This window comes from Camellia sinensis, chromosome 1 (assembly GCF_055761805.1).
Source record: "Camellia sinensis isolate YWXY chromosome 1, ASM5576180v1, whole genome shotgun sequence".
Taxonomy (NCBI): Eukaryota; Viridiplantae; Streptophyta; class Magnoliopsida; order Ericales; family Theaceae; genus Camellia; species Camellia sinensis.
In genome coordinates, this window is record NC_138961.1 from 251,699,265 (window position 1) to 251,771,353 (window position 72,089).

The window sequence follows — 72,089 nt, forward strand, 5'->3', positions numbered from 1 at the left end:
AAATAAATTTTGTAAGGAAGTAGTGGTTCTTGAATGATAGGTTCGCGTCTATTTCAGAGTCAAGGTTTTGGGAATTGATTCGTTAAGATCACAACTTTCAATTAAGGTTGGGACTCACCTTTTGCATCAAAATTCAAATTTAGCAAAAGGTAGAACGTTGGAGGTTTTAGAGTACTTGATTATCTTACTAATTTTATCAAGCATAATTAAGAGATGTATTTATGGGAATAGACTCATGCACTTGTGGTAAGTGTTTTAAAAATGGTAGACTTAGCAGGAAAACATGGCAATTTTTTTGGAGTTTTCCATCCCTTTTGAGTCTTCTTATAGGTTTTGCTATTTCCTTTGTATTATGTCAGATAATGGCTAGATTGGTTTATGAGGGTGCTTCATGGATTAAAGGGAAAACAATTAAATATTGTGCCATTGCACACTTACACGCCAAAAAAAAAAAAAGAAGAAGATGTTTTTGGTTAGGCACTCTAGTTCTCTGGATTATCTCAGAATTTTGAACAGTTAGTCAAACTCCAAATTAGTTTTTGGTCAAGCACTATAGGGTTTTTGCCAAAATATGTAAAAACTCTATACTATTTTCGTCGATAGGGTTAACATTAATTAATTAATGTAGTATCTAGGAACCATAATTTTTCTTTTAGGGTTTTTGCTAAACTGGTAACAATTTTATATGTAGTTTCATTCATATACAATTTGTAATGTCCTTAGTTGTTAGTTGCCATTTGTAGGAAGCTGCATTGGTTGCATTGTCATTGATTATTGTGATACAGGGAGGACATGATAATGTTCATATAGGTGTCAATCATAGTACAATTGAAAAATGCTACTCTCCAAAAAACTGTTTGGTCCTTGTGGTTTGCATTGTCATTGCTTCAACTAACACCAGTGTGGTTTGAACTCTATATTTTGCAAGCCTACCATCCTCTTAGTTTGTTTTTGTTTGTATTTTTATTTTTTTATTTTTTTGTTTATATGTTTCAACTGAAACGTTCGGTCTTACTTCAGAAAATGTTGTAAAAGGGGTTCCATGTTCTAGAACATTGTGAGGCATCTTGCTTTATCATTTTTCGTTATCAAGAATATAGCATAGCATTATAGAAGATTTGATTAAGAATAATAGGTTGTTGGACTGGGTCGAGTAACTTCTCAGTTAGCTTGTTCAGAAGGGCTTTAATGAAATGTAATAATTCTTTGGTTGAATTAATTGTTTAACTGTTGAAACTAGTCTATGTTTTTTTTCCTTTAATTGGATTGATCAATGGAATGTTAAAATTGTTCTTTCACTACTAAAAAACAGACCTTTTGCGATGATCTCAAACGTCGCAAAAGGTCCACATATCGTCGCAAAAGACTTTTCGCAAAAGGTCCACATATCGTTCCACATCTTTTTCCTGTTGCAGTAAATGCTCCTCTGCGTTCCGTTACAAGTAATATAATTTCTTTCTTGTGTCAACATTCTGTGTATGTGGAGTGAGTGAAAATGTACAAACAAGTTAAAACTGTTGATCTCATGAAACACCCCCTTGTAGGTGTTGTTATAGACGATTGTCCAGAATGACATGTATTATCTGTGTTTATTGCAAGTTTCTTTTTTCTAGTTACGTTTGTGTTTATTGCAAGTTCCTCTTTTCTAGTTACATCATTCACCGTTTCATATCCAGGTGAGGGATGTTCGTCTAATCATGGACCGGAATTGAAGACATTCGAAAGGAGTTGGGTAAGTGTGTTTTTGCTAAAAAGTATCTCATTTATGTGCAGTGTCGTCGGAAAGTAACTGTTGATTCTTTTTAAAAATTAAACATAACTTTATTCTTAAATTCACTAGCATTGCGATAATGAATCCATGATGAAGGATGGTGGGATTACCTTGCACTCATGTTTAAACAATTCATGCTGCGTTCTCAAGCTTGATGAAATGAACCTAAGTTTCTTCTTTCTTTTCTATTCTTTTCCCACTATATACCATTACTGTTTTCATCCAATGACAAAACCAAACAGTATTTGTGTTCTCCTTGTTCGATTCCTGCAATTTATAGTTGTTCTAACTCTGCACTGGAATTTCACATTAGATCCAGTTGAGTTTATTTGGTGGCATGGCAGTCATTCTTTAAGAATCAATATGGCACAATTCTTGTGAGTGTCTTGGTCATTGATCTGTCTTTGTTCTGGCATCAATATTGCTTGTGGGAGTTGGAAGATATATAGAGCTGTCAATTGGTGGTTTGCCTTGAGGTGTTTTCTCCATAATTCACTATTAAGTTTGTTGTTTCTTTATGTTAGAAGCCCATATCATGTTTACCTAGGCAGATTATGTTGATTGATATAATCCTTTCCTGGTTGGAGAAAAAACTCCCTAGGAATTTTTCTAGTTTAGTTGATTTAAGGTGATTTTACCTTTTTGGTTGATTGATAAAGAAGTTGGTTGAACTCTTTAATTTGCCTATGTGGTTAGAAGGTAGTACTTGGTCTTTTGCATGCTTCTATATCCCAACTCTGGAGGTCATGTCGTTAAATTCTTCCAGACCATTATGAAGGAAATTTGTACAAAAATGTTTACTGCTATCATGCTTTGCGGACTTATTAATCTGGCCTGACAAAGTTACCTTATTTTATTGACCTAATGTGATTTTTTTGGGTAGCTGTAACCCTTGGTTTTTGTCCTTCTATTCTGTCTGAGTCTCTTAATTTTTAATTTTTTTTTTTGTGAATCACTGACATGTTTGATTATCTCAGTTTGTATTTTATCATGATTAGCTGACATGTTGTGTTTTGCAAGCTTTAGATACGAGAGAAGAAATTAGCTCAGCATATATGCACTTTAAAGAGTTTTTGATTTCCTTCCTTCTATAGATACATGCTTTGTAAGTTATAATTGTATTTTTGTCTCATATGTTCTGGCAAACTTATTGTGAGTCCTTGGGTGATACTGCAGGTATATTGAATTTTATGATGCAATGTCCATGCCAATGGCTATAGCTCTCTCTGGCCACCTACTTTTCGGACAACCTGTAATGGTTAAACCATCAGAAGCTGAAAAGAACCTTGTTCAAACTAATGCTTCTGGTGGTGGTTCAGTCGTGGGATCCTATGGTGCAGTTGATAGAAAACTGTATGTGGGAAATTCACACTTCAGCATTACAGTATTTCAGCTTAAACAGGTAATATGACTTCCACTACTGAATGTTTTCCATTTTAGCTTGTTTAAATATTACCATTGCTGTTAAAGGAGGAAGAAGGTGTAAGATTTGCTGGAAAATGCCATGTGTGGTGGATGGGAAATTAAATAAATAAACCTCAAAAATGAAAGAAAAAAATGAGCTCTTAGAAGCATCTCTAATGGTGAGTGCTTATTAACAGATGATATAAAAATATAGTAATGTATTGTATTTCCGCGGTAAAACAGAGTATCTTCAAAGACCAGGGGAATACCATCTATGTTCTCGAAGACAACAATAGTCAAGCAAGCTGCTTTATAAAGATAACACAGGTTGAGTTGTGATGGTTGTACTAGATGATGTGTGATGTCTCACAGGGAGCTGTAGATGGGTCAGTGTTCCGGACATTCTGGTGGCCTGTAATGGACAGCAGATGCATCATTTGCCGAAGCCTTGTCAGTAATGTTAGGGAAATATTTGGAAGTGGCCATTTATTGAGAAAGAGAGGTAGAGTTTGCTTAAGAATCCAGAGATGTAGGTGGAGGTGGTTGGCTTGTGGTGGGGGAAATGATCAAGGAGTTCAGTGGGAAGGTTAGAAGCTGAAGGATGGGCTGCCAAAAATCTTTTTGGGAGGGTGAAGAAAGGGCAGCAGAGGACAGAATATGAGTGAAGGTGGATGAGGGATCTTGTAGGTGTACAATGTCTTTCATATGGAATGGTCAAGTGGGTAGGTTTGGAAGAATGGGTTTGTCGTTGTTGAAGAAGGTAGAGCTTTAAAAATGGGTAAACAATGTATGGAGGGTACCATAAGGAGCTAAGGCAATGATGCTCAGAGCTGTATGCTTTTTTTTTGAGTTACCATCACTGTTAGCTAAGAAGCATGAGCATGAACATGGACATGGGCCATATTATAATATTTAATGAGTTTTTTGGTTTGGGTTGACACTGCCCCTACCAGCCCCTTTGTCGGTCCATCTCTACCCACCATCAAGGTGAGAGGTCTTTTGTCCTCTATGATGCTTGCTTGGTACTATTTGGTCTCCAATTTCCCTAGCCATAGAAGGCAAGTTTCCATGCCTCATAGTTTCATGCAGACTTGACACATAGAATGATTGAACAAAACTATTCTCAAAGGTAAATTGAGCTTGTCATGCTGAGGGTGATAGGAGTACTTGCCAAGTGCTGGTAATAAATCAATGGCGTTGGTGGCTGGGAAGAGAAGTGCCATCTGTTTATGATGTGCATGAGATACTGCAGGATTGGTAGAAAACCGTTGTCGGAGTTAATGAAACGTGCTATGAAGTGGGAGACCTAAGAGTAACTGGGATAGGTTTGGGAAAAGAGGAAGGCAAGCACAGGGTTTTGATTCAAAACAATAAGAGGGGCAGTAATAGTGTTACAGGGTGTGGGCCTTCCGTGGGCTTTATGAAGAGCATAAGCAATTCGGATCTGCACAGGCCCAACATTAATTTAAATGTGATGTTGGACCAAGCCAACTTCAAGGGATTAATTAGAGGTCTGAACCACATAAGAAGTGAATGGAAACAAGATGAAGCCCAAATCACAAAATATCAATCACCAGTCCAGCTATCCATTGAGGAGATTGTAGGCCCAATGGGATCAAATAAGCAACTGAGTCCATGGTTCAGGAAACTTGCAGTTTCTTGAACCATTACTAGTAATATTACTATTATTACTATCAGCAACCACCAATGTGAAAAACAACAACCCAAGTGCCCAAATTGACAACCTAGACTCCATGGTTAAGGTTGCCTTAGCAGCTTAAAGACTTTACTATTATTTTTTGGGGGCACTTTCTTGTACTGAAAAAGTGGCATAATATGATGAAATTATCTAAGGAGAGGCTTGATAGAATTCTGACTTGGATTAAGTTGTTTAACATTCCTTGATGATGGGCTTAGTAGGATTGCTAGTGCTGGAATTTCATTTGCTAAAATATGAGTGGAAATAGGATTGGATTCTTCTCTTCCTACTGATTTTCTAATCAAATATGAAGATCAGAGTGTTGAGATTGGGGTTCAATACCTGTGGACTCCATCCAAGTCCTCAAAATGTAAAGTCTTTGGGCATATGGAAGATAAATGCATCAAAAGAAGCATACTAGAGATGTTGAAACATACTAGTCTTTGGTCTAGTATGCTTTTTATGTTGGAGTCCAGCTCAAGATCAATCATATTTATATATGTAGAAACACACATGCAAGGAATGAGAATTTTAAGGTGGTAGATCCACAAATTAAGGTTTGTTTGTGGGTACTTGGTTACCAAAAAGTAGGAATTTATAGAAGTTTTTCATGACATAAGAAGCATACTAGAGATGTTGAAATTAAGATTTCATTATATTTTTAGTTATCAAAGTATGAATTTTGTCATTTTGGTATTGGAGGTTTCAAAGTTATCAAAGTTATTTCATTATATTTTTAGTTATCAAAGTTATCAAATTAAGATTTCATTATATTGTTATTCATTCAGCAGATTCAACAGGTTCATATTCCAACCTTCACATATTAGGGTTTTGCATTAAAAAATTAGGCAATGATGTTTTAGAAAATGATGGTAAACTCTTAACTCTAAATGATGTATTATATTTAGAAAATGGTGTTTTATTGTTTGCCTTATACATGGCCAGTGTGCATCTCTGACTCGGCCTTATATCCATTAAACTTGTTCCCGTATTTCATATGTAGTTTCTACTGATGTGAAAATATTTATGCTAGGCATCCTTTTCTCTTTTGAGTGGCCAAAGCAAATATGCTTTAGAGACATTAGAGCAATTATTTGCACAAAATAAAAGTAGCTTGGATGTCCAATCCTTATGGTAAACTCTTAACTTTTCAACAAAATAGCTTTATCAAGAAGGACATAATTATTTTGGGGATCCTTCTGCTTCGGCTGGCTACTTGGCAGTGGAGTTGCTTGGTATTTTTGGGATCCTATCCTCTGTTTTTCTATTTCAGTGCAGGTGTTGGTTTTGTTCTTTTGTTGTAGGCTGGGTTGAGGTGGGGGAGTTTGCTTGCTTTGTTTGTTTTCTTTGGTGTTGGTTCCTCACCAACCATTGCTTTATTGATGTACGTTTTGTATGATTGTTGCTATCAATAAAGTTGTTCTTTTTTCGCTGATCCATTTTTTTTTAAAGATAAATGGTATTCATTTCATTGTTGCTGCATTTTAGTCAGTAATCTCTCTCTCTCTCTCTCTTTCAATCTGTCTATGTATGTATTGGATTTTTTGAAATCTACACTTGTCAAGCTCTTTATTGAAAAGAAACAGTGAATTCAGGTTTTGGATTTTTAAAGATATGTTATATTATGGCCTATACATTTTAGGTTTTGGATTTTGATTTGGTCTACATTCTAATTTCGATATTTTGGACTTCTATTTGTGTTTCTTAATCAAACATTGAATCTAATCGCATTAACTTCTCCAGTTTTTTTTGAAAATTTTATATACGTACTTGTGAATATATGTGAATGTGTGCCCTATTCTGGTTCAAGATTGACAACTTGTGGACTTATAAAGCATCTCCATCACCCACAGAGTGCACGGGTGTGTGTGTGTGCTGGGAGCTCAAGAGGTGATGTAAATCACTTTGACTCAAGAGATTATCAATTAGGAACTCTAGGTAAGGATTACATGCTTGATTGTTGTAGATTAATTATCTAATAATTAAAATCAAGAAATGATTAGGCTCAATTTCATCTAATTGGAAAGAAATTAGGTTTAATTTGCATGTCATATTGGTAAATTAGAAAGAAGATGAAGAAATTGAGTTAGGTTTAAAAACAAAAATTAAAGGAATTAAGAATTTGTTTGATTTTGGCTCTAAATTCGTACCGTGTAAGATATATTTTGCAGCTGCTGTGGACAAATTCTTTACTATTCCATGTTGGTGTTGAATTTGTGTAGCTCACAGCACATGACAAAGCCCAAAAATACAAATAAGTTGATATTTTTGTTTCACTAAACTAGAATGGAGTTGTATCTGTTCTATTTGTTAGGTGGAAATTGACTCCCTAATTATAGTGATCCCGGGTTTACCCTTATTGTACAGTGATCCGGACATGTGTCCGTAGATGTTGGTAGTTGTTTATTATCTTGTTTGCATCCTCTTTACTTTGTATATTGAGTTATAGGATGCGTTGGGAAGGTTTGTTACAGGTTGGTTGTGTTTGGGAGCCTAGTGCTGCTGCCCAGATTTTTGGACCTTCGCTCGAGCGAGGAGTTGGTCGCTCGAGCGAGAGTTGAGTTTGTGTCTGGTGGATCGAGCCAGAGTGGCTTCGCTCGAGCGAGCGATTGCGTCTGGTTCTGGACCTGAGAGTTGCATTTCTTGGCTCGAGCGAGTTTTTCTTGGCTCGAGCGGTCTGGTTTGTTCTTCGCTCGAGCGAGAGGTCTGTCGCTCGAGCGAGCTTCTGGTTGCAGACCTGAGGGTTTGAGTTGTTGGCTCGAGCGAGCATTCTTTCGCTCGAGCGCACTTCTGAGTTTTTGGCTCGAGCGAGAACTTCTTGGCTCGAGCGAGAGTTTTCTGTGTCTGGTCGCTCGAGCGACGAATTCTTCGCTCGAGCGACGAATTCTTCGCTCGAGCGAGCGTGTTTTATATCAGCGGACAGTAGCGATTTTGAACTTCAGTTTTTCGCTTTCTTTTTTGATCAAACCCTAGATCCGAGACCCTCTCTCTCTAAACTTACACTCTCTCTAAGATTTGATCTCCCTAGAGTGTGAATCTAGCCTAGAGCCTTTGTTAAAAAGATAGAGGGCGTTGAGAGCTTCGACTTAATCTGAAAAAGTTTGGATTTGGAACACGTTGATCTTCGAGTCTTCATCTCCTTTTTGGCTCAAACTTCGAGGTAGGGATATCCTACTCCTCTCTATAGATTTTGTCTTTAAATTTTAGTATTTTGAGATGTTGGGGTTGGTTTGGTAATTTTGTGAAAGTTTGGGGCTTTTGTGTTATTTTACAAAAGTTGGGGTTTTATTTATAATAAACCTAGATGCTTGTTTGGCATAGAGAAATGGAATAAATGTTGAATCATTGATGAAAATGGGACCTAAGGGTTGAAATGGTAATTATGGATAACGACCTAATTACATTGTTTGATTAACTGGGATAATTAATTGTGAGAAATGAGGAAATGAAATGTTGATTGAATATCTATTGTGCATTTATTTTCTGTTTAGAAATAACTGCTTTGGGCTATCGGTGGAGGATAGTCGTGATTGTTGTAGACAATGCATGATGATTAGGCAAACGGAAACTAATCAATGGAATGTGTCATGGAACTTGACGGTTGATAGAATACATTAACTGTATATATTGAGTGATTGTATATAGAACCATTGTGTTTGTATACGTTATGTGTAGAGGAGGAGATGGGGGATGTACTCCGCGGTTTAGGGGAAGATGGGGGATGTACCTCTAAACCGGATAGTATTGGGAGAAGATAGGGGATGAACTCCGTAGATACAGCTCACACTACAGGAAAAATAGGTTTTAATGGCGTTCTTTTAACGACCTTTTTTTTAAACGTCACTTTTCTTAATTTTTAACGGCGTTTTTATAAACGTCGCATATTGTTTAACCAAAACGACACCGTATTATAATTGAAGGCGTTGAAAACCGCCTCCAAATGCGGTAGGATCACGTGCTGATCCTTCTTTGTGAAACCCTTATTTTGAATCTGAGCCCTTTCTCTCTCTCAACCATTATATACGCACACATCTCTTTCTCTGTCTCTCAGCGATTATTGATAACTCTAGGAAGAGGCTTCATCTCTCGAAAGATCAATCGGCTAGTTTGGTTATTTTACTAAGATCTCTGTGATTTCTCTCTCTCTCTCTCAACCCTTACACGCACACATTTCTCCATCGAAGCTCCATCTGCACCGACGATTTCGAAGATTCAGAGTGATTTCGAAGATTCAGATCGATTTCGAGATTCAGAGCGATTTCAAAGCTCCATCGCCACCACCATCTGCACCAGCGAGGTAGTGAGCTCCACCGTCTCTCTCTCTCTCTCTCTTTCTCTGTCTCTCTCTCTAGATCTCTATCTCTCTTTAGATTTATGAAATCAATGTTTTAAGGCATTCTTACTTGATCCTCATTTGCAGAGATTCAGAGATGCAGTGATTCAGAGATTCAGTGATTTTAGAGCGATTTTGATTTCGAAGCTCCATCCCCACCACCATCTGCACCGGTGATTTTGATTTCACTAAGGTGAGCTCCACCGTCTCTCTCTCTCTCTCAGTTTCCTCTCAAATTACTTCAAATTTTTTGTGGCTTCTCTTCTAATGATCTGAATCTTGTTTTTATTTTTTCATAGTCAAGTTCAAGCTTCTTCCCCTATCCTAGAATCCTAGTACCATCATGTTTAGTCCTCGTATTTTTTTAATTTATTTTTTAAATTTTTAATTTTTTAATACTAGAAATTAGAGATAGCATGGATAAAGAAAACTAAATTATTTTTTTAAGGTTGTTGGTTGGATTCATACCCCACTTATTGCATTGGACATTTGTAGTGAAGAAAAACAAATCAACTTGGACATTTGTTATGGCTTAACATAAAATTTTTAAGTTTTAACAAGTATATATATGAATTACCGGGATTGGTGAGTGAGTTTGAAACTTCCAAATCTGAAGATCCAACATTAGGTGGCTCGGCAATGGCCTAACTCAACTGTTTGACAACACTTCCTTCTCCTTTCGTTATCTTTTCACTCCATCATTACCTGTATCATCTTTAGAGTTGAAAGGATCTAAGCTGAGGATCTGAATTGCTATTGGATTTTCACTATTAATCAATGTGCAGTCTCCTTAGTATCTTATTTTGAAAAGGGAGTTGAGCAGAGTAATAGTAGTCCTTTTTCGACTATGGGTTTTGTCTTAAGCAAAATCGTTTCTATTCATTTGAGGTATAACTTCACCAATAAAGCTTGATAGTCTGGTGTGTATGGCTCTATTTTTTCCAAAAAATTGTTGTCTGAGCCCACTTATTTTCCAGAAATTATAAATCGTTTACCCCTGGTTGAATACTTCCCTTTACATTGTCCCTGTAAAGCAATTTTGCCTAACGTCTTTATTTCTTTTCCTCTTTTTTTTTAATAAGATAATTAGTCCCTTCTTACTAGTTATCTGATGAATTCTTAATTATTTCATGCCAATGCAGCTTGAGGCTATTCCCATGTCTATCCATTCTCTTCTGTCCTCATTTCTTGTTGTATCCTTAAATGATGCACTTTAAGTTCACTATCTGCATAATCTAGGTGCAGTATGCTGAAAATAGTTTTTTTGGCCTACTGATTGTTATTTTGTTTTAAAAGTGCTTTCATTACTTCTAAAGAAAGAGAAAAAGAAGTATGATTGACTGATTTGTGCAACAGTTTGAGATATAGTAATAAATTGCGAAAGGTTATAAACTTGATCATATGTGTTGCCTTTTATTCTCTGAGAAATCTCTGATGTTTGAAAATACTAGTGACTTAAATTCGAGCAAAGAATTTCCAGCTAGATGTCCTTACAGCTAATTCTTTTCTACCATGTTCAACTAGGTCTTGTGTATTGTATGGATTACTTAGAGAAAAACATTGACTGGTTGGAGTCCAAATTAAAGCCTCTTCTCAAAGGTTAGTATTCAAGGCCTACATTGGCATGGACTTGTAACTTTTTGTTTTTTGGAAGTGATTATCAACCATCCTGGATTCCTCGCTCTCAGATTTGATTCGCCCAATTTCAAAGGTAATTCTATGGTTTTTTTTTGGTTTGATCTTGCAAAAGCTGGACCTCTGGACCTTTATCAGCGGAATATCGATCTTCATCAGTTTTTATGGGTTTTCAATTATTACGTGGAAATTAATTTATTTCCTTATCATTTTGTTTGTAGGGTTTGCGATTGTTTTTTAATTTATACTATTCCTGTGATTTGTGTGTAAAAATTTAAGTTTTTTTGATAAATTTCTGCTTTATTATTATTTTTAATCTGTGTGTTGACATTGATTTTGTTTGAGAATGGGAACAATTTTCAGCTTTTTTGGACATACTAAAGTTATAAAAATTGGCTTTAAGAATTGTAAAAGACTTAAGTATGAAACCCAATGCCTTTGTGCTATCGAACTTCTTTGGACTAGAGTTAACAACGTAACCCGAGTGTGTGCATAACAATGCGATGTTGGGTTGAAGTTCTATCGTGTATGTTTTACTAATTCTTGAGTTACTTGTTTTTGAGTCATTTTAGGTTGACGTTCACTTGTGAAGACCATGTCTCATCACCAAGTGGATGATGCTGAATACATGGCAGATAAATATGAAATGGAAGATATGGATGATGATATGGACGAAGAGTTTCGTGGAAGAGAGATGGGTGGCTTAGACTCTGATGTGGATGAATATGACTACTTGGTTTGTGATATAAACTTTATAAAGTTTGAACCATAGTTTGTTGTCATGATATGCTATCTAACTGCAAGTCTTACCACTTTTCCTTGTTTATTTCTCTCCTATTGGCATGTTTTTTCTCTCTTTTTTTCAAGTAAGTTTTAGATGTTTTTTCCCATCAAGCTCAGGATATATGAAATACTAACTGTTTGGTACCTATTTAGAATAATAAAACGACAGATACTTCTGCTGCTCAAGCTAGGAGAGGTAAAGATATCCAAAGAATTCCTTGGGAGACAGTACCATTTTAATTACATTTTACTATAAGGCATGCTGTGTGTTTTCACTCATTTTAATTGCATTTGTATTGGCAATCTTCTACTATTTTAATTAGCTAGAAAAATGCTGATACACAAAACATGGAGTTAGGTTTTTTGTACTGTGGTTGGTTGATCTGAGATGTATTCAGCTTGTGCTATGCTGTTTTCAAACTTTGAGAGCATCTTTATCATATGCATTACTCAGTTGAACTGAGGTGCATCTTAAGGCAGGGCATATTTGAGAGCATTTTTATTTAATGGAAAAAGAACAATGATGTCAAGCCTTATACTGCAAATTTAATGCAAATTTAACTATTTTGAAATTTCAGTTTGATGTAAAAGCTCCTTGCTCTCATTCTTTATTTTGAGTATAATTGTATGCATTGTTGTTTGTCCTTATATAACATGAACATGTATAATTTTATGCATTATAGTTTGTTGCTTTTAATCTTATTCCAATCACAATTGGAAATTGACTTGGCATGTTGGAAATTGCAGTTCCCTTGTTCGGCTCGAATTGCTCCCACAATGTCAATATCATAGGTTTAATGCTGCAAGTAAGATTTGTTAGAGTTTGAATAGAATACTGTAATGATTTGTGAATGAGTTGGTTTGGGGCTTACTCTTTATCTATGATAACAGCCTCTTGCAAGAAAGACTCAGTGCAAGCATTATCGTGGACACTTTTAACTTTGATTTTGCAAGTTGGTGCAACTTGTAGGACCACAAATAACACATCTGCAAGTAATAACAGTACAGTCACTACAGGAAAATGGGGATTTGATGGCGTTTTGTTAACGACGTTTCTGTAAACGTCACTGTTATTAGTATTTAACGGCGTTTTATAAACGCCGCATATTCTATTAAGAAAAACGACACCGTTTTATAATGGAAACGCCTCCGAATGTGGTAAACTACACGCGCCCTTTTAGTGAAAACCTTATGTTGAATCAGAGCCTTAATACATACGCACAGATCTCTCAACCCTTGATACATAGGCACAGATTGACATGCTGACATGGCGATAAAACTTGTAATGCCAAAAAACTGTATACCTTCCAATGTATCTTAGGGACTTTGGTGATGAACCATCCTTAGGGAACTTGCTATTTTCAACATACCTGAAATTAAATGAATATAAGAAAATTTATTAGCCTTTTAAAGGTAATAGAAAGATGACAATTGCCAAATTTAGCTACATTTACTTTGTGGTTGGTTCATCCCAATACTGGGCATTTCCTTCATTTGTTGAATAGATCTTTCCTTTCTTTGGAACCTGTTCGTAGATGCAGTAATGAAGCATGATTAATGGATCACACAGGCGAAGCACAGAGGACAGACCTAATGACGATTACTAGACATGTTCTTAATGAGCAGTCGAAGCACCCTGAAGCTCACGGCGACTTCACAATCTTGCAGGATGAAGCCTTCACATCTGTTTCATTTGCCCTATGAGGCAAAGTGAGAATGTCTCCCAGCATCTTATCAATTCATGGTGTGGCTCTTCCCTATGAGGCTGGTGAAATCGATTTCGGTGAACCAGGAACAAATGGTCAGCATAGCTTTTACCAATTAATTCACCAGGTAATTTTCATGCTCTGTTTTATATATAGTACTCCAGTTGCCAATAAGTAAATGTTCTTACAGATAATGACCATATAAATAGTAAATTCATGCATGAACTAGTTACGTCTGATGCTTCTTGAAGTGTAAAAATATTTCTTATTTGAGGCTGCTAATGAGTGGTTCAATAATGTTATTTTTCTTTTTCTGTAGAGTAGTGTGTATAGCATGACACTTGACCTTTTAATAAGAGGTTTTCAAGAATTTCAAATTAGTCTTATATTATTGTCTTTAGCACATTTAGCTGTTTGAAGTTCCAAGAGGTCTATTGAGATTATATCGTAAGTGCATATCTAGAATCTCTATGACTGGGTATCCAACACATGCAGATGTTGGTTCTGGTCTTGGTGCATATCTGGTGTCTTCTTGCTAACTCTAAGTGGTCAACGTATCTGCCTATGTGATCTAATCCCACAAATCTTGATCTGTCTTCCTCAGTTGCTGGCATTCTATGAACACAGAATTGCTGTTGAAGGCTTCATTTGGGGTATCAACTCCTTTGACCAGTGGGGAGTTGAGTTAGGAAAGGTATGTGTTACTTAAAGACTACGATAGATCACATCTGTTTCATTTTTCAGGGTGAAGAACAGAAGAAATTGGATGTACTGTCAAATGATGTTTTTGTCAAGGCTTTGATAAGCAGTGGATGCACTGTGAGTTTTTAATTTCATTTGCTTTCTTCTTTCTATATCATCTTTAAGATTGGATTATTGCCTTGTTGGTGCTCAAAGAAAAGCCCCAATTGGTTGGGGCTGATGAGAATCTATATTATTTACAAACACCAATAGAATCCCATACAAACCAAAGAAGGCAATTCGAAAGCTCCCTAGAGTCCAACATCTCTATGCCCCGATTGACGGGGAGGTTGAGAAGTGAAGATGATGAGGTAAAGTTCAACATGTCAAGTAAGTAAGTTTAGCTTTTATTTAATAAATAAGATTTCCAGTTCAGAATTTATCTGTACCGTCTTCTGTATCGGAAACCTGTTACGTAACCATCTAAAATTGTCTTCCTGAACCAATATATTGTGAACATTCATGTTGTTTTATATGTGGGTGTGTATATATATAATTATTTGACTTTAGATTTTGAATGTTTCATATAAGATAATAAACAAATATATGATACTATACTAATAAAATAATGGTCAATTTTGCAAATTTTAACAATTCTGCATAAAAGAAAAGAGTAACAATAAATAGTAGATGCGGTGCAATTATATTGTGAAGAAAACATGATCTTCCTATTCCTTTTTCTTTCTCAGATCTGTATTTGACCGTGCTTTCGCTTGTCATATGCTGTCCGGTGGGCCAAAAACAGGGGTTCATTCATTTCTTCCCATAATCAGTTCAATGCTTTGAAATGTATTACTTACATTGGTTGGTCCCACACTCAAGAAAATATCACTAGGCAATACTGATTTAAAAAAACCTAATCCATCCATCTTAACATAGTCTAGTGTCATTTTTCAAAATTTTTATTTCATTATTTGTGTTTTTATAAACAAAAGCAATGAAAAGTTTATAAACACCATAGTTTTCTACTAGAATTTTTATAGGTACATGGCATGCTATATATGCACCATTGCTGCTTACAATATTAGGTTGATAAAGTTGGTTATGGGTGTTTCACATTTCACAATGTTAAGTATATAGTTTATATCAAAGTCAACCTGTTTTTGGATAAAGTTGGTTATGGGTGTTTCACAATTTTTATTTCACATTTCGTTTTTTTGTCATTTATTTTTGCAACCAATCTAAATGTGACTGAATGATCACATATGTTCTTTGGCAGGATGTCAGTGCTTCCCTTTCCAAAAAGTACCCCCAGTTGTACAAGGAGGGAATAAGAAATACCTTCTTCAAATGGAGAGTTGTGGTGACCTTGGCTTTGTTTTCATTTACCAATCATTAGTCATATACAATTTTGTGATCACTTCCAGTTCTAACAGTGTTGATTCGAATGGCAAGATGTTTGGCCTTTGGGATGTCAGCACAATGATCTTCAATTGTCTTGTAATAACTGTTAATGAGCTATATTTTTTGGAAAAATGGAATGATCTATATTTTTTTAGTGAGCTGGGTGTTATCTATTATGTGGATAAAATGGAATTAAACAATTTGGGTTAATGAGCTGGGTGTTATTTATATTTGGAATGATCTATATTTTTTTAGTTCAATCAAATAAAATTAGCCTAATTTCAAAAAAAAAAAAAGAAAAAAAAAGAGGATATGACGGCGTTTTTACAAACGCCTCTTAAACCTTACATACTAACGGTCAAATTTATGCAAGCAGATATAACGGCGTTTTTCCAAAACGTCGCTAAATGTTGCCAATGACGTCAGCATGAGTTTAGTGGGACATTTCACGGCGTTTTTAAAAACGCCGCCTATATTAATATCACGACGTTTTTAAAACGTCATAAAGTTATAGCGACGGCCGCGTCCTCGGCGTTCGGAGCTAAGCGTCGCAAAAAGAATTGGCGGCGTTTTAGACACTTACAGCGGCGTTTTTTAAACGCCACTAAAAGTTAAAATTCCTGCAGTGTCATATGCTTGTCTAGAGAAGTGAAGATAGAGCTTATATGCTTATCTTTGTGAAGTGTGGATATAGCTCATATGCTTATCTGTGAATATGGGATATTGTTATTATACATATCTGTTGAGAATGTGGATATAGCTTATATGCTTATCTGTGAATATGGGATATAGTTTTTATACATATCTGTTGAGAATGTGGATAGAGCTTATAAGCCTATCTGTTGAAAAAGGGGAAAATGAAAGTAACTTGGACTCATAAGTCGTATGACATAAATATGTGATTTATGTGAATGTATCAGTGTTGGCCATCTATCAATTGCTAATATTTTAGTCATTGTTCATGGTTGGTTTAGTGTATTTCTACTGGGCTGTGGCTCACCCTATATGGGAATATCATTTTCAGGTACAGGTAGCATGCCACCTCCAAGGACATAGCTTGGGAGGCTAGAGGCGGACATACTTTTGTCGTTTACTTTTTGATGTATTACATGTAATTCAAGCCAAGGGCTTAATGTGTAATGAGTTAGTACTCTTTTGTTGTAACCAAGTGTTAACTTGGAAAGCTGTAAGCCCATAGGGCATTTGCTTTTGTTGTTAACATGTAATACTTATGTAATGAAATTCTGATATATGGAAGAATGTGGAACTTTTACATATCAATGCATGTCTTACTTGATGGGTTTAATGTTATTATTTTGAGGGCGTTACACTAATAATTTTTGGGTTATTCATGATAGCAAACAGAAACTCTTTGTAACATAACACGATCTTTTTCCAGGTGGAAGGGTTTTGCTTGGGGCATGGGAAATATGATCTATTTTGCTTGGGGCATGGGAAATGGATGATGGATGAGTTTGTAGCTGCAGGAATCTCAAAGAAGCTTGGTATCATCGGATTCTTCTTTGGAGGTGGTCGACTAATAGATGCGCTCACCCAGGATGGGGGTGCCTGTTTTGGCATTGGGGTTTCATTCTATGGCACAAGAATTGACCCATCTGTCGTTGCTAATATAAAGGTGCCTGTATTGTTCATTGTGGGTGACAATGATCCGAGTTGTCTGGTCAGTGCCTTGGTATATGATTTTTTGAATGTGAATTTTGATGTAGATGTGGATGTATTGTATTTTAGAAAATATTAATAATTTGTACAGGGAATGAATTAATAGATGTGGATGTATTGTATTTTGATGTAGATGTGAATTTTATTTTTACAGATGGTTTTTGGCATGGAAAAGTGGATATTCTTTATTTTTGTGCGGAGGACATTGTTTTTTTATAATCTGTTATTATGTTGTCCTTTGTTTTTTTTTTTGGATTACTATTGTTCATACAGATAACTATTGGCATGCTACAAATTGCTTATGGCATAGAACATATTACTTTTGGCATGGTATAGATTACCATTTGACATGATATTGTGGATATTTCTTTTTTTGTGTACGGCAAACATGATTTTTGTATAATCCTCTGTTTTGTATAGAATTATTATTTTATGTTGGATTATGCTTGATTCGTATGAAATTTCTATTATATTTCGAATTTGATGTTAAAAGTTAAATTTTCTTGGATTGTTATTATTATTTTTATATACAAGGTACAGGTTGCATAGAATAAATACAGGCTGTGACAAAATAAATATATATATGTATAAAAATAAAAACTAAAGAAATTTTTTTACGATTAACTATTTAGTAGCTAAAAAGAAGTGAAGTTGGCGACTAACCAATTCGTAGCCAAAAGGAAATAAAGGCTTTTTCGTGATTAAATATTTGGTAGCCAAAAGAAAGAAAATATTTTTGGTGTCTAAATAATTTGTAGTGAAAAAAAAAAGATGAAAAATAAAATTTATTTGGTGAGTAAATATTTAGTAGCCCACAAAATTTGAAGTTTTTGCCTACTCAAAATTTAGTCATCAAAAAAACTGTTGATATTTTTGACGACTAAATATTTAGTCACCAAAAAAACTATAATCTTTTTCCTACAAAAAGGTTTGGTTACTAGCTAAAAGAGTCAATTAGATGTATGGCTACAAAATTAATTTGTCGTCGATAATGGAAAAAAGAATTGGCGATTATATATTTTAATCACTAAATAAAACATAGTAATGATAAAATTTATCTACGACTAAAAATTAAGTCGATAAAAGTTCAAAATAAATTTATAAGAAAAATTATGGCGACTAAATTATTAGTTGACAAATGGTATTCTTTGGCTACTAAAATAATTTTAGTCGACTAAAAATGATTTTTAACGATTAAAAATTTAGTTTTCAAATGTGCAATTTCTTATAGTGTGTAACTAGTTTTAAGATAATTCATAGTGTCAAGATAATTGTAAATGATAATTTTTATACCCATGCTTCATAGTCTGAAGATAATTCTAAATAAAATTTTTTATATTTTTTTGCAAAGTATATATTATTTAAAATTTATTATCATAATTTTGCGGTGTTGGTGTAAGAGGCGGGTACCCTTTGTCCAATCCATTTGAATCCAATTACAATTGAGTTTGAGTTTGTAGGATAAAATTCATTTAAATTACGACGAATTTCTCACATAAAATTACATAATTATTTAATGCTAATTGAATTTGTAAATATTTATACACAAGCATCAACATACATCATTATAACCTCACAATTGCTACAATCATCACTAATATTGCTGCAACCACCATCACTGTCACTGTCACTGTCAGCACCATCACCACCACCACTATTGTTATTACTACTGCCTTTATTATCCTTGTCATCATTATCATAAAACATACCATCATTTTAGGTAGTAAAATTTAATTATCTTCAAATAGTGAAATTTAACCTTAATATTTAGGTGAAATTATTAAAAAAGTGAAATTTCTACTAAAGAAATAAAAATTACAAAATTAAAGGCAAAGATGAACTAGCGAGTAAATGGAAAACTTACGAGTTAAAGAGAGATGTCATCAATGGATTCATTGGCAAAAAAGTGATTGTCACTATCATTTAAATTAGCTAACGATAATTTAATTTTCTTAATTAATTTGTTGTATAATTAATCGTATAATGTGTGTAATTACCAAAATTTTACATTAATTTGAAATTCCCTCTCAAAATTTGGGACCCTCCAAGTTTTGCCCCTAATCCCTCCTACGTTTCTCATGTCGCTTTCTCTTCCTCTCTCTCACACGACTATGTCTTCTCATTCTTCTTCCCTCATGGACGATTTTGTTGCTCCATTCCACCGTTGTACTGCCCGAAATCCAAAGTCGACACCGCCGATTCACGAACTTAGAGTATTTCATTCTGACCAGGTAAGTTGATTTCTGTTTCTTTCTCTAGATCTTATTCTTTGCCCTAATTTCTCACAAACTGACTCCCTCTCTTAGCAATCTCTACCTCACACACCTTCACCACCTTGTAATCACTACGACACCATGCCACCGTAGGCACCATCTCTCTGAATACAACGGAACCCCATTCCGTCGCCATAATCCCCACATTCGCACGAACCATTGCTACCACCAGCCAATCCTACCGGTAAGCCCGCTTTCCATTGCTTTTGTTGTCCCTCTTCATCCTCTCTTGCTTCCTGCCATCGTGCCCTAATATCTTCATTTTTCTCTCTTAGCCACCATATTTCGTTATGGGCATATGTTAATTTCCAGATTTGGTAATTCGAAGAGTATTTTGCGTTGGTACTTCACATTTATGTTTCTTTGATCAATTGCAAATATATGTTTATGTGTTTGTATTGCTCATTTTCTTCCTCCCCTATTTTTTACTTACCAAGCTCCCTCTGGACTTATTGATCTATTATAAGAAAATGTACTTTTAGCGACCATTTTGTCTCTCTCTCGCATAACACTCTGTCTCTGTCTCTCTTCTTTTCTGTCTCTTTTCTCTATCTGTCTCTTACTCATCTTTCTCTCTTACCACACATCTCCTTTACTACCTTCACCACTACTGCAAATGTTATTCCACTACCACCACTACTGCTACTGTTGCCACTCCACCTCTACGACTACCACCACTCCACTACCATCACCACCATCACTACTGCCACTACTATTACCATTACCTCTCCTCCACCACCACCACCGACACTCCATCTCCTCTACCACTACCACAACTTCGCCACTAATCTCCTTCGTCATTACCTCTTATCCACCACCTTCACCACTACTATCGCACCCTCTCCTCTACTACAAAAAATTAGTTCCTGATTTATAGTAACAAAAAAAAAATAGACTACAAAAAAATATTTTCCATTGACCACAAAAAATTAACTTTATTTTAACAGAAAATATTTTTAATTAAAATATTACTGCCACTTCTATCAAATAAAAAATAATAATAAATTTTTTCAGTAAAATAAAAATGAAACAAATAAAATTTCCACCTTAGTAACCTAAAAAAAATTGAAAAAAATAAATAAAAAAATCAGTAACTACAAAAAAAAAAAAAAATTTAACAAAAAAAAATTTCTTTCGTTTTCCCGCTCTCCCCCCCATTTCTTCTCACGATCTCAAATCCCCAATCCCTAACCTAACACTCCCTCTCACTCTCCTCTCTCTTTTATATCTTTCGCCTCCTACGTCGTCGGCTCTGGTGCCGCCACCCGCGACCACCACTGCCGCTGCCACACCTCCTCCCTCACCGCCCTCTCTCTTTTCTCCTATTCTTTTCACTGGTCGTCTACTTCGTCTTCTCCACTCTTGTCGTCGGATCCAAAACCCTAACCCTACCTTCGATCTTCTCCAATCCCTCCACAAGCCATATGTTCAAATCCAGACCCTACACTCTCCTCAACTGTTTCAGAACCTTTGTCTACAAAGGACTATCGTCGGACTCGTCAGAACAGCGATCTCGAACGGGCTGATTGCGATGAGAAAGACCAAGCGGCGACGCACATTAACGCGTTAGAAATGAAATCAGAAGATGGACAGTTCATCTTTGCCCTAATTTTTCTCTCAATTTCTGCTCAAATGTAAGTATGATATAGTCGTCCTCAATGTGGGTTTCTTGGGTTACTGGTACTACTCTTAACTGTGCACTTTATGTGTTTGTTTAATTGACGGAAAAGTGTGTTTGTTGGAATTACAAAATAAATTTGTCATGTAGTGGTTTAAATGTATTATAATATATATTTAGCAAGAAATCCCCGCTTAAAATTAATTATCCCTGCAAATTGTTTTGTTGATAAAATCTTTTGGTGTGTTCCATAGATTTGTGATCAAATTAGGGGAAAAAGAACATCTTTACACATTTGTTTTGCATTTCTTAGTTGACCACCATGTGCAGCAGCACAATAATATTTGAGCATAGTCGAAGATACTATAACCTCTCCATATGCGGCAGCATAATAATTTTCAGCATAGCACAATGAATTTGAGAAGCATATACTACAGGCCACATTATCTGCCGACCTACCTTCCTAAAAAAAACATTGTTTATTTTAATTGTTGTTAAAATTATTATAATTTTATTTGGTAAGGTGATTGTTTTGTTGGAAAGAACATGCCTATGAGTTCTGCTCACAGGGAACCCAACTTGCCTTTTTCTCCATTTTTTGAGGCCTACGGGATTTCATACTAATTATGTGATACAAAGAATGCTCCAAGCTTTTGCAATATGAATACGAAAAGAAAAAAAAAAGTCATTTGCATGGAACTTAAAAACTATAGAAAAGTAATAAATAATAATAATCATAGAAAACACAAACAGAGAAAAAAAAACTCGGGTTTTGGTTAAAGGCAAGAGAGGCTTTTGGAACATATTATCGAATTTAACTTGAATTGAATTGGATGCACAATGTGCACGTGACTGATATTAGATAATGCTATCCCTAACATTTCCACCCCAGTAATTACAAGGCCCCCTTTTCGCTCCTCCTCTCTATTCCTTTTGTAATTTTCATTATCTATATAATTTTGAGTTCAAAATGGAACAGTTTGTTAACATCATTTGGTCATAATCGTTCCCATCTGCTAGCCATTCAGATATTAATTTCAATTTCTTCATTCGTGTATGAACAATTTCTTCAAGTACTTGTAGGTGTGAATATGCATGACACATAAACCTCAAACAATTGAAAGTTATATGATTTACATTCACCCACAAATTCATAGTTTTCTGACTACTATTACTTTTAATAAAATTCCCCACAATTACTTCTGCATCTATGGACCATTAGTAACAACTTTTCCCTATGGATCGTTTGATGCTACCATCTTATCTATATCCATAGAACTAAATCATCTTAGCTACCCTGGTGTCCTTTGATTTAAGTTTTTTTCCCATCTAATTTAACTAGCAAAATTTTTGGGAAGATTGCAAATAAGGAGTATTGACATTTTTGCTAGTTTATATTATACAAAAGTGAGGTTTTAACAATAAAGGTTGAGCTCTAAAGCGTTAACTAAATTTCTTAATTTTTTGGGCTAAATTTCTTGAAATCATGTGTTTTTTTGTTCAGCAACATTGAAGAGGTTATTACAAAATTCGCTCAACTGGCACAATAAGAAAGGACAAAAAGGTCAGTACAGATATGCTTTAAATCTATGAGGATGAAGAGTTGTTTTTCTTTTCTTTTCTTTTTGGTTAAATTTGAATTGCATTTGTCACAATGTCACTAAATAATTTTTATTTGAATGACCAGGAACTTGGAGAGCCTTGAAGTAAGATTAATATTGCCCGTTCTCTAGTACACCAATTCATTCTTTCTTTCTCTGTTTTCATTAAATATGAAATGATAAACATATCATATTCATTCAAGCCTTTTGGTGTTCTATTTGAGAATATAGGCATTGAAGAAAACCTTTAAGAAGTTGGACCATGATGTAAATATACAAGACTTTTTGGGTTCAAGGTTTGTGTTTATTTTGATGAATCTTTTAAATCTTAAGGGATTAACCCTCGTGAAAGAACTAATGTTTTTTTTTTCCCCTCCTTTCACAGCACTCAATCAATTGAGGTTAGCCCTTTGTCACCGTAATGTTTTGAATTTGAGTTCTTATTCATTGCTAGAATCCCAGTGAACTTCTTTTTTGACATCTTTTATTTAAATTGTTATGGACAGGAATTATCCAACCAATTGAGGATGATGCGAGCTCAACTTACAGAAGCACACAGGAGACTGAGGTGCAACTTTGAAACTCATATTTGTTAAAGTATTACCTTCCCTCCCCTTTCCCCCTTTTCTTTTTGGTCTTGTGAATCATAAAATTGGCATGATATAGTTATGCCCTGAAATTGGCATGATACAAAATTGGCATGATATTGTGTGGGATGAGTACATTGAGTAAGCATTTTAGTACAATCCTGGGGCACTTAATTTAGTTATAGAATTTGATACTATTCACATTATGAACATTTGGTGATTTCATGAATTTCAAACCAAATTGACTATAATTTTAAACATTAGCATTGTTTAGAATGCCTAAATTCACCTTAATTTATATTTTATTTAATAAGTTCTTGTGGGAGTAGAAATGTAGTTGTGGGCTACTTAATACAAAGTTTATAATGTCCTGTATCCATCTGAGCTTTAACTCAACACAAGGAGTTCAAAGTGGAAAATTATGAAGCATGTTAAAATAACAATATCTTAAACCTTGAATCAAATATAACAAGCATCCTAGTAGTATTATCCTGTCAAGATGCTCTCCTACATATTATTTATATACATGCTATCTATATATGTACATATGTAATAGATGGTAGTCTGCAAATGTTATTTGATATTAAGGGTCCTCTAATTGTTTGAAAAAATGTCTGACTAAAAAAAAACTGTGTTTGCTTATCCATGATGACTGAACAATCACAAGTGGAATGATAATTGAGTTGATTTTGGAACCAATGTCCTTTATACAAGCTGCTATGCATATTCTTTTATTTTTTCTACAGCATTTGCTTGGATGTGTGTTGGAGGAGCCATTTATCAAAATACTTGACATTTATGCTTTCCTCATAAACTTCAAGTTTATGCTGAGAAAACTACAAGGGCATTTTTCAAATATTTTAACTACCTAAATTTCAACTTTATGTTGAGAACTTAGATGTTGACAAAACTTCAAGGGCATTTACAAATATTTTAACTACCAAAATTTCAACTTTATGTTGAGAATTTAGATATTGCACTTCGTGTGTTTTGAATGGATGTATAAATTTTGGGCACCATTGAGCTAGATGAGTTTTTTTTATTTATTTTTACCTTCTAATTTTCTGTGGTTATATACTTCTCTAAATCCAATTTTAACTTTCTTGTTCTGTAATGGAAAAAAAATGGAAGTTCTTTTTGCCCCTCTTTGGTTGTCTTCAATTGGAAGATGGGTCTCTTTATTTTGACCTATATATTGTTTATGCATGTGAATTTTGGTTTTTGGGTCAACTATGATTGGAAGTGTGATAAGAGAATTGTATAAATTTGTAGATAAAAATTATGCTAGGGTTTGAGTTTTATTGCGTTTTGGTCTAGGTAGAGACGACAATTTCTAGGGTTATTAAGAATTGATGAGATAGGAGAGTGTAATGAGAGGAGTGTAAAAAGAATGCTACTGATCTCTATCAACGAACTCGTGATGAGTAGTTTTAGTTACTGAATGCTAAAGAATTGCAAGTACATAAGTTTATCAATTAATATTTCATTATCTTTCCACCTACACTCTATGGGAAAACAAACAGACCCTGAATTTTAAATTTGTTTCAGTTTTTTTTTATTGAAGGACTTGGGCATTTATGCAGTGCTATGCAAACAAAATTCAAATTACCTTTAACAATGAATTCAAATTACCTTTACCAAAATTCAAATTCATTTTGATATGTAACAATGAATTACCTTTGCCTAAAGGCGGTTCTGAAAAAAAATTATTATGTTGGGATGTTGGAATATACTTCAAAGTCAAAGGGAAATTAGCATTACTTGAAAAAAAAAATTGTGGTATGCATTTCTGGATAGGGAACTTTATGATTATGATTTGTAATGAGTTATTTTTTTCTACTGAATCATTTTTCTATTTTGGAATGATTGTTGTATTCATAGGTGTACTAAGTAGGATACTCTAAATGACATAGACAAGTACTTCAATTATTTGTCTTTTTTATTACTTTAGTTTTTCATGAGAGAGAAAATTAATGTGGGAATCTCTTTATTTTGTTGTTTTGCGGTAATCTAAAGTGACAGTGCTGATAGGATATGAGTCCAAATGGCAGTTTAGGTGATTTTGAAGATAGGTAATGGTTATTTCACAATTAATAGTTTTTGTTTTTGCACGAAAATGGGATGCAATTTCAGCAACAAGAGTTTTTTTTTTTTTCGTTGACGGGCTGTAGAGAAGCAAGAGCTAGGAAGAACAAGTACATGATCTTTGATGGTGATAGTTACTGTGTGGGATGAGTACATTGTGTAAGCATTTTAGTACAATCTTGGGCCACTTAATTTAGTTATAGAATTTGATGCTATTCACATTATGAACATTTGGTGATTTCATGAATTTCAAACCAAATTTACTAATCCACAACCATTGGGGTATACTTGCCAACACCAGACCTGTAAAACTATTCCTTGTGATCCTAATAGATATTCTTCATTTTCTTTCCACAACAAACATGTGGTTGACCAAACGCCAATTATTATTTGCATATTTATCAATGGATTCTCTCTAGGTCTTTTTGCAGGTGAGGTCTGCTACCCTGGACACATGGCTTCCTGAACAGGTTGCATTTATTCAATGTAAGCTTGCCTTCAAGTATCCCGGTTCAAATTTTTTTTTTTTTTTTTGCTTGATTTTGTTCCAATGCTATAAAAAGAGAATTTGAATTTGGTTTTTCTTCCCTCTATACAGCTATGGGAAATGAGAAGTCAAATAGTTATTGGGAAGCTGAGTTACCCCCTAATTACGACAGAGTTGGGATTGAGAATTTCATACGCACAAAGCATGCATTTCTTTACTTTTATTAACTATTCTCCTTTGTAAAGCACAGTGCACCATTGTTGTCTGGTTCGTCAATTTCTCGTAGTCTTAAGTATACATATTTTTTATATTTTAAAGGTATGAAGAGAAGAGATGGGTTCCTAAGGATGGCAAGCCAATGTCACCTTCTAGAGTAATAGAAGAAAAGGCTTTTATGCAATGGCAGAGACCTAGTGATAGGAGTGGTCATGGATATGCTAACAATTCTCATTTTAATATTGAGAGGGGTTGGGATCATAATTTCAAGTATGAAAAGAAAAAAAAAACAAAATAAATACATAATAAATGGTTGTCTTACTAATGTAATTGGATAACTAATCATACACTAACTCATGGGATTATTAATCATTTCACTAGTAATCTTATTAATCAAACAAGGCCTAAGATTAATATCTATTTATACTCACTATATAGAAATAAAATTATATCGGAAGAAATAATTTTAATATAAATAGAATTCCAGTCAATGAAGTTTGAAACGAAACATGCCTACAGTAAACAAACGAAATTAGCCAGTTTGATAAAAATGAATTCTTGTGGCTCATAAGCAACCAACACACTCAGGGTGTGTTTGATTGGATGGACTAGAAAATGGGGGATTAGAATCCATCGGACTTGAATCCCGGGACTGTGAATCCCCCGGACTATTTGATCGGATTGGATATGTATCCTGTGTTTGTTTTTTCATGGGATTAGATGTCTGGATAGGACTATTTTCAGTGAATCCAACGTTTGGTTGGACGGACTGGATAGGATAAATGAACAAAAGACTATTTTACCCTTTTTCAATTGTTTACTATGTAATAGCAATATTAAACATATCTTTAATATTTTAATTATTTTTAGTAAACATTAAACATACTAATGGTTAAATTTTGTTTAAAGATATTTAAACATACTAATATTGATAAAAAAATTTGACTGGTATAGATTATTTTTATTTAAACAAATAAAAATTTATTGTTGAAATTAAACATACTAATGGTTAAATGTTTAAATTTTTATTTAAACAATTAACATTGAAATTATTTTGATGTACAGATTATGTTTAAACAAATAACAATTAACAATTAAATAAATGTTGATGTATAGATTATGTTTAAACAATTAACAAATGTTGATGTAATTAACAATTAACAAATGTAGATGTAATCAAATGTTGACGTATTAAAACATAATTTAATAGATGTTAAATAAATATACATGTTGATGTACAGATGTTGAAATAATTTAATAAACATGTTGATGCACAAATGTTTAAATGTTTAAATAAAACATAATTTAAATAAATGAAATTATTTATTGTTGAAATTAAACATTTAATTGTTTAAATAAAACATCTATTAAAACATCTATTAAATTTAAACAATGAAATTAAATAAAACATAAACAAAATTTTAAAATAAAACATCAATAAAATATCTATAAAAAATTATTTTAAAAAATTAAATAAATAAAACATTAATAAAAAGTTAAATAAAATTATTTTATTTTTAAATTGAGACATTTAAATTTTATTGAATTTTATTAAATATAATACATAATTAAATAGTAGAGGGTCAAAATGGTCATTTTCGCATATAATCCAAACAGTGATTAGTCCCCCACTTTCTGTCCCCCCCCCCCAAGGACAGGATAGTCCCCTATATGGGGGACATGGAGTCCGCCGGACTAAAAAAAAATCAAACGACGGATAAGGTGCACTATTTGGATTACAATCCAAATAGTGGATAGTCCCCCCTCCTAATCCCCCCAATCAAACACACCCTCAGTCCCTTCCTTAGCAGTATCAAACTCAATTACTTTTAGTGAAGAGAATGCATGAATGCATTTTCAATGGCTCATTTTTTTGTGGCACTGACTGTATAAACACCCACAGAGAGTTTCTATGAAGACACCAATGGAAAATTACTACCAGAAATTAAAAATTAAAAAAAAAAACGCTTATTTTCTACTCGACAATGCATAGCAAGGAGAGAACACTGGATGACGTTTATTATGTAGACACCCGTGGATTTGCATAAAGTTCTTTAAGCTCCAATAAGCTTACAATATAACTATCGCTTTTTTCTTGTTCTTTTTCTTTTTCTTTTTCTTGTTTTGTATAAAAGTAGGATGATGAGTCGAGTTTCTGTAATTTCCCTGCAATGTTTATATATGACTGTAGATCTGCAATTTAGGAACCATATTTAGGAAGAAAGATTACCATATCCTTCAAATCTTCACATTTATTATCCTTTTCATTTCTCTAATGCAGCATTTATACTATGGGGCAAAATGCTTCCATTAGCAGCGCGGCACCTGCTGGAACAAGCAGAACAATGCCATCAGCATCCCCTATCCCATCTGCAGCTCCTCCTACACAGTCGGCGAAAGAGTATGATTTCTCTTCATTAACACAAGGGTTCTTCTCAAAATCCTGAGATGCCACTGGGAAAGCGACTCTGGCTTTTCAGCTAAAGCATGCCAAATGAATATATTTCAGGAAAGCTAGCATTTTGGAGGTTACTTTTTGCATTGGAGGTTGTAAACTATTTGTAGAGGAGGTGGTGGTTTTTTTTTTTTTTCGCTCCTATTTTCATTTTCCTCATCTTTTGATTTTCCCCTCTTTCTATTCTGGGTGGTGGCTTTGTTTGTACGATTAGGTGTATGCAGAGAAACAAATCGGGTTTAGATTGATTGATATTTGATAATGATTTTTTCCACATCTTTTTTTAGATGAATTATGATTATAGAGAAAATATGAAATTATATATTTGGAAATGAGATAATCTGCTGTTTTAGAATGGAAAATTTGAATTACTAGGTGCATTTGTGTTTGGTTACTAGTTGTCTCCTAGCAAAATCTAGTTTTCATGCTTATTCACACCATTCTCATTGGAATATGAAGTGCCTGTTGTTATATACCCTTAGCCTGGTTTTGCAAAAGAGTTTGTTGATCATATGAACATTAGTGCTTAAGCTGCAAATTTAATCTTCTTGTCTTTTCATTCATGTGTGTTTATTATCCTCTTAGTGCCTCTATGTAGTTTCTTTGGGTTAGTAACACAAAGTAGTTTAACATCTCCATTAGACCTCTCTTTTGTTTCTACGTCAATACAACGGTTTGCATTGCCATATTTTAAGCTGGCCTAGGCCTAATTCAAGGGTCAGCCCTACCCATCATTTGGGATACAGTTGAATTGTAGTGCAACTGAGTAGCTTAGGAATTTTTAATTTTTAATTTTTTAATAACGGAGTATATACAGAGCTTTGTCCTCTTAACTAGTTTTTTTTGGTTTATACAATCTCTTTGTTACACAAGTGATTATTGGATACAAGTCCTCAGTTTTTTTTGGTTCATACATTCTCTTTGTTACACAAGTAATTATGGGATACAAGTCAGGGAGGTGACCTTGAAGCGGGGTTGGTGTTGTGCTTTACAGGTGTTCTGTGTGGGTGTCTCCCAAATCTATTTCGATAATCTAAACCATTCGTATTGCAGGATTCGTCGAGTAAATTATTCATGAAAAAAATCAAATTAATTGGATATTTGTAACCCATAATAAAATCACATTTATTTTTTAAAAAAAATAAATAGTCAATAATTTTTTTAAAAATAGCAAGGGCCTAATCATGGACGACCACACATGTCTAATTAACCTCATTTTTTTAATGAATGACATGCTTGACGAATATTATAACATGAATGATTCGGATCATCAAAATAACAAATCCTGCCAATAGGGTTAAAGCACGTTTGAGATTCGAACTCGGAATTTATGCTTTCTAAATGACTTATCAAATATAACTTGCCCAAATATGCAAATTCATATTTTCAAGGGAAAAAAATTAAACTATTTTTTCAACCTATACATTGTATTGTACACAAATAACAAATATTTCATCTCTGTACATGTCATTTCTATGCAGCATTATATATCCCAAACAATTACACAAAGATTTGAGCATATCTATCACCCCTACCCTTGTCGTTTGTCTTAGCGTGCTTTCCCATGAATATCAAGTTACCGAAGCAATGAGAAGCAGATACAAAGTAATAATTACGGACACTTGCATGTTTTCCATTCTTGTGTCGTCAAGCCATTGTCACTGGGAAAAGCCGGTCCAACAGAGTATAAATACCACCGCCTAAGAGGAGAGCACCACTACAAAACATGAAATACATACGTCCATGAGTGACAACTATACTCCAACAGAATTGTCAACATCCGACCACTAATGAAGATGAACATTGAAGAGTAGATGCAAAAAAGGAACCTCAAGCACAACTTATCCTAATGCTAAAAAATAGGGAGAAAACACCTCATTGGGTTGATCCATGCTGAGAATTTGCTGAATGAAAGCAGGCTCTGCAGACAATTTGTGTTAGAAATTGCCCAGGATACAAACGAATAATAAAAATTAGACAAACAAAAAGTGTAGGAGTAAGAATGAAACAAAGTGGCAAACAGATTATCAGCGATGACACGGATTTGGCCTCCACCTACAGATGGTAGGAAGATCTGGGCATAGTCCCAGTGTCCCCCTAATAGGCCCTGCCAAATCATTGCCTAAGTACACTAAGCCATTGGAACAATCATAATTTGGCCTGGGCCCACGATGCACTATCTATATATACCTCGGAAAGGAGGGGAAAAGCAGCAGTAAGTTATGCACATCAAGAGTTCACATACAAGATTTTACCGAGTGAAAAAAAAGTATACCTGCAATGCTCCTGCAAAAGAAGCAGCTAGAAGTAGAGGAGCAACATAGCCAGTTGTGTATGTCAACAGTAAGCTGCCCCCTATTACTGGATCCTGTTAGGAGTTTCACATTAGTTATTTGTTTATGACTGCATTTTTTGTCTTAATATTGGAACTAAGGATTGAATTAAATAATCAACTAGTAAGCATTATGCAAACTATTAACTTAAAAGATGGATCTAGGGGTGGGCCTATGTTTGGATGAAGGGGGGCCATGGCCCCCTCTTGGGTCTGAAAATTTCTCTTGGGTAGACTTCTTACAAACTGGGTTTCCTATAAAATAACAAATATTGGCCCCACCAATATTGTGCCAATTTTGCTCCCTCAACTGTGAATGTTAAGATAAATGCAGTCTACTAAGTTGACTTGCTTGTTATGTAATTAAATAATAGGTTTAGAAGCTCAAATGCAATGCATAGCATATATGATGCATCCAAACATGAGAGATAGAGATAAGAGTGCTAAGCCATCATTATAGGCCCAGAACAATCAGTATAAAGTCTGAAAAGGTAATAATTCAAATGGAAATTGATATCAATAAACATTTAAAAGTACCTTGGATGCAGCTACGTATCCAAGCAGGGTTGCCAGCACAGGAGTGCTGCAAGGTGAAGCGGCTAATGCAAATGTACGCCCAGCCAAATATGCTTGCACACCTGACATGTCAAATCTTTTAAAATGTTAGTTGCACTTTCAAGCTGTAAGCACATCTGAGAGCCAGCTAAACCCCATTAATGAATACTTGAGAAGCTGATGGTAAAATTAGAAAGTCTATTACCTGAAGGGAAATTAGCAGCAGCAGCAGCAGCACGAGGATCAAAGTTGTTGAAAAATGAAGGAAGCTGTAACTCAATTATCGGCAATATCGGCCAGCAAGACCATGGAAAAAGAGGGATATTAGCCAGGAATAAATAGATAAAAACAATATCTATCTACAACTTAAGTGATTATGTTTAGATATACTTAAGTATGCCATGCTAACGGAAACCAATTGGGTCAAATAGATAACATGGCTCGAGTTTTATGTAAGCTGAAAACTTAAACATGAATACACAGCCAAACCAAAGTCTATGCTTTTGGAAGAGCCACCTTCTGAAAATCAATCAAATAAGGTGGCAATGTGTAGGTTTAGGTTTAGCTACCTTCGAAAGAACATGGTATAAAACATCGTAAGAGGAGAGGAAGAAGAATGTGAAGAAAAATGATTGTTTACTCATGTAGTTCCTATATTTTCTAGATTGGTTACTCCAGTTAGACTAAGAACTGATTTACCGTTGGCAACTTTGTGGTTATCATTATTGCAAATTATTACGTTTTCCCTTTTTTGTTCAAAAAACTTGCAGTTGTTTGGTACAGAACTATCACGATGAAAGTAACATATAGAAAAATCTCTTTCATAGAGTGGGCCTTAAATCAAAGCAAAGAACAACAAATTCTTTGCAGAAGAGAGATTAAAAAAAAGTATTGAAAATGAGTACAGAAGATGTAGAATGAGATTATTGAGCAATCATAGCATTGATACATAACAGCTTAGTGGTCATAATGGAAGTAAACATAACAGCTTAGTGACAAATATGGAAACATTTCCAAGAGAATGGAAGTATTGTTGCTTGCTCAAAATATAAGGTAAACTTCTTTCTTCTTAGTTAGGGACAAAATATGAGGCAAACATATCACTCAAATTACTCAATTATAACAATGCCAAAAATTCGTATGGAAATATTGTTATTACTGTTTAGGATTTGAAAGAATTTTGCGTGGTCTTGTACACCAATACAATTGTGGCCCCTTTACACAGCCTTGGGATTGCTAAATGACAGATCCAAAATCCATTTAGCAACAAATCTAACACCAAAATGGAAACGACAATACTTGCATCCACTTACTACAACTCATACAACATTAAATCTCATTAGACATGTTGTCGTTCCACGTAACACCTATTCAAACGAGGGAGACAGTGTAGTTCTTATCCATTCTTCAAGCCAAATAAGTAGGCATTTACAAACAGTTTCCTAGCCCATGTCATCTAAGAGATTCAGTTTTAACTGAATCGTTAAGCTCTCTCTCTTCTGGTAACCTAATTCAAAAGAAATTCTAATCACAGAATTGAATAAAGTTACATACACAAAATTTCCTAAAAATCCAGAATGTATTTCCTTAAGATAAATAGTAAGTAAGTAGCGTGCCAGACTAATTTTCCAGTTGCAAATTATTCCTTTTTGTGCTCAAGACATATTTCATTATAGAAGCCTTCCATATCTCCTATACACAATCTTGTGGAAGTAAAAATCAAGGACCATGAAGAACTCCAACACAATTGTAACCATTTAAAAGATTACTTGTTCAGATAGACATGAACTGAAATTTAAAATAATGAGTCTGTTAATGCATATCAATATTAACCTTCTAGATTTATTATCTTTGCAGAAAAAAGGATACAATAGGGATGGCTTTATTCTATAATGATTTTGTCATTTCAATTTGCTTGTTTAGAAAGTACATATATCACAAAAAGAGTTGTAATTGAGAGGATTAGAGTGTAGGATTAATAATTGGAATCACATCACAGGCTATCTTCAGAAAAGATTGATATCGATAAGTCAAAAAATAAAAATAAAATAAAAACCAGAATATTTACCTGTATGGCAAGTTCCCTAGTTGGGCAGATGACAATTACCTCTGTTCGGATTTGAAGTAACTTCTCCACAGCAGGTATCAGAAAAGCAAGGGTCTTTCCAAAACCTATCCTTGTAGCTCCAAGAATATATTTGCCTTCCAAAAGTGGCGGAATAAATCTGGCTTGGATCTGCAATTGGAATCAGACAACATAGGTTATACCTACTTAATAGCATTAATAGAGTTGAAAACTGAAACACATTGTTTGAGGCAAGATTACGCCGCAGCCATTTCAGCAACCTTTTTGACACTTGAGTTGTGTAGATTCTTCATCTCATCAGCACTCCCGTCAGCTTCAGTCTCTATTTTCTTTCCATTTTCTGATGCTGTGGCACTTCCATCAATTTTAGAACTTGAACTGAAAATTAGTTGCACCTGTTTTAGCTTTCCGTCATAAAAGGACTTCTATTCAGATAATTGCTTTGCTTTTCTTTGGTTAAATAACAAAGCATAGTGGTTAGACAAAGACTCCAATTCCTGCAAATGATAGCAATTTAGAATCTTCAGCCAGAACTATCATTCCAGATGGCATTGAATTGAAAGACATTCAACCAAGAAGATAAAGAAGGGGATCTCCAACTGTTCTGGACCTCCCTATATGTAGAAGCATCTATCTTGTGCTTGCGCTCCCTTCTTATGAACTTCAATACCAGTTTCTGTAATCAGAAGATCCATGGTCTCCTTGCCTACAAGCTCAAGCACTTGCATTCGCTTTGCAGTAAAAGCTTTTCCACTCTATAAAACAATGGCACAGACATAAATGATGCACTAATTAAATTTTTAGAAATAAGAAATCCTCTCTACCGGAGCATCAAGATACATGAAGCTTTCCTCTATAACTGAGGCACTATTTAAAATAACAAGCACATAATCAAAACAACAATATCATGTGTGTGTGCATGTACATGTATATCCATCTATGTACAAGTAAATTATATATCACAATCAAATTCTGCATGAGGAAAGCACGTGGGAAGAGATACACACCAGATTTCAGCACCAACACCATGTTGAGGGCACCCTTCTTCAACTGTCACCAGTCTACTTGTGTTCTGAACTGAAGCATTGATTGTGGCCGTATCTAGTGGCCTAATTGAGCAAAGATTTATAACCTGTTTAAACAGTAAACCAACACTACCATATTTAAAACTGATACTTGAATGATTTTAGGTCTTACACCAACAATACCATATTCATTTAATGTATTTTATACCTCAGCACTGATCCCTTCCTTAACAAGAATCTCAGCTGCCTGAACATCACAGAACATAGTTACATTTAAAAGGGGGGCACAAAATTTACTAACTGTAACCAAAGGCAATATAAACGAGAATTTGAAAGATATGCAATGTCAACAAACAACAATGATCAGTAATGTTCTCATCGAAGACCAACAGAAAAAGATTTGACAAGACCAACACAGATAAAACTATTAGAAGACCAACAGACAAAGATAAATCAATTATGTCAATATATTTTCATGCGCAAACACAGATAAAACTTAGACAACCAAAGCGGCAAATAATGACAGAATACCACTACCAGCACCAACATCCACAACCATAACACGACCAACAAAATCAGTGCAATTCTCAATGACTACAGCATAAAACAAGCATGTTTATCATGTCACTCACACATGCACCTTGTGATCTATAACTACTCAATATAGGCATGCATTTCTTTACAATTAAGGAAAAACAAAAAATTTGACAAGATACAAAGCATTTTACCAGTAGCACAATGGCACATATGCCTTTAACAAAGAATTTTTAATTACAAAAACAGAAGACGAACACCTACAACAAGATCAGGAAGCAACAAATCAAAGCTCAGTGATATAACCTGTCCTCACATAATCCTGTAGCATATTTTGCTGATGCAGCAATTGCCCATAGTAATGAAAATACCTTTTGGCAAAACTAATTATCAAATACAACATGAATTTCTAAAAGGACTAAACCAATATTGCGTTATACTATCTTCCCTTTCCTTTTCTTTCATTATTTTTATTTTTTAAAGTTTTTTCCATCGCCAAAGTTGTCATAGTCTCATAGAGCAAAGGTGGTTTGCAGACTTGGCACAAAATGGACAAATAATATGGAGTCAATTGTATTGATAAGAATATGTAGTCAATGATGCAACCAACAAATTGATTATAGAAATAAATATCATGAGGATGAGACCATTCATTGGAATCTTGTATGCAGTGAAAATAGACATCAATCATTTTAATAGTTTGAGAAAACCACTCGGTCATCTCAAATAGTACAAAGACACACAACACCCTAATTCAATTTCTTGGCAATGCCTAAGACTCCAGTAAAAAATTGCTCCATGAGGGTCCATCCATTCAAGATAAAAGAAATTTTACATAACCACAGTTGAAGTAGCCAAAGGGGCAAAACTTGCAGAAGGTGTGGAAAAATCGAGAAATGGTGGAGGTCATGGATCAAATAATCTATTGCTTCTTGTGGTGAAGTAAGGAAAATAAGTTAAAAACCCAAGCACAGCTGTAGACGTCCCCAAACGCCCCGGGAGGACGAGTCCCGTTCTGTTCGTTTTGGGTTCACTACAGTTCGGACTCTCCAATTGTCACGGTTCTTAATTTGAACCAAAGAGTCCAAATCCGGCAAATCGTTTTGAGAAAATAGATTTTTGAAAAGAAGTGCCAAACATGGACTGCTTTGCCGGATACAGAGTCGCCACCTAAATATTTTATTTTGGGAAATTTAGGAAACCCTGACTCGGTGCCAAAGGCCACGTGTCCGTCATCACCAAAGTTGCCTCGGCTCGGGAGCTTGGGTACGATTGGGGAAGGTCAGCTATGAGCACCCCCTCTCGCCCGATCTGAAGATCGGCCTCTACTAACCGTGATATCCGTTTTTGAAAACGTTATGTGTTCTTATTCCGGTCATTAGCCTAGATTTACTATGTTATGCGCACAGCAAACAAGTATAGACCAAATCGCCTAAATTGGAACAAAACATTGCATATCCGTTTGTTTGGAAAATGCTTTGGAATTTGCTACTCACAAGTAGGTTAAAATACGGATTTCAACGAGTTATCCCAACTCAAACAATCCAACCTCCACCCACAGGCATTCAAGCAGTTCATCAAATAAACATCTAGCCTCATGGTAATCATGCTATCATGTTAACGTTCACACTCATGTGAGATGCTAAAGCATAAAGAGCTCACCTAGTACTCCGTGCCAAAAAAAGAACATGTTAGCAATCATGCATGATCCAAGTCCATGTTTAAATGCCTAATGCAACGCATACGGAATGTCACTAGAGTAGGCTCGGCTAGTCTATAAATGACATGTGAAAATGCACAAGTAGCATGTATTCAAGTTAGATTTGAAATACTTATGCAGTTAGTATGATGCGCCGAGCCTGGTGCATGCAAGACTAATGAATGATGCACGCATGCATAGCATAAGGTATGCTAAAGTAAACATGTCCTAATGCTAACCATCAAAAGTAGGTAAGTAAAAGGGAGAAAGAAGCGGGGGTTGGAAGACATGCACACACGCACCCACACTTATTACAGATTTGCCCTCGCTCGGAGGGGCCGAAAGAATAATACAAGTTAATTAACCTACAAGCTAATTAAATATTACAAATCAATTAATTAATTAACAAATTGACTAATCTAATGAAAGCAGTAAACAACCTCGAGAAGAGGGCCCAATGCAATGCGGGCTCAGCTCCGCTCGGAAAGTCACTGCCATGCACAAGTTGCCTCTGCTTTGACTGTTTCGCTTCTCTGAAAATTGCACAATTCCCAAGGTTACTTCACTGAGTGTTGTGGAACACCACCGGCTGAGTGGGATCATCACCGGCCATTTTGAAGTGGTCATCGACCATCCATTGAGCTCACGGCCAAATATATTTGGTCGGTCGGCAGTATATATGGCCGGCCGGCCAAAACTTCCTGCAGAAACCTATTTGACAGCAGCAAAGGGCAGGTAAGGCATGGCAATGCGTTTCAAGCAATGTATGCACCAACCACACTCCTTATCATATTTATGACTCAAAGGAGGATGGGCCTCGATTCTCGGGCCACTAATCACGTATTTCCATGCATGATGGCCCAAGAGACCAAGTATGCATTTTGATTTCAAATGCAATGCACACACACAAACAAAGGCCCAATCCCTATCACTAGATCAAGGGACAAAGCATGCATGCTAGATGGAAAGCAACCTAGGCATGCAAACTAGTATGCTATATGGTATGGAGGGGAGCATGCAAACATGCAATGTTCACCAGGTACGCAACCTAAGCAAACAAGGCAAACAAGCATGTCACAACTATGCAAGCTAATGAAGCATGGGAGATGTGATCTAATCATACAAGTGTGCAAGACATGCAAACATGCTAGCAACTTGACCAAGGGAATGCATGCCAAATGCAAGTGATTTCAAGCATGCAACACATGCAACCAAAACATGCAAACGTAGATTAATGCGACAACATTTGAATAGCATGCAAAAGATGAACTTAAACTGAATTAGGCAGCTCTCAACTAGGCCCAAAACAATGGCTAACATGCTCAAGAATGGAAGCCAAAACACATACAAATAGGCATGCATGTAAGGTCCAACACTTAGGCACATAGAGACAAATTTAAAGAACACTTAAAAGAGGAACAACATGGGCATATGGCATGCAATGTAAGCTCTGAAAATCATGTTAATGATGGTGCCAAAACAAGCAAACAAGGTAAGCATGGCATGCAACAATGGTCCAAGATTCAAGGCAAGCCCAAGGGGGATTGAATTATACTTAATGCAACCACACATGGCATGAATTAAATGACCAAAACCAGAGTTTTAGCATGCTAAAACAAAGCCAAAAGACCACTTAGATGGCATCTAAATGACTTACACATGGAAGCATACACAATGACCAAACATGGAGCATAGGACACAACCTCTTGGAGCATCAAAGGGGCCGTGAAATGCAAGCATAAAAGCATGCTAAGTGGACTGAAGTGACATGGAAAATGGTTCCAACTCACTAAATCAAAGCAAGTAAAGCATGCTCCACACTCACACACCCAAGGCTAACAAGCCAAAATGCAAGGTGGCTATACCAAGCATGTCATGGTTGACCAAAGCAATCAAAAACAGAACTTAAGCATGCTAAAACAAGTACAAAAGTTTCACAAAGCTAGGCCAAAAGCATGCTTGAACAAGGGTTAAAACCTAGATGCATGTTAAGGCTACAATATGGTATTACAAGACATGTATGTTAAACAAGTAAGGTGTGTCCAAACCAACTAAAAACAGAGGCATATTATGACATAATAAGCATGAAAATCAGCTAAGGCATGGCCAACACACACTTAGACTAGATACTTCCTCAAGAGGCAAAAATGGGCCCTTTTCAAGGACAACAAGGGGAGGGGGTGGCCCTCTCCTTCCTAGGACCTCAAGGCACCATCCTCATCACTGAAATCCCTCAAGGTTTCAGTGGTGAGGAGGCCCGAACACAATGGTTCCGGAGCTCAACCAAAATGGCACAAAATGGAGCCTTTCAAGGCTTAAGAGGGGTCAAACCACCCCAAAGCTTAAAACAACCTTAACCAACTATTTAGAGCACTAAAAAACAGAACTTTTATATGTTATACACAAAGCTCAAAAACAGGTGCAAGGTAGGCAAAAATGCAATGCAAAAATGGGGAATAAAGGGACTAGTTTCTTACCCTTGTAGACCCTCTTCACCAATGGTGAACCAGGTGGTTCTTCAAGCTCAAACCAGCTCCACAACTCCAAAAACAACCCTCAAGGGCCTCAGCTCTAAGAAAAGGTGTAATGGTGGGTGTTTGTGTGCAAAACTAAGGCAAAAACACTCACAAAACAAAGAGAGAGAGAGAGAGATATAGAGATGGAGGACGTATGAACCCTAACCCTAAAACTCAAAACCTTCTGAAAATTCTGTCTAAGTTGTCTAACCCTTAAAAGAGGGAGAGGAGGCCTCCTCTTATAGAGCTTCAATCTTGTAAGCTTACAAGACAAGCTAGCTAAGGGGGAAATACCTCCATACACGTGTATGGAGGGGAGCCAAGTGCATGCCAGCTGCATGAAAATATCTGCAAAAGTAAATACACAGTAGTCGGCCGGCCAAAAATGCAATTGACCAAAAAAAGGTAGCCGGTCGGCCATCTATAGTGCCGGCCGGCCAAGAATTTGGCCGGTGGCAACAAAACACAGCCGGTGGCCTCAAGCCATGGCCGGTGGAGTGTGGGGATGGCTCACAAGCCATTCCCTGCCCCTTCAAGGAAAAACACAAGTGTTTGGTGCAAAACCAGACACAAAACAGTCAAGTCGAGAGATCCTGAGGCAAGGCGCGTAGCCGAGACCTCCGGGAACTCAAGACGAACACAAACATGGATGATCACCGAGTGTTCAAGCGGTGATGTCCAAGTCTTGAGGACGGTCAAAAATGGGGTGTCTACAGTTGCCCCTCTTTGACAGAACTCAAAATTCATAACAATGACGGGAGCGAATATCAAAGCCCAGAGACGACCCATTTTTGATAAGGCCGAAGACTTAGACAAACATGTAAGACAAACAAGATATGCGCCCGAAGGCAGGGGCAAAATGCAAGACAATGCACAAAGTCGAACATAACTTATGATCATGCAAAGAAAGCTGTAACGAAGCATAATAATGCAACAGTTTTAAGCTAGCATACACCAAACTACACTATAATGTAGAAAGGATGTAAGAGAATTATGCAATTCTCGATACGTCTCACTCGGAGGATACAATATCTGTCCGGTTCGTCTGGTTGCACCAGCCTCAAATGAACCGTACATACAATATCGTGCCTGAAAAGAAAGCAAACTTAACAGGTACAATATTGTTAGCAACATGCATAACATGCAAAATGGATGTAAAATGATATGCAATATATACAAAACTATGTATAATAATGCAAAAGAAAATGCAATGCAATTAAATCGTGATCAAATCATGAGCGGTTCAAAACCACACAAATGTCAAATAGATTGATGGAGGTGACAGGTCCGTCTAACATAGAAAAGGTCATACAGAACTATGAGTGTATAGACGGACCACGAGAACAAGTAATTGGGTGGAATGACATAAGTGGGGAAATGATCCGCTAACGAAAGAACATGATCCTAATGCAGGATGCAAAAATTACACTACAATGTAATATGTATGATGGATATGGCACGTGGGCCAAACCAAATCTTGCCTAAGAAAGGCATAGACACAAACAAACCACGTCTAACATAGAACGGTCATACAGAACTATGAGTGTATAGACGTGAAAAGTATGGGCACATACCAGACCAAGCTCAACAAGGAAATGCGCAAACCCTAGATGGAGGTGATGCAATGAATGCATGCAAGCTACAATGCAACATCTACAATATACAATGGAACGGATATAGTGGATTAAGGCCTACGGCCAAACCGTATCTTGCCTAGGAAAGGCATGGACACAAACAAACCACGTCTAACATAGAACGGTCATACAGAACTATGAGTGTATAAACGTGAAAAGTAGGGGCACATACCAGACCAAGCTCAACAAGGAAATGCGCAAACCCTAGATGGAGGTGATGCAATGAATGCATGCAAGCTACAATGCAACATCTACAATATACAATGGAACGGATATAGTGGATTAAGGCCTACGGCTAAACTGTATCTTGCCTAGGAAAGGCATGGACACAAACAAACCACGTCTAACATAGAACAATCATACAGAACTATGAGTGTATAGACGTGAAAAGTATGGGCACATACCAGACCAAGCTCAACAAGGAAAAGTGCAAACCTTAGATGGAGGTGATGCAATGAATGCATGCAAATTACAATGCAGCATCTACAATATGCAACGGAATGGATATAGTGGAATGCATGACATATGCAATATATTACAATGAAATGCATGACATATGCATGTTGTTGTTGTTGTTTTTTTTTTTTTTTTTTTTTTGGTTTTGTTTGAAATGCATGTTGATGCATGCTGATGTAAATGCGTGACAACGCACGTCTTGTGATATGCATGACAATGCAAATGATCTTGAATGTGTGACCACGTGTGTCGCTCGAAATGCTTATGAACTTGAATGCGCGACGACGCGCATCGCTTGAAATGCATGATAATGCATGTGAACTTGAATATGTGACGACGCGAGTCGCTTGAAATACATGTACAATGCAACTTACCAAAATTCGTTCGGGCACGACAAACACCGAAGGACTTGCACCTTCAGAGGATTTAAGGTCTCCTAGACCGAGCGTATTTAAGGTCTCGCCAGACCGTGCGTATTTAAGGTCTCGCCAGACCAAGCGTATTTAAGGTCTCGCCAGACCATGCGTATTTAAGGTCTTGCCAGACTGAGCGTATTTAAGGTCTCGCCAGACCGAGCGTATTTAAGGTCTCGCCAGACCGTGCATATTTAAGGTCTCGCCAGACTGAGTAAAATGCATAACAATGCAAGCATAATGACGTATAACTCAAAACGTGTTTGTAAAACAACGTATGTGGAGCAACTTTCGAATCTTAAAAGAGACAAAAGGATACAAAAAGGATACACCTTGCACATATTCAAGTGCCATGCACAGAAAACACGGTCCGAGGTCAAAACGGAGGCCGGTTGAGCTTCAGAAAGGCACTGTCTTGCTCTATTTTGAGAAATAAATGCCCCAAACTATACATCTGACCCAAACAAGGTTATAGGCAGCTCACCGGCCATCAGGGGAGGTCACCGGCCATCCACCGGCCATCAAAACATATCACTGGCCAAATATTTGGCCGACCGGACAAAGATGTAGCCGACCGGATAAATGTTGCTGAGTCGGGACAGTTCGGTCTTTTTGCCTCGGATCTTTTAAAATAGGGCTTCAAACCCTATTTTTCTCATTTCCTCTTAGCCGAAATTTCTCTCTCTCTCTCTCTAGAGTATTTCCCGAGCCTCCATTCTCCGTTTTCCTCGGTTTTTGCGCTCGTTTCGTCGTTTGATTTGCGAATATCTTTGCGTTTCAAACATTTTGAACCGAACATTTCTTCGTTCCGATGTCTCCTTTGCTATTTCCACCTCTTGGGGTTTGTTTTCCCCGAGTTTCTCTCGATTTCCGTGCCTCTTCCATTTCCCAGCTTTATCGGCCATTTTCCGCCCTCTCGGGGTTGACTTTTTGTTGACTCTTCGCATTCTAGGCCGGTTTTCTCTCTTCCGGCCATTTTCACACCACTTTTGACATGGCAGATGATATTCCACGGGGCGGGACTCCCCCAGAGCATGAGATGGATCTAGAGGCCGAGCCCCTCCCCTTGAGCGTCCGCCCGTTCGACCCGGCGACCTACCGGCCGGCGATTCACGTGCTTTCTCCCGACGGACTTCGCCAGTTCCGGGATTTTGCGAGAGGTGTGCCACCAGAGCTTCTTTTGCATGAGCCCGAGACGTACTTTTCATACAGCGCTTCCGAGGTATATTCTCCCCCGTTTCATTTTTCGCAATGTAGAACACTTAACTGCCATAGTTGATTCTGCTCTTTAATTGCTTAGCCCGGATAAACCGATACACTAAATGTTGTAGTTGACTGTGAATACACTTGCACTCGATATCCGTTTGAATCTGAACACGTGCACACACACTACATTTGCCCTGAACCACTCAAACACACTGGTACATCACATGTTGTAGTTCACTGCGAGCATACCGGTATTCGGTACCTATTTGAATCTGAACATGTGCACACACACTATATTTGTACTGAACCACTCAAACACACTGGCACATCACATGTTGTAGTTTACTGCGAGCATACCGGCACTTGGTACCTATTTGAATCTAAACACGTGCACACACGCTATATCTGTACTGAACCACTCAAACACACTGACATATCATATGCTGTAGTTCCCTGCTAGCACACCGGCACCCGATGTTTGTTTGAACCTGAAAACGTGCACACACGCTATATTGCCACCAATTTTGAATACTCTTCAAAACTGTACATTTTATATTCTTCGCAACTATTTGCTTTTGAACAGAGAGATTTCCATACTGTCCGTAGGTACGGAAATGTTGCCGCCAGGGATTGGTACATGGAGTTACCGGACGCAGTCCATCGCATTGTTGACCGGGCCGGATTTGGCGCATTCTGCAGGGGACTCTCGCGCCTTACTGCGAGCGGGCCTCTCCTTGCTGCTTTAGTGGAGAGGTGGTGGGACACCACTGACTCTTTTCACTTTTCTGCTACGGGAGACATGATGATGACTCCCCATGATTTCTCGATGCTCACCGGCATCGGGGTAGCGGGTGATCCGATCCCCTTCGACACCGACATGGACGGGTGGGAGGCTGCTCAGATCTACCTGCTCGGTGAGGTGCCGCCTCTCGTACGTCCCGACTTCGTTCGATATTCATGGTTCGAGGTCCAGTTTAGAGTCCAGCCAGCCTTAGTCGAGGAGGCTCCGATGACTCAGGAGGCGGTGGAACGATACGCGCGCGGCTTTCTCATGTTCCTGCTGGGGACGACTATTTCGCCGACCGGGCGAACACTGTGCCCCTCTGCCTGCTTAGCGCTCTCGTGGACGTCACCCGGATCTTGCGCTATGACTGGGGTGGCACTGCCTTGGCCACTCTGTACGGGTACATGAGCTCAGCCTCTCGTTGCAGCGGACAGCTGCTCGGGGGCTATTGGCGAGCTTGGGAGGTATGTTTTCTCCTCTGCTTTTCATTTCTGCTTTACATTTTCTGTACTCTGTATACTGCACACACTGTGGTCTGCTTTACACTGTGGTCTGCTTTACACTGATTGTATACTGCACACACGGCACACATATACTCTGCTTTACACTGACTGTACACTGCACACACTGTACACTCTGCTCAATACACTGCACAATACACGGTCCTGCAATTTCTGCTTTATTTTGTGTTCTGCTTTATCTAATAACCCTTCTGGTATTTGCTCTGCAGTTGTGGGTCTACGCCTACTTTCCGAGACTCGCCCCCGTGCCAGATGTGGAGACCCCTCTCGTCGTTCCATTTTCGCGCCGCTTTGACGTGAAGTGCGTGCGGAGGCCCCGGGAGACGTTCATCTTTTTTCGCCGCTACTTTGACACTATTACCCCCGTAGAGGTATGTTCAAATTTTAGAGTTTTATTTAAGCTTCGATTTACACTGTATTTGCAATATCAGTAGATAACAAACTGCATGTCATTTACAGATCACTTGGCAGCCTTGGGCTCCATTGCCTGCGACGATTCGAGAACGATTTGCTGGTGCAGAGGAGACTGCACGTTTCAGGATTTTGCTGGAGGGCCTGATCTGTCGGGCTTGGTACCTGGGTGAGCGTTTCCTACGCCAGACCCTGGGCTTGCCAGAGCAGATAGTTCCGGATCCGCCTTCTACCCACATGAGGGACATCGAGAAATGCACTGCCGAGGAGATGGCCGATTACACGATCGGTTGGGACGCGGAGGGCTTTAGGGGCGAGGGCGACTACTCAGAGTATGTTTAGACGTACATTATACGACCTTTGAGTAGTGGCCGCCGAGCTGAGAGAGGGGGACCTACGGCGCCAGTAGCTAGAGTAGGAGCGGGGACTGGGGCAGGAGCATTGAGGAGAGCTCGGGTCTGCGGCAGGGGTGGAGTTCAAAGAGGGCGGGGAGGTGGCTGGCCTGCACTGCCCACTTCATTGACATACAGAGGGCAGGGTGGGGTGACCTACCAGATCCCCTTTGCTCCTCCTCCGGCTGATCACGAGTTGGTCGGTTTCCATGACTTGCCTCCGGTATGTATTACTACATTTTATGCATCTTGTATTGGCATTTTATTCCAGTTTATTTGATATTCCACAGAATACTGATGCATTTGATACTTTTGTAGGCTTCTTCCGAGTATACCCGGCAGTCCTTGGAGCTGAATGCCTCCATGATGGGGATGTTGCAGCGGACTTTCGACCTCCTGGCCCTCTATAGCATTCCGGTATGTTCTTCTGATCACGGTCTCAAACCATACACATAAACCGCTTCACATAATCTGGTGCATAACATAACACTTGATAAACTGTTCACGGCATTCATACACTGTACTTATACACTGCATTCTGCACTGATAAACTGCTCACGGCGTTCCCACACTGTATTCTGCATTGATAAACTGCTCACGACATTCACACACTGTACTCATACACTGCATTCTGTACTGATAAACTGCTCACGGCATACTGATGCGTTTGCCTCTCATACTTTTCAGCCTCCTTTCCAAATTCCCACTGTGGGAGGTGTTCCTGCCAGGCCTTCTGTTCCTGCCAGAGGAGATGGAGAGGGCAGAGTATTCCCCCGCACCAAGGCGGGGCGCACTCACGTCAGGAGTAGCTCGCGGGCTCCAGTCCCTGATGACGATGGCGATGACGAGGAGTCGGAGGTGGAGGAGGAGGAGGAGGCGGAGGTAGAGTCGTCAGAGGAGGAGACTGGAGACGGCTCAGACTCGGGCTCAGATGACAGCGCTGATGATACTCTTGGACCTTCGTCCAGGAAGAGGACTAGGACGGACTCCCAGGCCTGAGATCCTTTGTCATTGATCCAAATTTTTGCTATTTTTCTTTTTCTTTTTCTTTTGTACCTTTTGCTGGTAGCTAGAGTACCTTGTACTGCCGCAGGCAGATTTTTATTTCCAAAACCATGTACTTGAAAAAGATGATGAAATGAAACAAACTTTTTGTCTGAAAAAGCGTTGCATTTGTACATTTCATATATTGCATCGCATTGCATCATGTTGCACCTCAATGTAAATGAAAGTGATCTGTTGTCTGAAAATTGAACACTTGCATTGTAATAATCAGATAACAAACCAGCCAACAGCAAAACAACCCATACCAACCACTGCACATTCTGAACACTCGGCTCATACTCTACTGGGGATTAATCTGCATACAGCTCATAACACAGCGCATGGTTCATTTTGCACACAGCGAATCCTGAACAATCAGCCCAAATCTGACAAGACGGACCATGAAGGTTGAATCTACTGAAGTTGAAGCACACTCAGATGCGATCTGAAACCCAGAAGCTTCAAAGAGGCCCAGGTTTTCCTGTTCACACTTATCGGGGGTGGACCCTGCAGTTGTATGAAAGAACCAAATCATGTTTTTGCACAAATGTGGAGAATGGCACAGTATTCTGAGCATAAAACGATCAATTTTTGAAATTGAAGAAGGTTTTTTTTTTTTTTTTAAACTGGGGTAGTGAGCCTACAACTGGACATAGCGAGAATGACTCAACAGCGGAGACAAAAGGGTAAACAACCTAAATACAACGAGACACACTCAGAAAAGAATCAAAACAAAGGTTGAGGTAAACAAAACAAAAGACACGACATACAGACGCGTTAACGAATATGGCGGATCTCAGATCACGAGGAGCCAGTTTCTCTGGGTATTGTTTCCCACCCTTTTCTCATTTGTGATTCTCACATCACTCTGGCACTCAAGCTCGGTTTTTCTCTCAAAACCCTTTTTGCTCACTCTTTCTCTCAACTTACACCTCTCTATTCTTTATTCTCTCATTTTTATCCCTCCCCAAGATGTTTAATGGATGAATAGGAAGTTGTGAGTTCACACCCGACATGGTTAGCTCACGGCTGTTTCTTCCGGTGGCGCTTGGTCGATGCCCTAGGTAAGGGAACGGAGTACCTTGATCCCTTCAGATTCGTGCTTTGCACTTGGTTCGATACCTCGTTGCTCGGAGGTTGAGAGAGCTTTCAGCCCTTTAATAACAGCTTGAGTTGTGCCCTTCTTGGCAAGTATGTTGGCGATGAGGAAAAAATGGGAAGCCTGACTCAACCGTGCCCCTAGTTCATCATTATGACCATTTTTGTTTTGGTTTTCTACTAAAACAATTTTGACCAAGATGAGAGTCAGATTAACATACTTGTTCAATTTTCTGATTTAAAATCATGCAAGTCAGGCTATGAGCACTGAAAATTTTCCTTTTTTTGGGTCCCAGAAAATGGTCCAATTTTGAAAAATAAAACAATTTTCGAAAAAACTAGTCATCCTCAGTAAAAATTCTCAAAAACTATTTTTTTTGGCAAACGGCTGCCGCCCCAACGAGCACGGAACTCACTCTCGAGATGCACAACCTCGGATCGGAGGCAATGAAAAATTGCCCCTTGTTTGAAGGACGCTGCACGGCAACGGAAAGTTGCCCCTGGTTTGAACGGCAACTCATGGCAACGGAAAGTTGCCCCTTGTCTGGATGATGCCGCAGCATATTGTAGACAGTCCTCACTAGTGATGATCCCAACCGAACTTTCTCGGATACAGAGAAGACGAAGATGGTCAAAACCAATATATGGACACAGTCACTTTAAAGGTGTTGGGGGCTGGACTTCGAGATGAAGTTGCCTACGTATCCGGTTGTCACAACCGAACTATCGGATTCGGGGAGGGCAAGAATAATCAAAACCATTACATGGACTGAGGCGCTATGAGAGCGTTGGGGGCTGGACTTCAGGACGAAGTTGCCCACGTATCCCAAACATGGGAATCAAGCCTTACGTAGTTCCAGTTAAGGTACACTCGGGTATTTTAACCTTCACCTTTTAGGCTCTAACTTTTGTCAAGGCACCTGATGCGGGTTTTCGACCTTGCGAGCTTTTCTTCCCTTTCTTTTTTCTCTCTTTTGTATATTATTATTTTTTCTTTTTTGTATTTTTCTCTCTTTTGTATATTTTTTCCTTTTTTTTCTCTCTTTTGTATATTTTTCTTTTTTTTCTCTCTCTTTTGTATATTTTTTCCCTCTTTTTTTTTATATATTTTCTTTTGCTCTAACTTTTGCCTGGGTCGCCCTTCCGGGTTTTCGGCCCAGCGAGCCGCTCAAAGGGTAAAAGTGTAATAAGTCCATGCCAAATGGTTTTAGGGTTTTGAAGCCATCCGTATTCAGGAGAGTGGCTGTTGCATTGACTTACTGAAGGACCATTCTTCGGCTCTTCGAGCAAATCAGACATTTTTGCCCCTAGTTTGGAGGGGTGCTTCTGTTCTAGCTTTACAGGCTTCTTCTGATGAGATCTGATCTTCTTAATCTGACTTTGGTGCCTCTTGTTCGAGGGCTGCTTCCAATCTGGCCACACAGGCCTCTCTTGATGGTTGATCGTTGAACACTCCGAATTGTGGTTCAAGGTTTTAAAACAAGGGCTCGAGTCTTGAGGCTAAGAGCGATCCTAAGCTGCACAATCTCAAGAGTGATTCCACACAGGTCTTCGCAGGACCGCGCAAAACATTTTGTTTTTGAAAGTTTTTAAAGAAGCGACAAATCGCTCGCGCTGAAGATAGTGTGGAACCAGTTTAGATCAAGCCAGGGTCCTTCTCAGTACTCCCGTTGACAAGCATGATTTCAATCATTAAGGGCATAGCACGCCTCTCTTTCTCTCAATTTGATCAAAGTTTGCAAAAACCGAGGAATTCCTTCCTCTTTGTTTTCACCGCAGTGTTCAAAATTTTTTTTAAAAAAAAACTTAGGTCAATGCAATGATTTTTAGGGCACAAGAGAACAGGTGGAATGTACTGCTGTTCCATTCAAGTCCCCTGGCACAACTAACTCAGAATAGTAGAAAGCATGCAAACATGACAGCCGCAGCTGTTTCATTCAGATTCCCTGGTTGCAACTGGCTCCATGACAGAGACAGACTCAAAAGAAAGCAAAAGGGTAATTACAAAACAAAACGGTGTTCGAGGCAACAGCTCCGGAATCACCCGACATTCTATACGAAGGGGACTGACTCGCTACAACAAGACAGACCCATAAGCAAAAGGACTGACTCAAGACAATGAGACAGACTCAAAACAAAACAAAAGACTGATTCGACACCCAAACCAGAATTTACAAAACTAGCATTCACAGATGCTCCAAAAATGCGTGCCAGACGCCACATCCAAAATACGCCGAGCGCCGCCCGCAGGTGGTTCACTTCCTGATTACATAATCGCAGTATCAGTATCCTCAAAATCCAACAACTGGGTAGTAACGGACTTGGCTGAGGTGGGCGGGAGGATAACTTCGTTGTTGATCAAGTCTTGCACCTCATGACGGAGGCGAAAATAATTGTCAGTAGCATGACCAGTTTGTTGGTGGTACGCACAGTACAAGGCAGCATCATGTGTAGTAGGGAGATTCTTTGGGAGAGGCCGAGGCTCCAAGGGTTTAAGATGCCCCCTTTCGGCAAGGATCTGAAGTGCCTTTGACAATGGCATATAGAGAGCGTGAAAGACCCTGCGCCCTCGGGGCAGGTACTTTGAAGGTTAAGTATTCTTACTAGACGCACTAGCGAAAGGGTCGGCAGACGCCGCCTTGGCTTTCTGATCTTTCCCAGGTGCAGGGTTGGGAGTGGAAGGAACTGTTCTGGCATGACGGGGCCTATCCCGATTTTCTAACTGGCTTGTACTGCCTTCGGTTGGAGTGGGGAAAACATCATCCACAGCCTTAGCTACGACTGCAAATACCTGTTGTTTACTCATCCCCTCGGCTTTCAAAGCCTCAACTGCCCACAGCAGTTGTTCAATGGGATCGGCATCTGCCTTCATTTTGTTCTTACCTCTGGCCTTGTCCTGATCGAGGGTTTGGGTTAATGTTGATACGTCATTGTTATAGTTGGAGGCCACCTCGGGTTGGCTAAGTTCGATCACAATCCTTCCCAGCAGTGGGGGCTCCTGTGGTCCAAAATTCCCGGCATACGGTGCGGCTGGTGGCGAAGCTGACATTTCGTAAGCGAGATCCGCCACGGACCTCTGGAGGTCACCTATCATTTCCATCAATTCGAATGTGGTGGGCTCACGAGCCTGATACAACTGGGGGGTCCAGACCGGGTGCGCGATAGGCGACCTGGGTGGATGCGGTACATCGACATTGGTCTCGCTTTACAGAGTGATTCCTTGATCTAATGCGGCCGTCATAACCACAATCTCCTCTGAATTCTGCGTCATGATAAGTCCGCTGTACTGAACGGTGACTGATGGATCAGATATCTGTCTTGCCTCAGCAAGGGGGAAGACTAGCTATTCTGTATCAACTCTCTGAACTGAAAGGAAAAACAAGCAGTGTTTCAGCCCAAATGGATCAAACACAGATGTAGCCGAACAACTGTACTCTACTGCTGACCATTATTGCCCGAAATCACTGCCCCAAAAATACTGAATCGGATACCCACAGATATAACTGATTCTTATAAACCGATACTGGTGCCCTCAGGCTTGATACTCAAACTTGCAAACTGATATGTACGTTCCCTGTAGAGATGCACTCTAAAAGCACATAGCAAGTAAAGAGAGTCAAAACACCCCTATGGAGGGGTAGGGTTTCCCTGTCCTATTTTTTGTCAGGAGCTAGGGTTTCACTATGCATGCAGTAGTTTTTAAACAACCTAACATAGTTTAAGCAACCTGTCCTAGTTTGGAATAGTTACTATGGATTTCGATATGCACTAGGTCGAATGGTCGAAAAAGGTGCCCCGGTAAAACCGGGGTTTGTGTTCCCATACTGTCAGAGCCCACAACCGGTCAACCTTATGGCATGCTTTGACAAAGTCAAGCCTCCGGCAAACCGTTCAGGAATGGTAGATGGCAAACACGGTGTCCTAGGCGCACCAAAGTCAAGTCCATGTTTAAATGCCTAATGCAACGCATACAGAATGTCACTAGAGTAGGCTCGACTAGTCTATAAATGACATGTGAAAATGCACAAGTAGCATGTATTCAAGTTAGATTTGAAATACTTATGCAGTTAGTATGATGCGCCGAGCTTGGGGCATGCAAGACTAATGAATGATGCACGCATGCATAGCATAAGGTATGCTAAAGTAAACATGTTCTAATGCTAACCATCAAAAGCAGGTAAGTAAAAGGGAGAAAAAAGCGGGGGTTGGAAGACATGCACACACGCACCCACATTTATTACAGATTTGCCCTCGCTCGGAGGGACCGAAAGAATAATACAAGTTAATTAACCTACAAGCTAATTAAATATTACAAATCAGTTAATTAATTAACAAATTGACTAATCTAATGAAAGTAGTAAACAGCCTCGGGAAGAGGGCCGAATGCAATGCGCGCTCGGCTCCGCTCGGAAAGTCACTGCCATGCACAAGTTGCCTCTGCTTTGACTGTTCTGCTTCTTTGAACCAGCAGGTTCTTCAAGCTCAAACCGGCTCCATAACTCCAAAAACAACCCTCAAGGGCCTCAGCTCTAAGAAAATGTGTAATGGTGGGTGTTTGTGTGCAAAACTAAGGCAAAAACACTCACAAAACAAAGAGAGAGAGAGAGAGAGATATAGAGATGGAAGACGTATGAACCCTAATCCTAAAACTCAAAACCCTCTGAAAATTCTGTCTAAGTTGTCTAACCCTTGAAAGAGGGAGAGGAGGCCTTTTCTTATAGAGCTTCAATCTTGTAAGCTTACAAGACAAGCTAGCTAAGGGGGAAATCCCTCCATACATGTGTATGGAGGGGAGCCAAGTGCATGCCAGCTGCATGAAAATATCTGCAAAAGCAGATGCACAGTAGTCGGCCGGCCAAAAATGCAATTGACCAAAAAAAGATAGCCGGCCGGCCATCTATAGTGCCGGCCGGTCAAGAATTTGGCCGGTGGCAACAAAACACAGTCGGTGGCCTCAAGCCATGGCCGATGGAGTGTGGGGATGGCTCACAAGCCATTGCCTGCCCCTCCAAGGCAAAACACAAGTGTTTGGTGCAAAACCAGACACAAAACAGTCGAGTTGAGAGATCCTGAGGCAAGGCGCGTAGCCGAGACCTCCGGGAGCTCAAGACAAACACAAACATGGATGATCACCGAGTGTTCAAGCGGTGACGTCCAAGTCTTGAGGACGGTCAAAAATGGGGTGTCTACAACAGCATGCTCTCTTTTACTACAAAAATATTGGAGACTGTCCTAGAGTGAAACAAAAATAGGAAAAAAAAAATATTAAACAAAGGCCACCTGAAAAACAGGAGTCAAACAATGTAGAATCATAACACAAGTCCTTTTTTTTATGGGGAAGCTGGTTGTGACATCCGTAGAGTGGTTCATGGGCCGTTTCACATTTTCACCCACCTAATGCCCTTTTTCGGTTAAGTTTAAGGCGTTTCGGCTCTAACTCCCAACCTACGCGTACTAATTACATTTCGCCGGTTGTCACAGGTCGTATTTGTCATGGAGAAGCTGGCTGTGACATCCGTACTGTGGTTCAGCGGCTATTTCATATTTTCGCCCCCTTAACGCCTCTTTTCTGTTAAGTTTATGGCGTTTTCGGCTCTAACTCCCAAACTCCACATGCTAATTACATTCCGTTTGTTGTCACAGACCCTATTTTCCATGGGGAAGCTGGTTGTGACATCTGTACGGTGGTTCAGAGGCTATTTTGCACTTTCGCCCTCTTAATGCCATTTTTCGGTTAAGTTTATGACGTTTTTTACTCTAACTCCCAACCTACACGTGCTAATTACATTTCGTCTATTGTTAAAGGTCCTATTTGTCGTGGCAAAGCTAGTTATGACATCCGTATGGTGGTTTGGGGATTGTTTTTCTTTTTCGCCCCGTTAACGCCCCTTTTCGGTTAACCGTAAGGCTTTTCAGCTCTAATTCCCAACCTACGCGCCCGAATTACATTCTGTCTATTGTCACAAGTCCTATTTGTCATGGGGAAGCTGGCTGTGACATTGGTATGGTGGTTCAGGGGTTGTTTCGCTGTTTCGCCCCCTTATTGCCTTTTTTCAGTTAAGATTTAAGGCATTTTCGGCTGTAAGTCCCAACCTACACGTGATAATTGTATTCCGTCTGTTATTACAGGTCCTATTTGTCACTGGGAAGGTGGCCGTGACATCTGTATGGTGGTTCGGGGGCAGTTTGGGAATTGGGTTAGTTTTGATATATGGGTGATGCGTTGGCTTAGACAATTCAAATATTTTAAAAGGCTTATATGCATGCCAGATTTAAAGTATAGACAACAAAATTAATTAGTTGCCTTAGCTAGATAGTCCGACAAAAGATTTTAATTAGACATGAATTTTTCAAAAAATCTTATTTTAGTTAAACCCTTAATTGAATATAACATAGCAATATATGTTCAACCACTATTAACTAAGAAAAAGTATGCTAGAGCATGATCAACTGAATAGCATACCATATCGAGGGTTTCCTTCTTCTTGTGGAGAAACTGAAGAGTGTTTAAGCATGAGCGTATATGACACTCTGTAAATAGAAGCATACAAGGATATCAAGGCCATAAAACTCAGAAACATTCTGCAGCACAACGCCATAAAGAATATTAGAAGCCTCTGAAGAATTCATCAAGATTACTTGACGTCCAAAGTGGTTTTAGCCAACATAAATGCTTATCATAAGTAATAGCACATGACTAAATCTGATGTGAGTTTTTTAAAAGAGAGTTGAGTGAAGGTCAACAAAAATGTGTGTTATTCTAATTGTTTGCTAACTTGTGCAGCAGCTTGAGGAGCTCTATTGCAGATTTTGAGGGTTGAGTGTTGTGAGAAACATACTTGAATATCTCCAAAGATTTGAGTGTATATTCTATGGGTTGAGTGCAATCAGCCAATATATGAGCTGTTCACTAATCTCTATTTTTCTAGATAGCCATCTGAATCTGCATTTGCCCCTTGCAATGTGAACCCTAGCACTATGTTGCAGTTTAGCTATGAGACTACAAAAGGTTGATCCCTTTATCTACATTAAGGTAACAATTACTGGAGAGCTCAGAGCTGGGTATTAACAAAATAGGGCTCAGAGCTGGGTATTAACAAAATAGTGATCATTACAATCCATTAACAACTGGAGCTTCCAAACACAACATGAAAAAGATTCTTCATTAATGCTATATATTTAGCAGATCCAATGAGCTAATACCATAAGTTCTACAATCACCTTTTTATCTAAGAAACAGAAGGACAAAACAAAGAGCAGATCAATGACTTGTAATATTGAAACTGCTGAGGTAGAAAAACATCTTGAAAATCAATTCCAAGTCCTATTTTACAAATCTAATTCCCATATTAACATATCAAACAAAAAAATGAGACAATCAATGAATGAAAATGATCACAAAAATGATTAAGATAGCTAAATCTGAGCTCAATTTGTGTTAAAACAACAAAAATAAGACCCAAAAACCCGAGAACGAATCAAACCCAGATCTGAAACAATCGATCAATCACCACAATTCAGAATTGAAGCAAACCCAGATCTAAAAAAGAGAAGAAGATATCAAACCTGATCGAATTGGAGCCAAGAAGTTACCCAAGTCCAGATCTGTTGATGTTTTCGGGTAGAGAGAGAGGAACGAAAATTGCGAAGAGCTCCTACAATTGAATCAAATTGTATTTGTGTTACTGTTCAAATAATGGCAATGTGTGAGAGAAGAGCCGTTTGGAAGGGCTTGGTGTTTCTCTCTCTAGAATTCCGGAGAGAGACGAAGCGTTTGGGAGGCCGATCGACAGAGAAAGACAGACCGAGATCGACGGAGATCAACAGAGAGAGAGAGAGACAGAGATCGACAGAGAAGAGACGACAGATCGACAGACCAAGATCACGATCGACAGAGCCGGACCAAGATCAAGATCGATAGAGCCGGAGACCAAGATCGACAGATTTTCTGAAAATTACACCTTCTCTGAAATAATTTTTTTATAAAATTTATACTTTTAGTGGAACTTACAAAGAAAACAAAACATAAGCTACTTGTATCTATTGTGAAATAATTTACACAATTTTTGAAAAATTATTCCTTTTGTGATATAATTTCTTTTATAAAATTTATACATTTTGTTAAAATTTACACTTTTTTTGAAAATGTACACATTTTCGTTGAAATAGTTACACATTTTTTCAGAAAAGGTGTATTTTCATAAAAGGAATAATTTTCAGAAAAAGTGTATGTTCATAAAAAGAATAATTTTCTAGAAAGTTACTCATTTTGTAAAATAATTTTTTTTATAAATTTTACACCTTTTTTGTGAAAACGAAACTTACACATTTTGTAAAGCTACTTACATCTTTTTTGAAATAACTTACACTATTTTTGAAAAGTTACACCTTTTGTGAAATAATTTTTGTCATAAGATTTATACTTTTTCTTGAAACTTACACCTTTTGTAAAAGTCAAACTTAAACATTTTTCTGAAGTCACTTACATCTTTTGTGAAAAAAAAAATTCATAAAATCTATATCTTTTGCTAAAATTTATACCTTTTCGTGAAAGTATTTATATCTTTTCTGAAAAGTTACTTCTTTTGTGAAATAATTCTTGTCATAAGATTTATACTTTTCTTCAAACTTATATCTTTTGTGAAAAGCCAAACTTAAACCTTTTTGTGAAGTCACTTATATCTTTTGTGAAAAAAAAATTCATATAATTTATATCTTTTGCTAGAATTTACACATTTTCATGAAAGTGCTTATATTTTTTCTGAAAAGTTACTCCTTTTGTGAAATAATTTTTGTTATAAGATTTATACTTTTTCTTCAAACTTACACCTTTTGTGAAAAGCCCAACTTAAACCTTTTTGTGAAGTTACTTATATCTTTTGTGGAAAAAAAAAATTCATAAAATTTATATATTTTGCTAAAAGTTACACCTTTTCGTGGAAGTGTTTATATTTTTTTCTGAAAAGTTACTCCTTTTGTGAAATAATTTTTGTCATAAGATTTATACTTTTTCTTCAAACTTACACCTTTTGTGAAAAGCCCAACTTAAACATTTTTGTGAAGTCACTTACATCTTTTGTGAAAAAAAAAATTCATAAAATTTATATCTTTTGCTAGAATTTACACATTTTCGTGGAAGTGCATATATTTTTTTTGAAAAGTTACTCCTTTTGTGAAATAATTTTTGTCATAAGATTTATACTTTTTCTTCAAACTTACACATTTTGTGAAAAGCCCAACTTAAACCTTTTTGTGAAGTCACTTATATCTTTTGTGAAAAAAAAAAATTCATAAAATTTATATCTTTTGCTAAAAGTTACACCTTTTCGTGGAAGTGCTTATATTTTTTCTGAAAAGTTACTCCTTTTGTGAAATAATTTTTGTCATAAGATTTATACTTTTTCTTCAAACTTACACCTTTTATGAAAAGTCCAACTTAAACCTTTTGTGAAGTCACTTATTATTTCACAAAAGGAGTAATTTTTTAGAAAAAATATAAGCACTTCCACGAAAAGGTGTAACTTTTAGCAAAAGATATAAATTTTATGAATTTTTTTTTCACAAAAGATATAAGTGACTTCACAAAAAGGTTTAAGTTGGGCTTTTCACAAAAGGTGTAAGTTTGAAGAAAAAGTATAAATCTTATGACAAAAATTATTTCACAAAATGAGTAACTTTTCAGAAATGGTGTAAGTATTTTCACAAAAATGTGTAAGTTTTAACAAAATGTGTAAATTTTATGAATTTTTTTTTCCACAAAATATGTAAGTGCTTTCAGAAAAATATTTAAGTTGGGCTTTCACAAAATGTGTAAATGTGAAGAAAAAGTATAAATCTTATGACAAAAATTATTTCACAAAATGAGTAACTTTTCAGAAACGGTGTAAGTATTTTCACGAAAATGTGTAAGTTTTATAAAAGAAATTTTATCACATATGGTGTAACTTTTTAGAAAATGTGTGACTTGACTTGTTTCACAAAAGATATAAGTATTATGTATAAGTTTTCGTTTGTTTACACCTTTGGTAAGTAAACTCACAAAAGGAGTAAGTGTTCACAAAATGTGTAAATAATTTCACAGAAGGCGTAAGTTTTCAGAAAAAGGTATAAGTTTTCAGAAAAGGTGTAAGTTTTCACAAAAGGCGTAAGTTTTTACAAAAAGCGTAAGTTTTCAGAAATCAGTTACGCCTTTTTCTGAAATTGCTTACGCCTTTCGCGAAAATATACGCCTTTTGTGAAAACTTATACATTTTTTGTGACCATTTACACCTTTAGTCATATAATATATTATTTTATTAATTTACCTGGAAAGTGACCCGCTTAGCCGGTCACAAATGTGTAAGTTTTCAAATATTTTGATATAACCCAATACATACAAATGTGTAAATGCAAAATAGAAGGGTGTAAGTGCCTTGCATACCATATGCAAGGCACACCTAAGAAAAGTCCTAATAGTTATTATATTATATAATATAAATACAAACTAATCATTTATTATATTATTATATAACCTAATAGTTATTATATTATATAATATAAATACAACATAATTAAAACATAAATAAATATGATATATATTTTATCAATATATAAAACACTTTTTTTTAAACAATATAAATATATCAATATTTGGATTAATTACCTATAATTAAATAACACATTAAATTAATTAAATAGCACATTAAATTCTCATGTAACCACACAATTAATAAAACCAAAAATAAATAAAGTAATAATAATCACAATAATAATAAATAATGACTTACGAAAAATCCGGATCGCTACACAAGTGTTCTGGGACTCATTAACGGAGCGACTTCTAGATTGCGTCTGAATCCGTTCGAAGCCAAGTGTTTCGGATCTCTAGGTTCGTAGATCCGAACCCTTTCGAGTCCGAGTGCCTCGGATTTCTAGGCTTGCTCAATATCCTTTCGAGTCTGGGCCTTAGTAAGTCTCTAAGTTCGTGGATCCTAACCCTTTCGAGGCTTAGAACTATTTAGCCCGTTTGATGGCGATAAATCCGGACCCACCAATCTTTGACTTGCGATAAATTCGGGTCCACTAACCTTGAATTATTGGGCCTAATTAATTTAGTGGGCTCAAATTAGCTCATCTTACAAATTATCTCACCAGCACCACTTTTTACCGCCCACAACTTTTTCAACTCTGACAAACTTTTCGACGTGTCCTCATCACCAAATAAGATTTTACGTTAAATCTAATACCTTATCCCCATTTGGGATGAACTTTTCATCAATTTTTTTTTAATTGATCATTTTATTATTATTTTTATTTAATATCACCAACACATAAATTACATACACATCTATATAATATTTTCATACACGACTTAAATTTTTTTGGTACACATCTCTAGCATTTTTTCCCCCTCCTTTTGATAATTAACAAGATTTTAACTCCTTAAGAATTTTTTATTTTACTTTATATGTAAAAAGATATTTATTATAAATATTTAAAAGCCTCCGAGAGTTTGAGTTAATCATGAAATTGTCATTTATGCATAGGAATTATCTAGCATTAGCATGGGATTAAATTTATAAATTTTTATAATTCTATAATTAAAACCGTATTAAGATAGAGAGAAAAAAAAATTATATGTAAATGAGAGGAGGGAAAAATAATAACCAATATATAAAAAGGTGCAACAGTCTTTCATTTGCACCTTATCAAAAGCACAGAGCATCTTCAACGGTAATAGACATTTTACCTATCGAAATATTACTATGAAGTATATATTTTATTTTGTCTATCAATTATTTCATGTTTCTACTACAACCATATTTTTTGTTTTAGCTATTCATCTAAATACTATTAATTTTATAAAATGTCACATCAACAACAAAGATGGAGGGAAATGATCTTATTGAGCCTTGTTTGTCATAACCTAAAAAAGCTAAAAAGTTAAAAAGTCACTATCCTATTTAAGTCACATCATCTTATTTAAGTTACATCACCTCTCTACCACATCATTTCAAACCCAACTCATACCCAATCCATATTTCATAAAAAGTCAAAAAGTACATTTATTTAGATCATCCCAAACTACCCCTAAATACATTTTGCCTAGTCTTGAAGGCTAGCTACATGTAACTAGTGAATGTGAGTTGAGCTAAAATGCCTAATCATATGTCTAGTGCATTGGAGTTAAAAAAAAATAAGTTATACTAGGCATTTTAACTAACAAGCATTACACCTTCCTTATGTTGGTAATTTTTTTTCCATTTCTTTCACCTACATGTAGTGCCCCCTCTCCCAAAAAATTAGGGAGATTTACATATAAGTCTTAATAAGTAGATTTATTAATATGATAATTAATAGCATTTTTCATTAAACATTATTAAAAAAAATCAATAATTGTTAATTTTCAGTGAAAGTTTAAAAATTTTTGTCACAAAAAAGTCATCAATTATAAGTTTTAGTGGTAGTTTAAAAAAATTGTCACAAAAAAAGTCACTAATTTTTAACTTTTAGTAACAATTTAAAAAATTTGTCAAAAAAAATATCACTACTTATAAGTTTTAGCGACAATTTATAAAAATTCTGATAAAAAAAAGTCATTAATTGTCAATTTTTAGTGATATATGTAAAAAATCGTCACAAAAAATTATTTTTAACGAAAATTTTAATAAAACTTATTCTCAATAAAATTTAATGAAAATTAAGTCAAATTATTAGAACTTATTAATAATTTATCTAAAAAATATTAGAGTATACTTCAACAGTGTCAACCTGTCTACTATAGTTTGGACACTATGCCTGCCTAACGTTAAAATTGTTGCAATTATGGAAAGCGTGCGGACGTAAACATGTTTGAAAATTACAGAAAAGGTCATTCCCATTGCCACTTGCTACTGTTTTGGCTTCTGTCTACCTCCATTGGGACTGCCGTCCACTTACTTTTCTTGGCACTGACCTCATCAATATCATATTCTCAACTTGTTCTCATTGCCCAATTTCAATTCCATTGTTCTACTTATTTATTTGTAATCATACCCAAACCTTGTCCTGATCCTTAAATCATCTTGATTTTTTTATACTCTCCATTTATCAACTACCTTACCTATTAAAGCAGTTCTTATTAAAAATAAAATAAAATAAAATAAAAAATTCACAAACATAGTTGTGCGATAAAAGTGTGAATCTTACATTTGTATTTCATTATGTAAATATTTTATGTATTTTAACATAATTGATCCTTTAAATTTCAAATATGTTTCTTATTTGTTTCCCACCCCAAAGTTTTGAAAAATACAGTAGACAAATTATTAGAAGTTTCACATGACAATGTGGCACATGGGAATGGATTCCCTAATTTGCTTATTAATCACAACAAAAATCAATGTCTAGATATTGAACATATTGAATCCCCAATTATATATTTGACAGAAATACCAACCTATAAGTAGATGGAACATTGCAATTAGTAAACAAACATATATATTTATATATACACACACGACTGAGGTGTTATAAATGAGAACAATTTGGTAGGACTAATTTCAAATGTTGATTTTGCACTTCGGAGTTTCAAACTCCCTAGTTGTATTTTTGGTTGTGTAATTTTAATGTGCCGTACTCTACTCAAATTGGAAGAAAATATTTTAAGTGTCTTGAATACAATACATGTTAAAAAAATTATAGAAATATGAATTTTTTTAATGTACATAAAATTCATTCTGTTTTGTTTAGTTTCTAAAATCTGTTCTTTTTTTTAAATAATACATAATTTGATGAAATATATTTTTACCAGATAATTTTTTTTTTCATTTTTTTCAGTAAATTAAAATTTTATATTTTAAATTCAGAAAATAAAATTTTAAAAAACCAAACCAGTAATTGTTAACCCTTGTAGATACGAAATGCTAAAAGTTTGGACAAACGAAGTGAGCTGTCATCCCGGCATATTCTTGCTCGTCGTCTTAAATAAATATCTGACCAACAGATTAAAAGTTGCCCTTAGTCCTTTTCTCCATCAATTTATGCCAGAGCGTTGCTTGGTCCCTCAAATTTGTGTGCCGCAAATTTAGCTCAAGTGATATGGCTTGATGATGTGAAAAATTATTAATTTTTTTTTATTTTTTATTTGTTTTAGGGCACAAAACTTAGTTGTTCTTGATAATATGCGATTTCTTGAGATATTTTATCAATTCTTTTTTTGGTAAATTCTATATTTTTTTAGAGGGTAATTTATGTGAAAGTTGGGCCGAGCTAGGTAATGGGCCGTTATGAGCCACAGTATAAAGGGCCAAGTAAAGGGGCCACGTAAGTCACTCCGGTCGTATGGATATTCCGAAGTTAGTCCAGTCCTAAGACTGCGAAACTAGTCCAGTCTAACGTAAGAACGAAGTTAGATCGGTCTAACAGTACCTTTGCCTTAGACCAGTCTTGGAGTTATACCGGTCGCGACTTGTTAGTTCGGCCTAACCACGCCGTGTGTTGTGCATGAGAAGCCGACGTACGAGAAGTAAAAGGAAGAGTTAGTTCGGCCTACTCTGAGGCTTGGCATAGCCATAATTATTTCGGTCATGTCGGAGTTCGGCCATGGTAAAAACCATCTCACTTGGTTCAAGCAGTGAGGGGGTGTTGAAGGATAAGCATTATCTTTCAGGAGTAAGAATCCTAGGAGGACTCTGCATGGAGGAGTAGAAGTCCTATTAGGATTGTGCCACACGAAATCTATAAAAGCTCACAAACATCACCTATGAAGAGGTACGACACCACTTTGCTTTCTGAATACACAGAGCTTTTGTCTATTTGTCAAGTTTACTAACTTAGGCATCGGAGAGGTTTCCGGCACACACCCGCCGGCTAGCTCACGTTTGTGTTTTCAGGTGATAAAGCGACGACGTACGGAGGAGAGTAGACTTGGTCAACAAGATTATACGAGAAGGTTTATTTCTTGATAATATGCGATTTCTTGAGATATTTTATCAACTCTTTTTTTGGTAAATTCTATATTTTTAATAAATTTTATAAAAATTCATGACGTTAGTGACAGTTTGCTATTAATATTAGTACTTGATTACAATCTAGCAATAAGTCGTGGATATAGAAATAATGATAAAAACTCATAAAAAAAAAAATAGATGTTTTGATTTTAAGCCCACTATACTTCTAAAATAAGAATAGTATCTAAAGATTTTGACCGTTACCTGAACGTAGTCAGTGTAAAACTCTAGCGTTGGCAAGCTTTCAGTTTACAGAGGTGGCTAACCTCAACCTTTCCTTCCTTAGATTGGGCTTAGCACATATCTGTTTTGTTTCTTTCCTCAAACCGTAACTTCAAAAACTACTTCTTGATTTATGTAGGAGACCTAAGATCAATAACTTGACATACAGTAATAATACACTCGCTTCTAGAAATGAATTATTTATTTATTTATTAAACAAAGCTTTACAAGGAAAGGGTGTCTGTAGACTGTTGTATTGTTAGAGTATTGTTTGCTTTAAGAAGGCCTGAGAACCAGACTTCTTTCTTAGTTTCAAGTATACTCTAAGTAATATGTCCCATTTTTCTCTCCCTCAAGGCCTTTATATAGGCACCATGTGGACCTCCAAGCCTGGATTTCCACCAATATTTTATATATTATATTTTATTGTTACTAGAAGACAAATAAGCAGGTGGCATGGCTACATACTGATTTATTTATGAACAAGAGACACCTGGTGGAGTAGTCACATGGAAGTGTAGTCTTTATCCATAGTTTTGCCAAACTACGCATGGTTTTGTTAATCCATTACATTGTCTAGATTCCATACCTCGTCATCACCCATGATATTACTAATATCATAGTTTTTATCATACTCTTCGAACAACTCATCTCATCCTTCTAGATCTTGTTCCATAAGATATTTCTCTAAAATTTTACATCCTCTTTCAAATAAATATGTCCTCGATTCTACCTGTTTCAAATAATTATATACTAATTCATAAGGCAATATTGGAACAATTAATTTTTCTGCCAAGGATAGTGTTATTGCAAACGTAGTCCTCCCATAATGAACTAATTTGAATCCAACTCTTGCTAATTATGTAGTTTCGTGAGATATTAGGAAAATCCTCTTGCCCTTGCTTCTCTTGGGTCTAATATAAAAGGTTCATCCCAATCTTTGAACCAATCACATTTGTAGGGGATCATGTTGTAGACATCTCATTTTTTACCACCCTTAAAATTTGGGCGCCTCAGGTTAATCACTCGATGATGAAAGTTATGTTGTACAAACATTCGATTTCTTCAGCAAGAAGAGCTTCTAAATCCCAACCTTACACCCCATTTTTGACTAAAATTATTTTAGACTAAAAATATTTTAGACCTTAAAACTCTCTTTTTTCAAAATATTTTTTCAAATGTTTCTACGATATTCCGAGATTCGCATTTCGTTTAAAATATTGCACTTTTTGGTAAACCGAGTAAGGTCAAAGTGGAAATAAATGGAAGAGATGTGAACTCTTTGAAAAATCTTTAAAAACATCTTATTTATAGGTTTGGAGTTGAAGAAAATGGAAAATGAGGGCAGAAAACTAGTTGGGGAAGAAGTTGGGCATCAATCCGTTGAGAAAGAAATGAGCAACCTTCATTAAAATAGACATATCTCTTTGTATACTTAGAATTTAGATGTGAGGCCACCACCATTGGAAATTAGATTTCTGAGGCTTCAATTTAGACTTAAGAATCACCTAAAACCGAATCTAAACGAGGGAGATATGCTCGTTTGAAATCAGGCTTAGAAGTAAATTTTTGTGGACAGCCGGCCACTAATAGTGTACAGCTAGCCAGTTGTGAAAAATTAGGCCATTTTGAGTAGATTGGCTAGCCAAGTGTCTCCAATAGTGTACAGCTGGCCAGAAGAAGTGTACAGTTGTCCACTAAAGGTGGCCTACTAGCTATTTGTGTTAAAAACAGATATTTTACTACCAGTTGTGCCAACTGTCCCCACAGGTGCATGTACTGCACCAGCTGTCTCTATACTGATATTTCCGAGATAATCACATGTTTTTCTATATATAGATGACCACCCCTTTTGAAATTAGGTTAGAAAAAATTCCAAAGGCTCCAATACTTGCATAGCACTCTCTCTCCCTATCTTGCAACCTACACATTCTCTCTCTACACTTCATAAACCAAAAATTTAGCTCTTCTTGCTGAGGTTCTTGAGCTCATATCTCAATCCTTGAGGGTGAGAACTTGTGGGTTTGTTAACAAAAGAGTTACCTTGCTTCAAGAGGTATAACTTTGACTATCTTTACATTACTTCTTTTCCATCATTTGTTGTTGTTTTTGCACTGTTTTTCACCTGTGTTTATGGGTTGAAACTTGTGATTTAAGGCCCTTAAAGGTAGAGGGGTTGACCATCCTTCTTTGAACCTTGCTTCCTAAGCTTTTTGTGTTTTCTATCGTTTCATCAACTTTTTTTGAGCTTTTACCACTGATTTTCAGAAGTTTTTAGAGACTAAAATAGTGGTTTTGAAGTCCCAAAAATAGAGGGGTTAAACACCACTCCTTTGGCTTATTTACTAGCTTAATTTCTCTATTGTTTTAGCTTACTCTTTTAGCTTTTTGTACATTAATTTCAGTACTGTTTTTAGGTGTTTTAAGATTGTTTTAAGTTTTTTTTTTTCATTTATACTTCGTATAGCATGCTTGTAGTGTAATGGTCCTCATAGGTTTGGTGTTCTAGGCATTAGACACCGGTCTATTTGAGTTAATAGCATTTATTTAGTGCTTTCCATACTTATGTTCACCTCTACTCACCTTTTCAACCTCCCTCTTTTTCTTGGCTTTTTCTTTGCTTTGAGAGTTATTTCAAATGGTCATTGTTTAAGTTTGTATAGTGATCTTGGTTTTGACCCGACCTTTATTATATTCCGAACTCGGGTTTCGTGGTTTAATATTGTTATCCATGTCTTGTTTTCCTTCATTTGTCTTTGACTTTGAGTATTGGAATGTCTTGGGCATGTTCGGAGCAGGTTAGTTGCTAGTTATTCAAGTTGTTGTTGTCTAGAAAATTGCTTATTCGCTCTAGCAACGCTTCTTGCGCTCGAGCGAGCCTTGTGAAATTTGCTTCTTCACTCGAGCAAGGCTTTTTGCGCTCGAGCGAGCTTTGAGTGTTCCCAGTATTTTTCCCCAGACCTGTAGAATTTCTGGGAAGGTAAAGTTCTTCACTCGAGCGAGGCTTCTTGCGTTCGAGCGAGGGTGTGTGTCTGTAAAACTTCTGAAGGTATGTACTTTGTGCTCGAGCGAGGTCACTAATTGTATCTGGTCACTCGAGCGATAACTCCTTCTCTTGAGCGAGCCTCGCGTATATCAGTTCGCAATAGAGCAGTTTTATATCACTTTTTGATTTTCTTTCTTCTAAAAACCCTAAATCGGCTCCTTCTCTCTCTAAAACTTCACTTCTCTCTACAAATACTCCAATGTCTAAGCACCTTTACCCTATTTCCTTTAAGAGAAAGGTAGAGCATCTTGTGGGCTTCCATTTGATTCGAACAAAGTTGAGTTTAGGCACTCTTGAAGTTCTTCCTTTTCTCCTTTGGGCTTCTACTCTTGAGGTAGGGACATTCTAGACTTTGTTATGATCTTTAACCTAGTTATTTGTTATTATGTATAAAATATGAGCTTTTGGTGTGATTTGGGTAAAGTTAGGGTTTGGACTCAAATTAACAGAGGGGTTTCTATGTTGGGTTCTATAAATGGATTTACGGCTTTGAATATCACGTTACCTTGGGTTAAAGTGGCAAAATTTCGCCTTGGGGGGGTTGACATTTGAAAAATGGGGAGATTTGCCCTCATTTGTGTTGAATAATTATTTTTGTATCAATAATAGAATTAGTATGGAAAATGTGAAATTGGGAGGATATATGAATGAATGGTGTAGTTGGATTTGTTAAATCACTCACCTATGAAAATTTGATAATTTATTTGTTATAAAGATTGTATATCTGTTTAGAAATATCTGTATTGGGCTATCGGTGGAGGATAGCTTTGATTGTTGTAGAAATTGCATGAGGATTAAGTGAATTGAAATTAATCACTTAATTTGAGTCATTAAATATGACGGTATGATAGGGCATTGAATATGCATTGTTGATAGTTATTGAATATGACGATGTTTAAGACACATTACATATGTATAATTGTTTGGGAGGAGAAAGGGGATGTACTCCATGTTTTGGGAGTAGATAGGGGTTGGACTCAATTGAAAACTAAGTTGGCCGGAGTGTCCAGAGTGAAAGTCCCGAAATCTTATGTATACATGGGTGCCGATCTCGCAGATGAAATTTCCTTAAAATGGCAAGATTTAAGTGTTTATATGTTTGTTATGTTGATTTGGAACCATTGAGTTGTAATCTCAGTTGGGTTATTCGGAGAACTATAAACTTGGCCTATGAGTTGAAATGAAATGAAATGAAATGAACTAATATGAAATGAACAATTGGAAATGGATCTAGATGTGAACGTTGGTATCGTGTTGTCATGTGAAGCAGATGTGTTTTAGGTGTAAGTGTTGAACATGTATATATACTTGACACTTATATCTTAGTTAAACCTCATATATTGTGTTAGTCTATCTCTACTGGGTTTTGGCTCACCGTATTTGGGAAACCATTTTCAGGTACAGGTGATATGCTTCCTCCAAGGACATAGTTTGGGATGACTTGGGAGTTGGAGGTTCTATATTGTTTATTTTTGTGTTTAAATTTTTAATCAAGCCGAGGGCTTTAAATGTATAGAGCTTATGACTCTCTTTTGTTGTAACCAAGTTATGTTTTGGAAAGATGTAAGCCCGTAGAGCATTTATTTTGTTGTTATTAATTAATGTTACATGCTGTAATTTCATAATGAACATTTACGAAAGTATAATGCATGTAATTTCTTTTGTAACATAAACTCTGTTATATGAAAGTATATTAATTCCGTTATGCTTATGAGTTGGATTATTGGTATTATTTTCAGAGGCGTGATAGTTTGAGATAGAGATCCTTATGCTTAATGGTTTAATCTGTTCAGAGGTTCATTACCAAAGGCATGACATCTCTCTCATGCCTAAAACAACCCTTTGTTTGACACTTTTCTCCATTAGTGGACTTAATCTTCATTATTAGACTAAAATGCTTAATGAATGGAAAGGTAATTAAAAGAGGTAATAAAATTAGAGTAAAAGAGGTAACAAGACAATAAAATGGTTTAGGATTCAATCGGACGTTAATTGACCCCATTGAGTCTTGAGTCGTTTCATATTTGTTAGTAGGGCTGTGCAAAATACCACTCAATCCGTTAAAACTGCACCGATCTGCATCAATCCGCACCGCTCTAACCACTAACCGCGGTTTAAACTTTAAAATTTATAATCCACCAATCGAACCGCTCCGCTCCGCTATAGTTAATACGTATATATTTTTTAACTTCCAATGAAATATCAATGTAAAAATAAGTGTGTGAGAGATTTAAGATATAAAATTTATTACAAATTAATGGTTATATCTATGAAACATATTATGTAAAATTATTTTGTGTTATATATCTAAAAAATATTATGCAAATTCGTATTATATATTATGCAAATGTATGATAATTAGTTAAAATATTCTTCAATCCGCCAAAAATCGCCCAAACCGCAATTTGTCAATTCGCTAACCCGCCATTCGGTTTGTAATTTTACTCTCAAACCGCTCGAACCGCACCGTGCACACCTCTACTTGTTAGTGATGAAAACGGTTCAACAGTCAATGTCAATCGCTTCCCTTGAGCAATATCATGATAGGGAGAAGGTTCATGAGTCTTTCCTTGTCATTTATCCAAATTATATCCCTTGATTCATAGATCATTATGCAATCATTTTGCGTTGATTGATGGTTTGCGAATCAAGCCTACTCCTCATTTGATCTGTTTGATGATAAAGAGAGGCAAGGTGGACAAACATCTCCTGAAAATACTCTGTTTGTACTCTGTTTTATGTTTGTTGTTGCAAGACAGCACCAAACATTAGTGGCTGGCCGGCCACCTTTACTGCATGGCCGAGCATACATGTTTTCTAATTCTTTTGCTTTGTTTGGCTTCCTTTGGAGTACTAAGTGAGCACCTATTGCTTTAGCATATTGCATGCGTGTGATTGTTGCCATGTCAAGCATGATTATCATGAGGCTAAATGCTTAATTGATAGACTTGTTTGGATGCCTGTGGATGAAGGCTAATTGTTTAAATTGGTGTAACTTGATTATTGTACATATCAGATCACTTTTTCGAGTGGTACGTTTTCAAACCTCTTTTCAAAACATACATGAAATCAAAGTGTTCTAATTTTTGCAAATTAGTCTGTACTTGTGTGCATCACATAGTAACAATAGTCTAATAATCGGAACAAGAGCATATAATGTAAATAAGAATCACATCATGATTAGTAGAGGCCGATCTTTGATCGGGTGAGTGGGGTTCTCAATTCATGACCTTCCCCTCTCGTACTTAAGTTCCTGAGTCGAGACACTTTGGTGATGACGGATAAGTGGCCTTTAGCACAAGTCCTAGGTTTCTTGAATTGCCCAAAAATATTTAGGTGACGACTCTGTAATCTAGCAAAGCAGTTCATTTTTGGCATTTTGATTCAAAATCGATTTTTCAAAAGAATTGTCGGATTTGGACTCATTTGTGTTTATCTATTTCACATTGTACTTGTGAAATCAGATTCAAAACCACAGGAGTCCGAACTGTAGGGCTAGTCGTATTTGAAAAGAGCACGAAAAGCAAGCTACACATGTCTTTCTTGTCTTTGACTTTTATCAGATAATGAGTTGCATTTAGATGTTCATCATTCACTTCTGTTTGGGCAGTTGCAAATGTGATGTGTGTCATGCTTTGATATTCTTCAAAGACTTTATAAATTATTCTAAACATGAATTATTGAAATTTGGTGAGCTGGGTGAAAACAATACTTTACAGGTGAGGTAGAACGTCGAATGTATTGATTATTCCCAATTTCTACATTTGAACCAAAAGATCTTTTGGGCTGATAACCTTGTCTGGATCGAATGAAACTTTTAACATTCTATAACTATACAAGGCGGTTCATCCGTTGAAATAACACCACCGAGTTCCCAGACAGGTGATCCATTTTTCATACCATTTCAAAAATAACTTAATAAATGTACATCTTTTTATTTTATCTTAAATGTCATTGGAGAGTTAAAGAAACGAAGATAATGCTTCTAATCTTAAAAATGTTTTTGCTACTAAATGGGTTGTTCTAATAAGCTCGTTCACAGAACAACTCTTCCCTATAGCCTACATTTTTTTGATAATTTCCGTATTGTCTTGTGTCACCAAGTCCAGTAGTTTTTGAGTTTCTACCATGAGTGTTTCCTTCTCTGGCGATGTAAGTCTTATGGATGTCATTTGCAAGTTTTTGAGTTAGAGTATCTACTAAACTATTTTTATTACCATTAATATATTTTATATCAAAAGTAAATTGTTTTAACCATATTTGCCATCGTAAAAGCCTCCCTTGCACCTGCATGTTAGATAAATTCTTATTTATGAAACCTAGTAGGCCTTTGCAAATCAATTCTTATTAAAAACAGTTTTGGTGTCAAAAATATTAAAAACTTTTCTATTCCTTTTATTATGGCTAATAATTCTCTTTCCATGGTAGAATAATTACATTTAGCTTGATTAAAACTTCTATTATAATATCTACATAATTGATTATTTTCTTTTATTTTTAAAACTGCGTGTAGACACCCCATTTTTTACCGTCCTTAAGACTTGGACGTCATCGTTTGAACACTCGATGATCATCCATGCTCGTGTTCGTTTTGAGTTCCTAAAGGTCTCGACTGTGTGCCTTGCTTTGGAGCCTCTCAACTTGTATGTTTTGTGCTTGGTTGTGGACCAAGAGCTTGTGGCTTTGTTTCTAAGGGAAGATGGTGGTTTGTTGGCCATCCCTACAACCCACCGGCCGGGCCCCATGCACATCGACTATGCCCTCTTTCCATCGACCATCAGTGGTGGCCGGTCGGCATCACTGATGGCCAGTTGGCACTTTAATGGCCGGTCGGCCATGTTTGATGGCCGAGCCCCTTTTTCTTGCTTTTACAGATATTTTTCTTGTCAGTTGTGCCAGCTGGTGAGCATAGAATGCATCCTCCATACGCGTGTATGGAGGGATTGTAACAAGCTTCTAGCTTGTTCAACAAGCTTGAGACTTGTGATTCTATATAAGGGGAGGCTCCTCTCCCCTTTTAGACGTTCAGAAAAATTACATTAGGGCTATACATATCCTTCTCTCTCTATATTTCTCCATTTCTCTCTATATTTGCACTAGTTTGTGCCTTAAAGTGATTTTTCTTCACACTTTTGCACTAAAGCACCTAGTGAAACACCTTCACTCTTGAGCTGAGGTTCTTGGAGGTTTTTTTGAAGCTCAAAAGCTTGGTTTTTGCCTCTGAAGTTGCTGCTTTGAAATTGTTCTCCAAGGGTGAGTCTATAGCCTCTTTAAAGCTTTGTTTTCATTGCTTATTTGGCCCTATTTGCATGATGTTTTAGGCCTAACTTTCAACTACAAAAAGCTTCATTTTTAAGTATTAAAAATGGTTGTTTGAGACCTCTTTGGTGTTGAGGGTGTTCTACCCTCATATGTGCATTATTAGCTTTATTTTGTGCCATCTCTTTAGGCCTTTGAGATCACCTTTTATTGGCCTTTTAGCCACTGAAATCCAATGGATTTTCAGTGGTAGAAAGTGTGTTTTGAGGCCCCAAATGGGTGGGGGTTGTCCCTCCTCCTCTTCTCTTGTTTGCTTGTGTTGATGGTTCATCAAGGTAGTATGTCTTTCTAGCATATTTTAGCTCCATCTTAGCATGTCTTAGGCCTTATTTTAACATGATATAGCTCTGTTTTGGGTTGGTTTGATCACCTCTTGAATGCTTCATACCCTTGTAGTGCAATCCTCTCTATAGACTTGACATGCATCATGCTTTGGACCACCATTTTAGTATGTTTTTGGCTCCACTCCAGCAAGCTTTTACTCATGTTTTTTCATTCTTAAGCTCTGTTTTAAGTGTTTTTGGTCATGCATGCCTTGCTTTGTATAGCCATAGTGCAATCTTGCTCACTAGCCTTGAGTTTCACAGTCTCTAGCATGCTTTACTTGAGTTGTTTGCATGCTTTGGCCTCATTTCTACCATGATTTCAGTATATGTAGTGTGGTCATACACTCTCATGTTTCACTCTTTCAATGCTTTTGGAGAGTCATGCTTTATGCCTTGATCATGGCCTAACTTGTATACATGCATGCCTAAGATTTTGGGCTACCATGTCAATGTATTTTTGGTCTTATTTTGCTATGATACAACTCTGTTTTTGATTGGTTAGAGCATCCCTCATTTGTTTCTTACACTTGTAGTGTAATCCCACTTATTGGCCTTGTATGCTTCATGCATTATGCCTCTCATTCTAGCATGTGTTGGCTACACTCCATCATGTTTCTAGCATTGTTTTGACCAGCCTTGGGACTGTTTTGAGTCATCTTGGCCCTTTGGGGCTTGCTTGATATGGCTATAGTCCAAGTACCTTAGCTAATCTTGAGCTTTAAGCCTCTTTGCATGCCTTACTTGTGATATGTGCATGATTTGGCATGTTATTTTAGACTATATAGTGTTGCCACACTTCCATGTTTTTTTCACTCTTTAGGTGCTCTTGAGAGTTGCACCTTTATGCCTTGTTTGTGGGCCAATGCATGAGCATCATTCTCTTGTCATTCATGCTATCATTTCAGATCATTTTGGCCACTGTTTTGGCATGCATGAGGTCTGTTTGGTGTTGGTTTAGTCCATTGAGCATTGTGTTGCATGGTCCTAGTGTTGTATCCTTCACTGGTGTTTAATGCTTAAGTGTTCTAGTATGTTGTGCATGAGTGTTTGCATGTTAGAATCTTGTGCATACCACCTTAACAT

The 72,089-nt window shown here is 36.8% G+C and overlaps 1 protein-coding gene and 4 long non-coding RNA genes across 5 annotated transcripts; 3 read left to right on the plus strand and 2 right to left on the minus strand.

Moving 5' to 3' along the window:
- The first annotated feature begins 9,034 nt into the window (after positions 1–9,034).
- Positions 9,035–13,331, plus strand: LOC145806188 (uncharacterized). Its single transcript, XR_014348934.1, has 6 exons — positions 9,035–9,171; positions 9,295–9,400; positions 10,732–10,806; positions 11,415–11,578; positions 12,373–12,431; positions 13,196–13,331. It is a non-coding gene; the product is annotated as an uncharacterized LOC145806188 (long non-coding RNA).
- On the minus strand, positions 12,566–13,354 carry LOC145806193 (uncharacterized). Its single transcript, XR_014348941.1, has 2 exons — positions 13,080–13,354; positions 12,566–12,995 (listed from the first exon to the last, which is right to left on the minus strand). It is a non-coding gene; the product is annotated as an uncharacterized LOC145806193 (long non-coding RNA).
- Positions 13,355–14,738: 1,384 nt separating this feature from the next.
- Positions 14,739–15,570, plus strand: LOC145806190 (uncharacterized). Its single transcript, XR_014348936.1, has 2 exons — positions 14,739–14,876; positions 15,292–15,570. It is a non-coding gene; the product is annotated as an uncharacterized LOC145806190 (long non-coding RNA).
- A 4,404-nt stretch (positions 15,571–19,974) lies between these two features.
- LOC114292612 (uncharacterized) lies at positions 19,975–28,778 on the plus strand. The gene is made up of 9 exons (XR_014348959.1): positions 19,975–21,003; positions 22,492–22,551; positions 22,675–22,693; positions 22,820–22,884; positions 22,974–22,989; positions 23,095–23,185; positions 25,692–25,746; positions 25,859–25,949; positions 28,281–28,778. It is a non-coding gene; the product is annotated as an uncharacterized LOC114292612 (long non-coding RNA).
- A 1,023-nt stretch (positions 28,779–29,801) lies between these two features.
- On the minus strand, positions 29,802–54,981 carry LOC114292611 (cytochrome c-type biogenesis ccda-like chloroplastic protein). Its single transcript, XM_082902402.1, has 11 exons — positions 54,691–54,981; positions 53,588–53,655; positions 34,625–34,663; positions 34,399–34,523; positions 33,652–34,146; positions 33,374–33,541; positions 31,511–31,589; positions 31,288–31,388; positions 30,694–30,786; positions 30,293–30,339; positions 29,802–30,135 (listed from the first exon to the last, which is right to left on the minus strand). Exons 5-11 carry the CDS (start codon positions 33,682–33,684, stop codon positions 30,066–30,068), a joined length of 591 nt encoding a protein of 196 aa, XP_082758528.1. The 5' UTR covers positions 33,685–34,146; positions 34,399–34,523; positions 34,625–34,663; positions 53,588–53,655; positions 54,691–54,981; the 3' UTR covers positions 29,802–30,065.
- Positions 54,982–72,089: the final 17,108 nt, after the last annotated feature.

What these genes read in the sequence shown, in the direction of transcription:
- LOC114292611 (XM_082902402.1), bottom strand. Translation starts at nt 33,684, where the DNA reads ATGAAGAATCTACACAACTCAAGTGTCAAAAAG. An exon ending in TGCTGCTAATTTCCCTTCAG is followed by an intron (nt 31,389 to 31,510) that starts GTAATAGACTTT and finishes TTGACATGTCAG; the next exon opens with GTGTGCAAGCATATTTGGCT. An exon ending in CTTTTGCAGGAGCATTGCAG is followed by an intron (nt 30,340 to 30,693) that starts GTATACTTTTTT and finishes AATTGTCTGCAG; the next exon opens with AGCCTGCTTTCATTCAGCAA.